General features: G+C 38.9%; 6 protein-coding genes across 14 annotated transcripts in view; 4 read left to right on the forward strand and 2 right to left on the reverse strand.

Moving 5' to 3' along the window:
- The first annotated feature begins 701 nt into the window (after window positions 1-701).
- Window positions 702-2,501, forward strand: LOC126379878 (uncharacterized). The gene is made up of 2 exons (XM_050028856.1): window positions 702-848; window positions 933-2,501. The coding sequence occupies exon 2, from the start codon at window positions 1,002-1,004 to the stop codon at window positions 2,055-2,057; it is 1,056 nt and encodes a 351-aa protein (XP_049884813.1). The 5' UTR covers window positions 702-848; window positions 933-1,001; the 3' UTR covers window positions 2,058-2,501.
- Window positions 2,502-16,161: 13,660 nt separating this feature from the next.
- LOC126379888 (venom protease-like) lies at window positions 16,162-23,187 on the forward strand. Its single transcript, XM_050028875.1, has 8 exons — window positions 16,162-16,357; window positions 18,295-18,395; window positions 19,022-19,158; window positions 19,542-19,675; window positions 20,812-20,980; window positions 21,537-21,781; window positions 22,090-22,250; window positions 22,902-23,187. The coding sequence occupies exons 1-8, from the start codon at window positions 16,300-16,302 to the stop codon at window positions 23,061-23,063; spliced, it is 1,167 nt and encodes a 388-aa protein (XP_049884832.1). The 5' UTR covers window positions 16,162-16,299; the 3' UTR covers window positions 23,064-23,187.
- Window positions 23,188-23,461: 274 nt separating this feature from the next.
- On the reverse strand, window positions 23,462-33,138 carry LOC126379873 (cysteine sulfinic acid decarboxylase-like). The gene is made up of 8 exons (XM_050028847.1): window positions 32,901-33,138; window positions 31,302-31,483; window positions 29,427-29,649; window positions 28,563-28,814; window positions 27,250-27,314; window positions 26,759-26,948; window positions 25,830-26,063; window positions 23,462-24,289 (listed from the first exon to the last, which is right to left on the reverse strand). The coding sequence occupies exons 1-8, from the start codon at window positions 33,006-33,008 to the stop codon at window positions 24,095-24,097; spliced, it is 1,449 nt and encodes a 482-aa protein (XP_049884804.1). The 5' UTR covers window positions 33,009-33,138; the 3' UTR covers window positions 23,462-24,094.
- A 3,255-nt stretch (window positions 33,139-36,393) lies between these two features.
- LOC126379756 (uncharacterized) lies at window positions 36,394-44,280 on the forward strand. Its single transcript, XM_050028573.1, has 6 exons — window positions 36,394-36,509; window positions 38,263-38,454; window positions 38,895-40,489; window positions 41,753-43,533; window positions 43,623-43,787; window positions 44,092-44,280. Exons 1-6 carry the CDS (start codon window positions 36,394-36,396, stop codon window positions 44,278-44,280), a joined length of 4,038 nt encoding a protein of 1,345 aa, XP_049884530.1.
- A 2,783-nt stretch (window positions 44,281-47,063) lies between these two features.
- LOC126380613 (guanine deaminase) lies at window positions 47,064-50,198 on the forward strand. The gene is made up of 8 exons (XM_050030144.1): window positions 47,064-47,375; window positions 47,802-48,062; window positions 48,141-48,359; window positions 48,471-48,578; window positions 48,673-48,780; window positions 49,062-49,227; window positions 49,505-49,651; window positions 49,747-50,198. The coding sequence occupies exons 1-8, from the start codon at window positions 47,274-47,276 to the stop codon at window positions 49,977-49,979; spliced, it is 1,344 nt and encodes a 447-aa protein (XP_049886101.1). The 5' UTR covers window positions 47,064-47,273; the 3' UTR covers window positions 49,980-50,198.
- A 7,388-nt stretch (window positions 50,199-57,586) lies between these two features.
- Window positions 57,587-72,089, reverse strand: part of LOC126380338 (uncharacterized) — a 43,048-nt gene continuing 28,545 nt past the window's right edge. Inside the window, exons 7-12 of one of the 9 annotated variants that reach the window (XR_007568457.1) lie at window positions 67,746-67,835; window positions 64,042-64,202; window positions 63,470-63,592; window positions 61,246-61,336; window positions 59,372-59,558; window positions 57,587-57,859 (exon numbers count right to left, since the gene is read on the reverse strand). Coding sequence is in view for 5 of the 9 variants with exons in the window: in XM_050029693.1 (XP_049885650.1) it covers window positions 59,425-59,558; window positions 61,246-61,336; window positions 63,470-63,592; window positions 64,042-64,202; window positions 67,746-67,835 (599 nt within the window). In the remaining 4 variants the exon portion in view is untranslated. The other 8 variants (XR_007568458.1, XM_050029695.1, XM_050029693.1 and 5 more) reach the window with 8 other exon arrangements.

Raw genomic sequence — 72,089 nt, forward strand, 5'->3', positions numbered from 1 at the left:
GAAACATGCTTTTATATGTCTCGTTGTCGCCTACGTCTGATAACAGAATCGATTGGTGGAGACAGTCTACTTGGAAAGGTAAATGTGACATTGAGCATAATAACATTGTGCGTAAGTAATATTATGTTGATGACAGCTTGCGCTGTTCGTACCAAAAAAAGGTAAGTCACCTTCCAAGACGTCATTGATAAACCCTTTTTTTTTGAAGTGGTATTAATTACTTGCCGGACAAATGGGGAGCGCTGAGGGCTCTCACCGGTTGATGAACCACGTACGTGTATTATTATGGGGTAATAGGTATTTCATTATCACTCGACTTAGTTTTTAGAAAACAAATTACTTATTTCAATTTTATCTTACTCCTGCTACTTTTCTCAAAATTGCCAGCATAAAAGCGTACTTTTCTGTTGAAACACATGAGTAAAGAATACTTATAATGCTTATTTAATGACCTACATAACAAAATAAGTGTAAGTAAGTATATAAATGTGTATTTATTGTAAATTTTGTGTTTTGCTCGATGTTCGATCGTCTGAAACTATAAGGTCTTAATACTTAACTCGATCAGTAATAAAAAATAAAATTAAAATCGTACACCTACAACTTTATTTTTACGTCTTTTGCGTGAAATGAAACCAAACGAAATCTCAGCTTCTTTAAATTTCCAACTACCCTCATTCATTGTGGTAAATTAGCTCCGTCACACATTTTTGAATTATTTATTGTTATTACGTACTTAACGACGAAAGTAGATTTTAGCTACTTGATTTGCATGTTATAATAATTATATTGTCTTATTTAGTTTACTTAACAATAAAGTGATACGTGTTACTATTTTTTATAAAGAAGTAAGTACGAAAACATAGTCATATAAAATAATTTGTTAAAATGGACGGTGCGCGTTTGAATAATACGTTACTTTTACTTTGTAGATGAATTCCATGGAGCATAACTGAAAATTTTAGATATTATTTATTGAGAAAAACAAAATAAATTCAAAAATGGGTGGTATGAGAAAACCGGGAATGGTACAAAGTAACGAGAGTCCGAAAAATGCGAAGTATAACAAACAAAATATGGATGCTAGACAAAAAACTGGCAGTCCCAGGTTTATGAATCCTTCAGCGTATTCACGAAGACTGACTTATCCACGGGTTATGAGCTTTCCATATCCGCCACCACCACGGCCCGTAGGAAAACCTATGACTCCACCTTATCCAGTTAACAGCATGGGTTATGCCTATCCTGCTTATCCCGGCACTAACTGGAATTCGATGGTACCAATGCAAACAGCTCCAATATACTCCTCCATGCCCGTGCGGCCCGTCTGGCCAATGCAGCCTGTGATGCCTTTACCTGCCACCATGATGAGGTCTCCGAGGTTGACTGCACCAGCAGGTCCATATGGACCAATAAGGCCTTCTCCAATGATTGCCAATCCTATGATGCCAGTAATGCCCTACACATCTCCTCCACGCATGCCGCAGTACAACCAAAACTATGGTGTTTTCACCAACTACGATCAATCATTTCCAAGAGAGGCGACAGATAGTCACAACACTAGCTTTATGTCAGATAGGTCGAATGCCTCTGCAGAGACTGTAGTTGTACCGAGCCAAAGAAAACCTTTAGATCTCGAAGGTTACTTACGCTTGCCTACGGAACTATTCCCACCAGCTCGAGCCTTCAAAGTGGATCCGAATCCATTAATTGATTTGTTGTGTAGAGAACCGAACATAGACCTTCAAGCGCAATGGATGCTGGACTTGGAATTCGGTATGCTTAAGTCACCTGATCGCTATTCAGCCCACGATCGAACTAAAGCCATGTACGATGCACAGTTCAACAGTGTAAATTGTATGAACAACCCAGGAACTATACATCCATTGTTTGAGACGTGCAGCCAGGATTTAAAAAACGCGTTTTTGTTCTACTACGACGGCATCGTATCAACTTGGTACAAGGGCTACATGATTATGAATTTGGATACATCCGTGGCCAATTTCCAATCTTGGTTGCAGGTTCCCATGCCGGTGTTTGGAATGTGCTGGCGTTAACAAAATGTCGGTCTAACGAAAGGTATTCTTACTAAGTATAAATTTAAATGTTCGCAGTCACTTTGTTTTACCTTCGTTTGTGTTTTTTTAAACTGTCGGTGATTGCGCTGAAGACCACAACGGTCTTTAGCATTAACATTAACATGTTGATATCTTGAGAAAGAGTACCTTTTTATCATACTAATACTAAGTATGTAGTATTTATTTACAAAATATGTGGAATTTGTACAAAGACAATAATTGCATGTTCAAAATTTTAACGCGTCATTTATAAACATTTTGTTGTAAAATATACACTTATAATTTTTTATACGAACTGAAATATTGAATGAATTGAGAATGCTTTTATTGTTTTTAATTTCTATGAATTTTAAGTATTATTCTTTTTAATGGAAATGTTTTTATGTTGCATTATGACACTCTAAGTATAATGTGAAAATTATTCGGAGGTGCAATGTTTTATTTAATTTAAAATTAGTTTAAGATATATCTTTATCAATTTGAATGAAATCATTTAATAAACGAAATTTAATTTTAATAGTAATTATAATCATAATTATAATACATGCATGTTGTTTTATTTTAATATTTTCCACAGAATCAGTTGTAAGTTTTCAAGTCAAGTATAATAAGCTGTTATTATCTATGAAGTAAATATATTACTTTTTACTAATGAAGGTAATCTAACTAAACATTTTCATCACATAGACTGATTATCACTAAATCATAACAACACAAACTACTCGCTTAACTTTCTTATTATTGCCGATTGGCCCAATTAATTAAGTAATCTCTGGAACAGCCAATAGTCCTATTTATTTTTGACACTTCACCCATAGGTCTACTTATATAATTCCACCAGGATTTCAGTAAGTACCCACGAAAATTAAAAAAAAAACTATTCATCAAACAAAAAAACTTTGCACCTTAAAAATAAAAACTGATAGAGAATATGAGACACAGCCATTTCATACTTATATGTACTTATAGCTCACTTGCCCTCCTTTCATCCCTCTGAGCCTTGCAATAAAAATATTTTAAGAACTAAATAAGTAATCTAAAACTATTTAAATGGACTTCAAGTCGACATCCTTCATAATCTCCGTGATGACCAGCTAAAGCAGACGGACAGATGGCCCGTTCGTCATGCGTTCCTTTTTAACCCCCAACGCAAGAACGACGGGGTGTTATAAGTTTGGCGTGTCTGTGTGTGTGTAAATGTGTATGTGTCTGTCTGTGGCATCGTAACTCCCAAACGGATGATCCGATATTAATACGGTTTTTTTTTTGTTTGAAAGTTATATCAGTCGAGAGTGTTCTTAGCTATGTTTGGTGGAAATCGGTTCAAGTTTTCAAGGTCATCAGTCGTTTGTTAAGTGTAATAGGAATGTTACACGCTCAGTTTGCTTACAAGCATATGTGGGATAAGTTATTTTTTGCTTTTTATAGGGTTTAGCATTTTTAACCTTTTGTCATAATAATTGAGTACTTTGTTTTGGTAGGGGGTTTTTTACATTCTTAATTCATTTTTTACCATATTGGTACGGACTCCTAAAAACGAAGGCATTTACTTCGCGAGCAGCGCCGCGCGGCGCACCGCTGGAGATAAAGACTGAACTGGCACGATGAGAAATTTTCGAATTAAGTCGTAAAGATGACGGTAATGGTCGTAACCTTTTCGAAAACGATTCTACTTTATTGGACCATAAAAAGGGATTTTTTTGGTGATGATCGAGGTGCGAGTACGAGAATAGTCCCGCGATGTCGGGCAGCGGAACTGAGAGATTCTGGTTATGCAACGTTTTTTGATCGGCACGTGATCCGAGTTGCGATGAGCCGAGCGAGTTGCAACCCATCAATGAAACATAATGCCCGCAAATATTCGGGAGCTGTTTTCTTGAATGAACGCGGTTCGATTTAGCTGGCATCTTTCTGCAGTAATACTTTTTTGGGCTTGACCATGTGAATAAAACAGTAGCTTTAAGCAGTAACTTACCGAGAGGGAAACTGTGTGAATGAAATAGCAAGCAAGTATGATGCAAGTTATTCCCTCGTGTCAAGTCTATCATAGGCAATCTAAATAATATATTCTGCTTAATGATTTCTGGAGTCAGATTTAAGTAAGTAACTTACTTTTTTATTATACTTATCCAATAGTCAATCTGGCACAGTTTCGTTTGAGTTAACATATGCCATGACAATGGTACAACCACATGTACTTACTATCTGTCTGTAAGTACTTACAGCACTTATGTGTAATTCGTGTCGGTCAAACGATCGACCTTGTGCCGCGTCGGTCGCCATAATGACGGGTTTATGTTAAACGATCTGCTGATGCACATAATTCCCGCATTTTCGGACAAAAAACGAAAGGGGACGAGATAACGAGCTCCGGCATTTTGATTCCTTCTCTCTCTGCCGTAAGGGGTGTTTTCAAATGTGAAGGAGAAAGAGTTATATTTACAAGTTTACTTAAGTTTTCGTCGGTTGCTGTCGATAAGTGATAATTACGCGTACGCTAACGACAGCGCAAACGGACGCGCCGCTTCCCTCGTCGTACTACTTTTGTACTAATCACGTTCGAAATGCATACCGTTATGGTTATCACAACGCGTTTTACTACAATACCACGTTGCAGAGGAATCTTTAGATAAAACATCACGGAGTGAATATCAGGAGTACGAACCCAGTGACTGCTTCAAAACTCATTCGAAAAGTACCTAATTAAGTTTGTGCCGTCAGTTTATGAAACCAAAACTAGTCTGGGTGCCTTTATGATCTGAAATAGAAGTTTACTTGCGCAAAATCTTATGAGTACTTAATTAAGATATCCTTCTCTCTTCTCTTCTTTTTATCTCCTTTTCTTTCATAGTTTATGTAGTAGTTTAAATATTGCTATTTATTTTTATACGTAGAAGTATTCCCATGCTGCACTATCCCGCTATATGTATATAATATTAATTAATTATCTTCTGTACTTCAAGGCCTGGAAGAGATTGCTACTTAGCAATAAGGCTCATTGTACGCATTCTATTTCTCGTATGTTTGGAATTTTAACCCCCGACGTAAAAACGACGGGGTGTTATAAGTTTGACGTGTATGTATGTGTGTGTAAATGTGTAAGTATGTGTCTGTCTGTGGCATCGTAGCTCCCAAACGGATGATCCGATTTTAATGTGTTTTTTTTTTGTTTGAAAGGTATATCAGTCGAGAGTGTTCTTAGCTATGTTTGGTGGAAATAGGTTCAGGTCTTCAAGGTCATCAGGTCGTTTGTTAGGTGTGATAGGAATGTTACACGCTCAGTTTGCTTGCAAGCATATGTGGGATCTGACATTTGAAACACTAATGTCTTCTGGAATCACTGAGCTGGTCTGCTGTTAGCGTACTTTTTTGTGGTCGGGGGATTTTTAAATTTTATGTAGTTTCCTCCTTGTGCAATAAGGTATTTGTTATGGTATGATATCGACAAAGTGGAATACGTATATAAAGCGTGCGTGAAGGATAATTTCATGGTACAAACGCGCCGACGCGTTTATTAACAGCTGTTTACGAATGTTTACGATTGTGACACTGATAAACAAGTGCGTATTACACAATGCCAAGTGGATATCATTACCGGGCGGTTTCATTAATATGCGATTGATGAATGAGTTTTATTCGACAAGTATTATCTTCGTGGACATCAGTTGCCGTGTGGAGTGTAATGGAGGCTCAGCCTACGCGCTCCCTTCACTGTCCTCAACTTTAGCTAATATTATATACTATACTAGCTTTTGCCCGCGACTTCGTCCGCGTGGAGTGTTATAAAAGAGAGACCTTTGTGTGTGTGGGAGTGCATATAAAATTTCAAGCATCTAACTTATGCAGTTTAAAAATAAAAAAAAAAACAAAAATAAAAATAAAAATATTTTATTATCGAACAACTAGATCCATTTGGTTAGTAACAAACTTAAGAACTATGTTAGTAAATTATCTTAAATATCGATAAGGTTCTATTAATCATGCAGCCGATCAGTGGACAATCCCCACTGTCGGCTACCGCCCTCAGGACGCTGTTGCTGCTGTCGCGCAGTCTGCGCATCAATGATGCTGACTTTTTGCGTACAATAGCTTCAAAGCTGTCGATATCCGCTAGCGCAAACATTGCCGATGCACTGCAGAAACGCGGCAGCCGCAACAACCGCCTGAATGCGTTGTGGTAGTTTAGATTTTTTCATACTTACAATGTTTTTCCCGCTAACTCCCATTTTTCAAAATACAGCCATAACTAAACTTTATATTTATTAAGGTATGCAATGCATGCTAGATTGAAAACATCTATCTTACGCGGTTTCGATTATTTCATACAAATGTTTTTCCCGCTAACTCCCATTTTTCAAAATACAGCCATAACTAAACTTTATATTTATTAAGGTATGCAATGCATGCTAGATTGAAAACATCTATCTTACGCGGTTTCGATTATTTCATACAAATGTTTTTTCCCGCTAACTAGTGGTTTAGATTTTTCATACAAAAGGATTTTTCCGCTAATTCCCGTTCCTGTGGGAATTCCGGGAATTCCTTTTTTAGTGCACCTCTACGGTACCTAAGCTACGTCCCTTCCAAATTTCGAGTGCCTAAGTTTAGCCGTTTAGGCTGTGCGTTAATATGTCAGTCAGTCAGTTTCTCCTTTTATATATTTAGATAGGTTGGTGGCTAGATGTTTGTTGAATTTAAAATTAATAGCACGATAAGAATTATGGCTGAGGCACAGACGGCGAGCACCATTGGCGCCTAGGTATAGTGTCCGGGCACGAGCATTAATATGTATACACTTTGGTACCATGTCACATTAACTTTTTGACAAATTGAACTGTAATTCTCACCAAATGTCAAATATGTTAGTGCGACAAAGTCCTAAAGTGGGTACATTATATTGCTCATGACTGTCCATCTACATAACTAGGTTACCTACTTATGTAAATAATTTCCACAAACAGGCGTTTCGTTTTAATTATAAGTAAATAAGTCTGTCAATTAAAAAGCGTGTATAGCTATAAATATAAGAAATAATTAATTATAAAAACATTATAAATAAAATGTAAGAAAACATTTTTCTTTAAAATAGGTATTCAAATTCAAAAATATCTTTATTCAGTAGATAACATAGTTACACTTTGAATCGTCAATTTTTACATAACGAACGTCTCATCCGCCTAAAACTACTGCAGCTTCTCACAACTTGTATAGCCGGGGAAAAGAAGCTGCAAGAAAAACCTCAGCACAGGGTCCTAGACGTTCTTTAAACAAATAAACATAAAAATATGTTATTTTCACAATACACTTTCTAACGTAAAACCACTTCACTACCTCATTACCTGATTGTCCAAAAAGTAAGAAGATCCGTGCTTCGGAAGGCACGTTAAGCCGTTGGTCCCGGTTACAACTTACTCACGTAAGTAAGAAGTCGTTACATTAGTTTTAAAATAGTTCTTAATGTATGTGTCATAAATTTCCGTATGGCTTCATAGCTGGCGAAACATTTGTACTTACTAAATTCATTCTTGTAAGTATTGTTAGACTGTGTCTGTAATACTGTAATTTCTTTAATGTATAAGAAAGACTTTTGACATCAGTTGTTCACAGTCACAATAATAACCCTGACACCAGGGTTGATTAGGTTGTAATTCACCTCACAACCCACACGATAGAAGAAGAACGTAAAACAGTATGTTGATGCCTAGTGCCCAAAAACTGCAGAAAGCCCATGATATTTTTTCGGCCGGCGTCTCGGTAGCAGGCGACAGCAATCAGTCGTCAAGTGCCCCGGCGCCGGTAACTGGTCCACATTATGCGGCGGGTATTATAATTACGACCCAGTATCACCGGTACATAGGCCCCAACATCGTCGATGCAACCAAACAGACACCTAATGCTTGATTATTCGCATGTAATTCATTATGTCCGTATCCTCTCGGGCTTTAAACCTCTTCTTCTTCTTCTATAGTATGGATTGTGAGGTGAATTACCAACCTCATCAACCCTGGTGTCAGGATTATTACTGAGCCGCCATAAGCCCCTGACATGACTCATGTAACGACTACGTACTTACATGAGTAAGTAATAACCGGGACTACGGCTTAACGCGTGCCTTCCGAAGTACGGATCTTTTTACTTTTTGGACAATCAGGTGTTCAGCCTGTAATGTCCTAACCAAACTAGGGATCACAAAGTGATTTTTGTGATTTGTCCCCACCGGGATTCGAACCCGGGACCTCCGGATCGTGAGCACAAGGCTCAACCACTGGACCACGGAGGCCGTTAGGAGTTTAATCCGCTCATAATAATTGATATCACGTGGTTTTCAGGATTTGTGCCCGGTTAATGGCAATAGGCTGGCCCCCTATTACATGGGTTAAACTTAGCTGGCAAGGAGTGGGTGTGTATACTATTACAAATTGGGACCCAAGATGTCACTTAGAAATAAATTTAAGAAATTAGTATTTTAACTTTGGCATCACAATATATCTTTGAAAACTTAATATATGTAATAAAAAACATAGGATTATTTGCGAAAAATAGCGATCGGCACATTGTTAATACCAGGAATAAAAATAAACTTGCTTTACAAGTCAGTCGATTACATAAGATTACTAAATCTTTTAAGGGGCAATGTATACGTTTTTACAATAAGATTCCCATTGACATTCAGAATTTGCCTTTCAACTGTTTTAAGACAGTAGTTACTGAATAAAGATGTTTTTGAATTTTGAATTACATACACGTCTGCCTACCCCTTCGGGGAGATAAATGTGATGGTATGTTATGTCAATACATTCTAACAGCTGACTGAGGGGATCGTGCTGGTAAATAATCATTAAACACATAGAAACGTCATGATTGATCAATCAAACGTTGATTATCGGACGGCATCTTACTTAAATACATACATAAACTCACGTCTATTTCCTACTGACAAAGCAGACCACAAATGAAGCTATGGTATTCCATTTGCTTCGATCCTAACATACTCCTCTTGCTTCCTCCACATTCATCAATCGTTGCATACACTCACGCCGGTTCAGAGTAGATCATACTAAACCTTTTTTTAATTACTTATATCCTCAACAATCAGCAAATTTTAATATCATGGCTGCGTCTAATATCTGACCTATTTATCAGATGTGCTGACAGATCCTGTTCGTCTAACTGTATTCTAGAGGCTGTATCGTCGATTTTCCTAAGTTTGTCTATTTACATACCAACTCTAGCTGACCCACTCGCCACTATTTACATGATAAATCACTTATTATGGAGGAAAAGTTGTTCATTCCGACTTGCGATTCTGTTTCTTTGAAAAAAATCCATTGTCAGATTGAAAATGAAAAATTTTAAGTACATTTTTTTTGACGTGACTTATTGTACTTTTGCCGCAGATGCCATTAACTACTTGGCCGGACAAATGGGGAGCGCTGAAGGCTCTCACCCGGTACAACGTTTAAAACAACAGGCCTGAGGGTGCCAAGTTGGGCGCGAACCTCAGCTCAAAGCGTCGTCTGAGAAGAAAAATATTTGAAAGTATTAATCGACCCTAGTGGGTCGATAAGCGCTGATTGAGGGAAATCGTCGACCACGTCGGCGGGATTCATTTTACAGCATGTGTTGCTTGCAGGGGGATTAAAAAGGCCACATTACATTGAAGCGATTCGTCTAAGAAAGCAATATTGCTATTTGACATTGCGCACTTACTTTTATATGCGCAAATGTTAATTTGCGATATTGTTTTTACATGAATTTCTTCAATGTGGCATTTCTAACGTCCAGAGCTTTCACACTTAACATTGTTCTCTTCTTATGAAGTTATAAGACTTAAATGTATTATAGATATGTTGAGTGGTTTAAAAACAATCTCTTTATTTTCTTCGATTAGTGATTTCACCTTACTTAACAAAAGCTGCATTCCACACGTCACCGTGACAGCAAGGCTGAAATGTTAGTATTTAAAACAGTCATTGTCACATTACCACACTGCATACACATTGCATTTACATAATAAACAAATCATCTACTCACTACCTAGTGGAAATTGTGAGAAGTTACGTCTCACCGTTGTTGAAAACCTCATTTGGAAAGGAACCTTTCACAACAGAATTACATTAGTTACAGGAACTAATAGTTTTCATTTATTACCATAGATGGCGGTACAGGTATCGGGAGTGAATTGGGTACTTTCCTAGATCAAACATAAATTATGAAATTCTGATTACTAAATAAAGACAGATCTAAAGGTGACAAAATATATTTCGTTTTTCTTTTTAAGTAACCTATTTATGAATTTCCATAAAGAAAAATGTAATAATAATTGCGACATTTTGTCACGTTTTTCTATGACATCACAGGTTTGTTTTTCATTCAAATTCCATACGAATTTCGTGTTTTTACGTTTTGTTAAAAGTAACTGATTGGACTAATTGGAAACTAACCTATTCCCAGAATGTTTGAACATAAACATAAGTTAATGTAAAATAGAAAGGCAGACAAGTTATTTTAAGGTTTACGACAACAACAAGATAGAATAGAATATAATATATTTATTTAACAAAAAAAACTTAAGTATACATTACTGGCGAACCCCGCACTAGAGAAACCCTGTATCGCGGAAGTCCTGATATATCAAAAGACTTTTAATACTTTTTTTCGTGGATATGATGAACCGTATGGCGACAGGTGATGCCTGCCGATATAATGATCCATCATATGATGTTAAAAAGAACACGATCCCTCTGTCGGTTTTCACGACAAACCCGGAATAAATAACTAACCGCGTTCTATGTTTTTTCACTCCCAGTCCAGCATAGAAGATATTTTATACAATACGGTAACATTAGAAAAAAGTCGTAAAGGTGCGATGTATGAGGATCCAGTAGTTTTAGGCGGATGAGACGTTCGTTATTTAAAAATTGACGATTCAATGTGTAACTATGTTACCTACTGAATAAAGATATTTTTGAATTTGAATTTTGAATTGAATTTGATGCAAACTTTGTATTGGTTGTGTCCAAGACGCACCTGGTAGCTCACTAATGATGTCACAAGCTCTCGGACGGAAACACCTAACTTAGAAGCCGTGGATTAGTTGCGTCAGTCAATCGGAAATGTTTAACAAAGTTACCTTAGCAACTGACTACTGCGCTGGAGCGTTTCGTTCCGTTCATGTGGAGCTCCGTGTCTCGGAAGACATGTACTTACGAAAGTTATTCCAACTTCCAACGACAGTCTAAGATTTGGGTTCTCATTTCATTAGTCTGGTTTCCCAAACTTACGGGAAGATTGTTTAGGCATTGAAATTCAAGTAGAAGCTCAGAGACTCAGCTTAATAACACTCGTAATGATAGGAACATCTCGGTATCTGTACTGTGCAAGTAAGTATAAAATAATTTAAGGTTGCCCCTACCGTCTTCCAACCTGATCTTGATCAAAACCTTTTACAGTGGGAGTGGCCATATTAGTAGATAGGTATGGCTCCTTATTACTTGCCAAGCAAGTAGATTTCTAATAACTTTACTAAACACTCGCCAAGTTGTTTACACTCGATCTATGTAGGTACTAATATAATCGCTAAAATGACGTGGGTAAGGCCTCGTTTACGGAGATGCAGCGCCTCACAGCTTAATAATAAAGAATATTATCTTGAAGCGCAGCCATTTTGTTTAAATTTGTGCTAGGCGTCGTCTCTGGTCGCGCCGCGTTACGTCCAACATCGTCATAACCAAGATTTTACCAATAATAGGCTGGTTTCAAACTAGTCTAAATCCTTTTACTAAACGTCAAAACACGAAATTCCTATGGAATTTATATGAAAAATCACACTGTGACGTCATACAAAAACGTGAAAAAAATTATTACTTCTTTTTTATTAAAATTCATAAATAAGTTACTTAAATAGAAAAAAGATTTTTTTTGTTCATTTTAGATCTGTCTTTATTTAGTACTTAATCAGAATTTCATAATTTATCTTGAACCTAGTTCACGACGACCCAATTTTTATTGCAAAAAAGCTTTTACCTTATTACATCATCATTATAACTTAGCCTATTGCACTCCTTCTATTTACAGAGTAAATAGAAATAGTAAAATGAATTTTTAAAATTCAAATTTGGACATTAACATTTTTAATGTTATTTAATTGCAATTGTATTATTATTTTATTATTTGATTTTTGCATGCTTACAAATAAGCTGAAAACACTGGTCATAAAATTGTAATAACATCTTATTGTACTGTTTTCTGGCAAATAAACTATTCTATTCTATTCTTACTTTTATACCCTTTCTACTTTCGTTCTGTATACTTATTTGTATATTTCCTGTGTGTGCAATAAAGTATTTATTGTGGTATAACATAAGCTCATGACTATATCCCAATTCTTCTTCTTCTATCGTGTGGGTTGTGAGGTGGATTACCAACCGCATCAACCCTGGTGTCAGTGTTATTATTGAGCCGCCATAGGCCCCTGACATGACTCATGTGACGACTACGTACTTACATCAGTAAGTAGTAACCGGGACCAACGGCTTAACGTGCCTTCCGAAGCACGGATCATCTTACTTTTTGGACAATCAGGTGATCAGCCTGTAATGTCCTAACCAAACTAGGGATCACAAAGTGATTTTTGTGATTTGTCCCCACCGGGATTCGAACCCGGGACCTCCGGATCGTGAGCACAACGCTCAACCACTGGACCACGGAGGCACAACATGAATTCCTCTTCCATTCATCTCTGTCGATCGACATTTGAGTACACCTAATACACACATATCCTTCTTTCAAAATTCAGAAGTCAAGTTGACTGTATCAATATGATATTATATATAATATGATATTAGGTTCCCAAGCGAGCGCTGAAGGCTCTCACCCGATACAACGTTTGAGACAACAGGCCTGAGGGTGCCCAGTTGGGCGCGAACCTCGGCTCAGGGCGTCGTCTGAGAGGAAAAATATTTGAAAGAATTAATCGACCCTAGTGGGTCGATAGCGATAAGCGCTGAATGAGGGAAATCGACCTCCTGGTTACATGTCGTTTCTGTGATAGACCAAAAACACCTACAAAAACATAAATTTTACGATTATGACAGCTAGAATTTCGCCACTGTTTACAAATAATTCGCTGGGCTCAGTGACTGCACTTTTGCTCTTTGATTGTACAGATTGGACTGTTTATGTTAGTATCTATGTATGTTGTTATGTAAGTATCTATAGATTTTTTGTCTGTGAAGCCGAATATGTGATCTTATATGCTAACATAAATCATTTTACAATAGGTATGAATCTGTTCAATTCGATTTTCTATTTCTATTCTATATTTTCTTTTTTTTTTTCTCCGATGGGAAATAGGCGTGAGTTTATGTATGTATGTGCATGAATCTATTCGTCCAGTAATGTAGTTATTATATTAAATCATGGGCGTCGAACATTTGTGAATTACCATACACAATAGCCTAAACAATCGCCTGCAGGAATGTAATGTAATATTTAGTTTAGCTAACCAAGGTTGATTTCAAATCACTTGAGCAACTGGATGCCATGGATTTTAATCATCGCCTACGACAAGTGATTTGCATAATTTTACATTGACCGATGTCCTTTCCGTGTTATAATGTAATTCAAAGGTTTACGACAGCGTTTGGGATGGGTGTGATGGATCCACCTACATTCAGAATACCAGTTTGTATGCTCGCGGAAAAGGCGAATATTAATATTAAGTAAGTATCTATATTTTCTAATAATAGGATATATTTTGATAATAGGATTGCAAAAGCGGTATATAAAGCGAAAGTTGATGGTAGGGCTGGCAGAGGAAGACCGAGAAGGACTTACGATGACCAAATTGGAGATGTCCTTAGAAAAGGTTCAATACGATCTACTCTGAACCGGCGTGCGTGTATGAAGCGATTGATGAATGTGGAGGAAGCAAGAGAAGTGTGTCAGGATCGAAGCAAATGGAATTCTATAGTCTCTGCTTACCCCGGTGGGAAATAGGCGTGAGTTTATATATGTATGTATCTATATTTTCTCATGTTGAGAGATGGAAAAAAATGCAAATTGGAGATGTCCTTAGAAAAGGTTTAATACGATCTACTCTGAACCGGTGTGCGTGTATGAAGCGATTGATGAATAGAATGTGGAGGAAGCAAGAGAAGTGTGAAGCAAATCGAATTCTATAGTCTCTGCTTACTTAAAACACAACCTTGTGACACTGTCCTTTGGTACCAATAAAACAATATAGATGGCGTTGTACAGCTTTAACGTGATAATTACCTATTTTCTCATTACTCGGGTACATAATTATTCCCAAATACAATATAGGTAATAACAGAAGCATACATAAACTGCCTATATACGTCCCACTGCTGGGTACAGGCCTCCCCTCAATCAACCGGAGGGGGTATGGAGCATACTCCACCACGCTGCTCCACTGCGGGTTGGTGGAGGTGTTTTTACGGCTAATAGCCGGGACCAACGGCTTAACGTGCCCTCCGAAGCACGGAATCATCTTACTTTTTCGGACAATCAGGTGATTCAAGCCTGAAAAGTCCTTACCAAACAAAGGACAGTCTCACAAAGTGATTTCGACAATGTCCCCATCGGGAATCGAACCCGGACCTCCAGATCGTGAGCCTAACGCTCTAACCACTAGACCACGGAGGCTGTTAACAGAAGCACAAGACCTTTAACGCCCTACGGATTCAGTACAACAATGCATTCAGGATTCTACTGGGTTTACCGAGATTCTGTAGCGCATCAGGCATGTTTGCCGAGGCACACACAGATGGCTTTCATGCTATTGTGCGGAAGAGAGTTGCCTCAATAATGCGGCGTGTGCGCGGGAGCCCCAGTATAGTCCTGAAGGTGTTGTGTGACAGACCTGATTGCCCAATATGGGCATACTGGACGGACCTCCATATTATACCAGTCAAGCCGGGATATGGTGTCCGCCGGTAAAATCGGGTCTGATAAATTTATCATATTTTATTTTTGTTGCTTTTGTTTGTTTTATGTACCTGTTACTAACATTAGGTTTAAGTTACTTTGTACTTACTAACATCTATGGATTTCAAATCCGAAATAAATTATTATTCATTCATTCATTCATTCAAAAACAATTGTTGCTTGATATTTGGATCACATTATGTTTAGAATTATGTTGCTACCTATATTGCTTGTCTTCATTTTGATCAGAATAATAATGGGCTGGGTGTAATAAAAAGGGTCATTTATACCCAAAAACAAAGATAAAAGATGCATAATATATTTCTGTTATCCATGAGAAGGTTAAACGAAGAAAAATCTATACAGCGCCATCTATATTGCTTTTGAGGAACGTAGCCTAAAAAGTCGCTCATTGGGGCAGTCAGAGGCTCATTCATGGCAAGATGAACTAGTACAGACACCTCGCCGTCTAGTATCCGAAGGTACGTTAGTAGTTAAACAATAATTTGATGCACTTCTTCGTATGTCCCCACTGGGATTTGAACCCGGAGCCTCGCGATCGTGAGCCCAGCGCTCAACCACTGCTTGTTTAAAAGACTTGCCTGACTTAGGTAGTCCTTAATAGATAACTTTAAGATATACTAGGTGCGCAGATTGTTGAAGTTAAGCAACTTTCGCAAAGGCCGGTCATAGGATGGGTGACCACAAAAAAAAAGTTTTCATCTCGAGCTCCTCCGTGCTTCGGAAGGCACGTTAAGCCGTTGGTCCCGGCTGCATTAGCAGTCGTTAATAACCATCAATCCGCACTGGGCCCGCGTGATGGTTTAAGGCCCGATCTCCCTATCCATCCATAGGGAAGGCCCGTGCCCCAGCAGTGGGGACGTTAATGGGCTGATGATGATGTGATGATGAGGTGCGCAGAGAAAGAGAGAGAGAGTATTCACAATATTTGTCATTGCACGTAGTAGGTAATAACTACTGAGCTACCTACTGTTTCAATCTAAATAGGTAAATAATTCGTGGTAGACATTGAAAACTTCTATACCTAAATACCTACTTTATTAAGTATAATTTCGATAAGTTGACAGATTTTTGCTGTACATTTTCGCTATCTGTGTGACATCCTGTGGATTATGGCTCACTATCGGTGGTATCCGGCGCGTCCCGAACGTTGGTGGCCAGTTGGGGGCCAGCCAGTAAGGAATACACTACTCTCTACCCGCAAGTCAGCCAGCCAGTCAGCCAGTGCAGAGAGGCGGCAGCATCCACAATGTGGCTGGTCCTCCTGCTTGTAGCCTCGGCTTATGCTGAAGCTACCAACTACAGATGTAAGTACCCTCAACACATAACTTTAGCCATTTCTAGGTTTTCCATACCGATACCTACGTTCGGAATTTATATTTATTTCATCATATATGACCGGATCAGAGACATTTAATACTTTAAGAGGAGCAGACTTAACATATCTAAGTTATTATGTTGCGGCTTGTATTGTGAGCAGGATGCAATAATTGCTACACATTATCAATGTTGTATGATATTTATGTTTAGTCTGCGCCTCTTAAAGTATTATATGTCTATGGACCACACCACCATATGGCTCCGAAGTCTACGTGGCGTGGAGTGGCTAAAAAGCATAAGAATATTCCGTGATGCTTCATCCCGGGCCAAATATAGCGGGTGTGGTCAAGTTGTAGCTAGGCGACAAGCAGGACATGAACAGTGACACAATGGGCCAGTATCAGCACTGTACAGTGCATCAAATTGTTTTTTAACTACAAATTGTATTTATGATTCTTGCTACTTTAACTTTTGACGTAACTTATTGTAGATATGCCGCAGATGGTATTAACTACTTGGCTGAACAAAGGCCTGAGCGTGCTCAGTTGGGCGTGAACCTCAGCTCAGGGTGTCGTCTGCAGGGTTCGAAAGACTTAATCTCTAGTGGGTCGACAGCGATAAGCGCCGAATGAGCGAAATCCTCAACCACACTCGCAGGGTCGGTATCGGGGTCCTGAAGTGTTTGTTGTCGCGAGCTGATTGGCCGGATCTATAGCTAGAGTAATCGCGTCGTCAGGTAACTGTAATGCAAGCCACGCCCTTATTACTAAAATCACCCCTTGATTGCGCTACCAGAAGGCGTGTTAGAAACTACAATTTCGCATGACTCTTAAACTCATTATTACATTTACGATGCGCATTTAAATACTTGCTGGCGAGTTCTGTTATAAATTATTCCAGTACAAGATAAACATTATTTGCATTTATTTCTCCAATGTCTATTTGCTTGGCGACTTGTGGGAAACTTGTCTTCAGATCGTGATATGGGAGAGTGACGGCGGACAGTCCGGACACAACGCGAGCACTCACTTGTCCGCAACTAGTTTGCAGATGACATCCTAATAGGTTTACGCGGTACTTCAAAGACCAGACAAGTGTTACCGGTTTTCTGACCTTAGTTTCGTCGAAATTGGCCGAAGCAATCAGGCTAGCAAATATTGATCACTTACGTTTTGTTTTTTACACCGGTTTTGGCTTTCGAATGTATTAGCCAGGAAACGGGCGCAGGCCGTCCATCAACTCGAGGAGATAACGGAAACACCTCATCACGCATCTCCTCTGTAAAAAGGTGGGCTGTTTTAGTGGCCAGCGATTCAGTCGATATTGACCACTAAAAAGCGATTTCGCGTCTGTGTAGAAAATATCTGCTCAATGATTAGGTATTCTACACAATCCGGCTGTACTAAACTCGTCAAACATGAGATCAACGTAAAATTTAAAAAAGTGGTTTTAATGACCGTCTACACTCATGCATAACATATTCTTTCCGCATTTTCTTCGGACTTACAACCGTAGCATAGTCATTGTTAAGTGCCAAACCCCTGTTACTGATTTTGAATATTTCCACAGCGTCTTTTCGTCAGCAAGTTAGAATACTTTCTGTACAGATCCGGGAAAGTGGCCGGGTAATTTGCCATTGATATTTTGTATGAAAACGAAATTCCGCTCCTCGATCAGCTAGTCCCGTTTTCCTGGTACATATCAAAACCCTTCATTGACGTCCCCTGTGCCGATCTTCACTGCATTGACTATGTCTAATGGTCTTCTTCTATAATGTGGGCTGTAAGGTACTACGAACCTCACCAACCCTGGTGCCAGGGATATTATTGAGACACCAAAGACCCCTGTCATGGCTCATGTAGTAACTATTTACTTTATATCAGCAAGTAGTAACCAGAACCAATGTGCTAATGTATCTGTTCAGCGGAGTTGGTGGATCCTGCTTGGGAGGAGGTGTTCACAGCAGGCGGTCTCCACGTTGGCGGAGGACGCACCAAGAGATTCGTCGAGCTTTCTGATAACCAGGTACTTTCAAATACTATAGGAGTACTAAACTTTTATATGGAATGCCTCATTACTAATTTAGGAGCAACGCTCTTGTCGGTGTAGCGTTCTCCATGCTACTTTTTAGGGAACAATAGGGCAGTGGTTTCTTTCTTGCCTTCTGTCCTTTTTGGGCGGATGAAATTCCTGCATCACCGGAATATACTATAAATAAATATATATATAAGTACATAAGCTCACACTTATTTCCCACCGGGGTAAGCAGAGACTATGGAATACCATTTGCTTCGATCCTGACACACTTAACTTATTAAATAAATGTACTACTAAGTATACTGCCCGGGACGACACTCCACTATATACTTATATGTAGGGGCTATGTACCTTAGTAAATACATAATACCAGTTGCTGTTTCAAATAGTGTCTTAGCTCTAATTTTGTAAAAATTGTTTTTATCATAACGCTCTTGAAATTAAATCTCGAAAAGGATATGCGCCAACTATTTGATTGCAATCTCATGCTAAGCTTTGTGTATTAATATTTTATCAGCAGTTGCTACACCAACTACTTTTAACGATATTTAAATGCACAAAAAATGAACACATAGCGTCATCCTGAGGTTTCATCTTAATTGTCTTGTTCCCAGCCCAACGTTCCGTTTCAAGCTTGTGTCCTGCCTAACGGGAAGCCGGGTCACTGTCGCCACCTACACCACTGCATCCAAGACGACTACAAACATGACTTTATCAAGTTCATGGACTATCTCTGCATCATCAACCGCTCGTAAGCGCCTGATATTTCTTTCATAATTGCACTTAATTGAAAAATTGCTCTTATAATTCTGCAGGCGTTCAGTAAAGAATTGTATGTTATTACATCACGGACACTTCACGGATACTTTTTTTAATTTGAATCTAAAAATCTTCTATAATCACAAATATTATTTCCGGGGTAGTTTCACATACAAGTGGTCATCTAAAACTACATTACTTATATCAGTCTAATTAGTTTTGAACACCGTAAACATGCATCCCTATTCGTTCGGCCAAGTAAAATGCCGTTCGATTGCCAATCTACGATCAAATTATATAAATATATCAAAATAATAATCAAAGATAAATGTCACGTAAAAAGCAATGCCACTAACTCCTCCTCTATCGACGTAGGTCTGTAGGCGCGTGCTGTCCTGACGATGGGGTCCCGGGGCAGGCGGCAGGCCTGGCGGGGGACCTTCCCGCCACCGCGCCGCGGGAGGAGCCCGACGAAGCCATGCTCAAGATCGCCCGCGCCGAGAACAGAGGTCCGTTCACCGTTCAACATACCCTCTAGACGTGGTACAAGAACTGCTGAGTCAGAGAGCATTACCAAGTTGCAAACGCTTTGATGTGTTCAATGTGTAACGTACAAGTAACCCTTCCGAATTAAGACGGCTAATACAAACATTGCTGAATGTGCCCCGCACGCTGTGCGCCGCACGCTAGGGGACTTATTTTTTAATAGCTCGCGTTCAACTCACGTGCGAATATACCTGTCTCCTTACCTCAAAGACAATGCGTAGGCGAAGCAACTCGATTAGATAGCGCGTAGTGAAGTCGGAACGTTTGCAACTTGGCTAGGCCCACTGGATGGTTACGCTATAGGCTTCAACCAATAGCCTTACGTCGTTTATCAATGTAGAAAAGACAGCATTCCCTGCGTGTCTTTGGCTAAACCCGCAGTATGTATCGCCTAGCGTGCTTTCGCACGCGCATAGCCCATGCCCACGCCACGGTTGATTATAATCCTCCCCCGCGTCTAGCGGGACGTCCAGGTAATTCGCACGTTGAGGCTAAGAATTGACGCTGCAGAAACTGCCAGTACAGTCTGTGTTCTTATACCATGTTAGAAATATCTAAGTAAGTACCTATATAGCTACCTATATTGGGCCTCTTTGTAGTACCAAGTAACGATCTATATTATTCTCTTTAAATGTTTTATTTTATTACGCATTAAATTTTACTACTTTATTTACGAGTTTTATTTCGCTTTCTATCTACCTTTAAAAGTTAAAAATACATAATCACGCCCACTTCCCACCGTAATAAACAGGAACTATGGAATTCCATTTGCTACGATCCTGACACATTTCTCTTTGGGATAATCAAACATTGATTCCTATTAGTATTAACCTAATTAACAATATAATCCAAAAATCTACATACCTTCTTAGTCGGTATTTACGAAGAAAACTTTGATCAAACATTGATTAGAATCATAGCACACAAAACTACCTCTAGAGATGCGAAAGAGAAGTCCCATCTCCACGCCGGACATAAAAAGCCTAGTGTGAAAGAGACAGTCGGGAAAATGTATTGTTCTGACAACTGTGACTGTAATCCATGTTTTAAGGGGTACGAGTAGGTTACCAGAGCAGCAATAACCCAGTGTATTCGCCAGGTTGCGGGCTAAGCACGCGTGCGTCAGGCCGCGTGGTGGGCTCGCGGCCCGCCAACCCACGCGAGTGGCCGTGGATGGCGAGCGTCATCCCTGAAGGCTTCGAGCAGTACTGCGGCGGCGTCCTCATCACCGACCGGCATGTCCTCACAGCTGCGCATTGCACGCGAAGGTAAGCTTTCGATGGTCGAATTAAAATCCCGGATGAAAAAACCTGATGACGCCGCCTTCGTGTCGGATCTCAGTGGTTTCAAAAGTGGCAACTGTGGCTTCTCTCACTCGGGCTTTTTCAATGGCTACCATGCTAACCAACCGAATGGTTGCCAAATAGGGATAGACGTAGGCAAGGCCCACCAAGGCGGAGATAGCACGATGAGATCCACGCGTTTCTGCCCTTTGTTCTCACTAGTTCGATTCATTAGTTCGATCGTCGAACTAGTGAGAATTATTTTTCTCATTAGTTCGATCGTCGAACTAGTGAGAATGTTTGGGAAAAGCACAGGACAGATAATCATGAAGGAACTAGAGAAAGGCCTTTACCTACCAGTGAGACACAATAGGCTAGGTACGATAAGATGCTAAGCAACCCAGCTCCTTCATTCTTGAAGCTTCTGAGCTCCTGTTCAGAAGCCTTCTAGAGTGTTTATGTATGTACGTAATAAACCGACTTCAAAAAAGAAGGTGGTTATGAAAGGATGAAGATGTAAGTAAGTATTATTTTCTCTCAGATGGAAGGCCGATGAGCTATACGTGACTCTAGGCGAGTACGACATGAACCGCAGCAACGACTCCCGAACCTACAACTTCAAGGTGGTGGAGAAGATCCAGCACGAGCAGTTCGACCCGTCCAACTACCATAATGATGTAGCCATCCTGAAGCTGCACCGGCCTGCCGTCTTCAACACCTACGTCTGGCCCATCTGCCTCCCGCCGCTGGGACTCGACCTCACTAACCAATCCGCCATCATTATTGGTAATTTAAATACCTATTTTGCTAAGAGGTCTTCGGCGGGTTTTAAAACTCTGGCGCATGGAACAACTCAAGCACCTAAATCAAGAACAGTGGCGCAGCTTGATGTATGCTCCATATCTCCTCTGTTTATTTGAGGGGAGACCTGAGCTCAGCAGTGCCACGTGCAGACAGGCTTGTGCCCGGAGTTGTTTCGCGTGAACTTCTCTTATCACGGTTGGTTTTCCGTACTTGGAAAGTGCTAAGTATGTGTCCTTTTCTGTACCCTTCACCAATATGTATATAGGTATCTTAATAAATTTGTATTTAAGGTTGGGGCACCCAATGGTACGGCGGACCTCACAGTCCTGTGTTGATGGAGGTGTCGGTGCCGATATGGGACCACAAGACTTGTGTGGATTCCTTCACAGACTCCATATTCGATGAGACTCTTTGCGCTGGCGGCCACGAAGGCGGAAAGGATGCTTGCCAGGTACTTATAAATAAAAAACTCTTATTTTTATTATCATACCCCTGTTCGGCCTGTGACCCTCCTTAGAGACCGTACCGAGAAAAAATTGACATTCGAATGACGTAAAATACAATCCGAACGACCCGATTACTCTAGTCATGAGACAGCCAATCAGCTCGCGACAGCAAACACTTCAGAACACTGATATTCTTTTAGTCTCGTCATTCAATTCTTTTACTTAGATATATGAATTGAATAAACATAAGCCTGATAAAAAAATCTCTAATATGTGTCAGTAAAGTTTGTTGCCTAAAGTATTATGAATTAGAAATCGGATACTGAAAAGCAGTTACTTCAGATTATAATTGTTCTCCTGTAAAATCGTAAAAACTGAGATAGGCCCCGTCATGATATCACCCACGATGTAGTACGGTCACGAGTACTAATATGGTTACACTTTGAAACCATGTCACATTAACTTTTTTAACAAATTAAACCGTAAGTCTCATTATATGTCAAATATGATAGTGCGACAGGGTTCTAAAGTGTGTACATGATATTGTTCATGACTGTACTAGGTAAGGACGAAAAAATCCTAAGTCTATGCTATCACCTCTCTACCCTCTCCTCCAATGAACTGTCATTCTGTTGTAATAAAATGTTGCTGTCCAGGGCGACAGCGGAGGCCCGTTGATGTACCAGATGGAGAGCGGGCGGTGGACGACCATCGGCGTGGTGTCGTGGGGCATCCGCTGCGGTGAGGCCTCGCACCCCGGCCTTTACGCCCGCGTCGACAAGTACCTCAGCTGGATCGTACGCAACGCACGCTTCTAAACCACATTGTACGCTAGAGGCCATTTTGTTGGGCATAGTTCTATCTTCAATAATTGTAGATATATACTTTAGTACCATGTCGGATTATAATTTGACAAATTGAATCCAATTTCTCATTACCCAATAGGTTTTAAAGCATGTTGTCATGTTGTGACAGTACTAACCACTGCTCATGACTTCTTTAGATTCTTTCAATAAGATTATTATTAAGTACCTAAATGGCCGTGTTACTTGAATAGTATGTTTACTCGCTTACAAATGCAGAGGGATTCGTATCATACCCCCAACGCTCCCCAAACACGTAGGTATCATTTGTCGAGCGTCGGCGGTACCAATCTCTCCCCAACAAAATACCTAAGGAGCAATTTATAACATGATTTAAAAAAATAATCAACTCATAGCTGTTATTGTTTTATTTCAAACACACAATCCTTAAATCTAATAACATTAGTTCGTAAATGATGAATTGGTCTGATATCTAATTCGGCGCAGAAAAACCGTGGAATAACCCGACAAACATTTTTTTTCTATCCATCTTTAGAGTTTACATCTCTTGACATTGCAAAGAAGACTTATTCATTGCGTGATATTTGTATAAAGATAGAAGAATATTTCTATTCCTTCCAAGACTCGGGCGAAATTGCAACGTTAGCAATAAGTAAAACCTTGAGCTTTACTTACCTCACGCGATTCAGTACTTTTATCTGTTTATCTTAAATGTACGCAATGAAAAATTGTTTAGCATATCCTTTGTCGACATCCACAAATAAAAATATTTTAACCCTAACCATGGAATAAGGAATAATACGTATGGAACGGCAACTCTCCGCAGCGTCTAAGCTAGGTTTACCCCCCCTCGAACATAATTTAGACTTGATCGTATGGCGTCGTCACACACACAGATGCGCGTGTACAATAACGTCAAAGTGTGGTGTCTGTGTAAAACGAGGTTGTTTGTATGAAGTGTCCGAGGTATGCCGTAACTAAACATGAAACGAGTGATAGGTGCTTATTGAAAATAGTGAAATAGACTAGACTAACATATCCCGGGTGATTCTCTCGCCGCTCCGTTGAATGGCGTCGAGGATGCTGATGATCACGCCCTCGTCCACTGGGGGGTGGAAGGTGAATGCCAGACGGAAGAAGTTCCTGTGGCGACGCAGTGGCGAATATGACACCATCACTTCAGAGCGTAATGTAAGCAGCTCTTTTATCTTCGGCGTTATCTGAAAGGCGAACGTAAGTTTGTTGAGCTATTGTAATGTACACAACAACAACATCACACCTGTATCCCCGAAGTGGTAGGCAGAAAGTATACAGGATGTTAGTGACATCTTAAAAAACTTTGAAGCATGATTCATACTATGATTCTGAGTTCATATCAAGTGGAATTTTCAGTCGCAAAACTACGGCTGAAAATACTTAAAAAAATAAACAAATTAAGCAAAATGACTTTTGCGACGGATCACTAACACCCTATATTATACAGAAACCCCCCACCCTGTATTATTGAAAATTCCCCTTGATATTAACTCAGAATCATGATCTGAATCATCCCCCTCAGTATTCGTTTCGATGTCACTAACAACCCAAGTCAATTCAAATTCAAAAATATCTTTATTCAGTTGGTAACATAGTTACACTTTGAATCGTTAATTTTTACATAACGAACGTCTCATCCGCCTAAAACTACTGCAGCTTCTCACAACCTGTATAGCCGGGGAAAAGAAGCTGCAAGAAAAACCTCGGCACAGGGCCCTAGACGTTCTTAAAAAAAATAAACATGAACCCAGAATTAATTGTCTGCACTCCAAAATGAGGACCCTATGGTGCAAAGGTGGGTACTGGGTACCTTCCCTGCTTGATAAGAGCTACATAATATAAACTCACGACTATATATTCTAAATCGGGGCAGACAGAGGTACATACATCGCAAGGTGAACTATTAGTACCCACACTAGAATAGATGCCCGACCCTTGATACTTTCCATAGCAACCGCCGCGCCTGAGCGCCCTAGCAACGCTAGGAAGAACAGTGAAAACTGCAAATTGAACTAAAATGCAATTGAATTAAAGTTGACCTATCAATAGCGAGATATCACCCTTTGCACCTAGACATAGTTTATTAAATACAAAAGTACAGGTGCTAGATGCACTAGATCGATGTGCGCGCGACGCGACCCAATTAGCTGTGTCTGTATAGCTATAATGTGCATCCTTTGATGCATTGATTTCATCCGGCGGTTGCTAGGGACCGCTGGCCGTTGCTAGGGACCAGTTAGATGTACAGGTACACGTAAATGCATCCAGCCAGACAGATTAGACGCTATGCTTTGTTTTTACGGCGCCCTGTTTGTTGCCGGAGAGAGGTATTCAGCAATTTTTCTCCGATACCAATTCAAATTCAAAAATATGTTTATTCAGTAGGTAACATAGTTACACTTTGAATCGTCAATTTTTACATAACCAACGTCTTACCCGCCTAAAACCACTGCAGAATCTACTAATCTACTAAGAGCACTTCACCCTACTTCCGATATTTTCTGTAAGTAATATGCCTTTTGTTTCATACAATAAAGAGTCAAGCTCTGAGTCTGACCCGGTCCAAACAAACCTATGTTATGACATTCCTGCTTATTTTTATTCTTCTTTTCCTCTTTTTTTGTATATAAAATCCAAGACTATTGTCTTAGATTAAAGGAGCCTGTTTTGGTCGTATATTAAGAGCCCGCAGGCAAATTTCTAAACGAAGTAAAGTTCGGTTACCTTATGCATGAGGTCCCACCAGGCGTCATCCTCCTCTTTATCGCGCATGAAGGCGGGTATGTACCAGAAGCAGACATTGGGGCACTGCAGTGAGGTCGCGACCAGACGGAACCCGGGGCGGAGCGCCACCGCCTGCAGGCAGAACTGAGCTGTCTCCATCACGCGTTCAGTCAGCGCCGCCAGCCCGGCGTCCCCGCGGGCCTTCCATGTCATCCACAGCTTAAAAGCGTCGATCTAAACGACAGAGATCATAGACAACTTCAATGGACGGTGGATGGAAGAAACTGCTTTAGAAAAATAAATAGGTAATGCTAATGTAATGTAACCTATCTTTTGTGTTAGTGTCTACCAAAGTTTTGTGTTGATACAACATATACGTAACAATATGACTTGGCACAGGCACCCAGCTTATGTAGACTCAGATTTATCACCCTCAGACCTAAGCAAATCGGAAACATTGGGAAACACAAGGGAGAATGTTGTCACTGTCAGTTTATCACTCGAAAATTTCACGCGAGTTTTCAGTTCGAGAAAAGTGAAGATATAAAACATTTGGGCAGCAGTGCAAAACTCAACCTTAACTTCCACACTTTAGGATGAACCCCAACGTTCATTGTATGCACACTGAGCAGGGATAGCGAGATTCTGTTTACGGTTTCATACACGTTACTGTGTGTAGCAAGCTTATCATCATCAGCCAGTGTAGCAAGCTTAATCTAGTACAATCATGTCAATAGCGGCGTCTGCAGGGTTACGCTGTCGCGCACCTTGCGAATTATATCGCTGGCTTCGGCTTTCGACGATTAGCTATAGAATAAGTATCTGTGTAGACAGCGTTCGCTGCGCCCATTGGTTGAAATGTGCGGTATTTATCGCGATAGTGCAAATGTGCACCTGTACAGACTGCGATGAACATGTAAGGTTTTTACCTTTCTCCCACACTGGACACTTTTGTCGCCCGTGTCGTACGTGACGTCATAGAACTTGTCTTGCTGGAAGAGGTACTGCGCTGCCGCGGAGTTGGCCTCGTGCAGCAGCCCGCGCACGCGCACCATAAACACCGAGCACTGCAGCGGCACCCCCACCATCTTGTGCGGATTCCACGATAACGAGTCCGCCCTACAAAAAAGTTTATGTTAAAATAATGTAACGCCCAGAAGGTCGGTAGATTGTGGAAGGCGACAAATACGTCGCTTATCTATCGTCACCTAATCTTTGTCTTATGGTAATAATAATATCCACTAACCCCCAACCCAATAGCCCAGTTCCCTTTGTTCCCATAATCTGCAATAGTCGTACACGAACCGGGGATTGTCCTTGAGTGCATTGGCATGGTCTGAATCATCTCCTTCGGTATTCGTTGCGATGTTACTAACACCCTGTATATTATCTATAACGAAATCTTGATAGAAATACTTACTTCTCAATGCCTTGAAGTTTAGTTTTAAACTTTTGGGAAAGCATCAAACTGCCGCCCCAGCAAGCCTGGAATCAAACATTTTATTGGGTACTCTTGCGCACAAACCGCTCAAGCAACCTTAATCGGCAACATTAATGAAACAGTCATGACGTTTCTTGCATGATCGAAGATATTGGGAAAACTCGACTTGCTAGCTTAGCCACACCCTTGACTATGTGACTACAGTACTTACTTATGATATTATAAACGAGTCATGAGCACCAAGAGACCTGGAATCAGATAATTGACCCCGATACGGTACCACTGACACTTACTTACAAAGAAACAATGAACTTTTATCTTTGTTTTGATACGGCTCAATTCCTTGACCACTGCACTGAACACATGCCGTGATACATTAATTATTCACACTCGGTTAATTAATGAGAACATCTGTTGTGATGTCTTATCATTGTACTATTAACACTTAGGAAATCAGAAATTATTCAACGTAATTATCATAGACACATGCGGTTACTACTTACTTATGTAAGTAGGTAGTCGTTACATGAGCCATGTCAGGGGTCTTTGGCGGCTCAATAACAACCCTGACGCCAGGGTTGATGAGGTTGGTAATTCGACTCACAACAGACACGATAGAAGAAGAAGATCTTAGATACATAAACTTGTTAAAGGTCTACGTACCTCATTTGGCAAGGTGTTATATGTAAATGACAAGAAACTGTAAAAGCAACACAACTTTTTAATCAGTGTAGGTAAGGTAGTATTATATAGGTAAGTATAGTATAGGTAAGTATTATATATAATACACACATGTATACAATATTATATATAATACTTACAAGTTATTTAATAACTAGAGGTACTTCTACTATTAACACTAAGTTAAACCAATCAATCAATTGTACTATTAATACTAACTTATTTCCGTTAAGTAGACGTAAAAATCTCGGAGAACCTTTTAAAAAATGTACTACCTATGTAATTTAAAAGTAAACTGTATACTCACCTTGCGAAACATCTTAATATCAATTAAATAAATCAGGAAAATACATCATACATAAACTCACGCCTATTTCTTACCGGGGTAAGCAGATACTATAGAATTCCATTTGCTTCGATCCTGACACACATCTTTTGCTAGGGAAAGTAATTCCATTATACTTAAATCGAAAAATCCGGTTCAAACGCGATAGGTAGCTTTTTCGATTAAATTCACTCTGCGCGAGAACAAAATCCTTTAATTTCATTATACTTACCCTTATTAGTCAACAAGGTATTATTGTGTAATTTTACAAAAGACGTATACTTACATCCACATGCATCCAAATCCCGTATTCATGGCATACCCTGGCAATCGCGTCCAGGTCATCGATGGCTCCAAGCACGGTGGTTCCTGCCGTCGCATTGACCATAAGAGGAACCTTCCCTAGCTGCTTCTCTTCTCTTATCGCCTTCACCAGCTCGGTGGTAAGCATCTGACCCATCTCATTCACTTTGATCACGCGTACACTCTCCGTGCCCAGACCCAGCCAATGAGCTGCTTTCATTATCGAGTAGTGACTCTGGAAAGTAATGTCCTTTGCATAAAAAACTAAAATTACCGCGGCGTCGCTTTGATAACGTATATGTCGTGGTCAGATCTTAGAATTGATCATTCCATGATCTTCTTCTTATCGTGTGGGTTGTGAGGTGGAATACCAACCTCATCAGCCCTGATGTCAGGGTTATTACTGAGCCGCCAAAAGCCCCTGACATGGCTCACGTAACGACTACATACTTACATCAGTAAATAGTAACCGGGACCAACGGCTTAACGTGCCATCCGAAGCACGGATCATCTTACATGATGACATATTTCATGAAATAATCGAGCACATCATGAAATGATCAATTCTACGATCTGGCCACGACATATATATTAACATAAGATCACGACGTTATTCCCAATGGGGATAGTCAGAGGTACATTCATCGCATGAACTAAGATTCCACGCATCGCCGAGAGTTCTATTCTGCTCCCCTGTTCGCAAAAAGCTTTAAACCGGATGAATTGCGTTGTCAATCCAGCACCAATTTTGAAAAAGTTTAGTTTATCTAATAGGTGAAACCAAGGGAATATACTTCGAGACATAACTGTAGTAACAGACAGCTTTAAAACCACTCGCGCAACTTACATCTTCAGAAGTGAATATAACCAGCTCGGGCAAACTTCTCATGCCCTTGGTCTTCACCTGCGGGAAGGCTTTAAACCTGGCAGCCACCACTCCATACAACATGGACATGCTTCCTCCAGGACTGAAGATTCCGTCACCCCCCGGGATGCCGAACAGCTTCAGGATATGGTCCAACATCTTCAACTCGATCAGAGTGAACGCTGGCGCCACCTCGAATGTGTATCTGAAATTAAATTCCTTATAATTTACTAGTGATATCGTGATGATGATCTTCTTCTTCTATTATGTAGGTTATTAGGTGGAAAACCAATCTCATCAACCCTGGTGTCAGGGTTATTATTGAGCCGCCAAAGGCCCTGACGTGACTCATGTAACGACCACGTACTTTCGTTAGTAAGTAGTAATCGGGACCAACGGCGTAAGGTGCCTTCCGAAGCACGGATCATCTTACTTTCAGACAAACGGGTGAGTGTAATAACAAAACCAAAGCCCACAAAGTGATTTTTGTGGTAAGTCTCCACCAGGATTGGAACCCGGGATATCCGGATCGTAGCCCAACGCTAACCACTGGGCCACGGAGGCCGGTATGATGATGAGCATCATCACATTGCAAGTAGCTAGAAAATACCACTTCATATTAACTCAGAATCATGGTCTGAATCATCCCGTTCAGTATTCGGTACGATGTCACCCTGTATAGGTTGAACATCTTTAGAAGTTTTAGGCGCAGCACAGCAACAGGAATAAAGAAATATAATGTAAAAATAACGATAATTATAAAGATATGCTCAATTAACGCGTGTTTATCTGCCATATTGCACAGGAAATCCTCATTAAACTCATTTTGTTATTGTTGTACGTACATTCAGTTTATTTATGAAGCTTATAAAGCTATTAACACATGATTGAGAATGCATGTGACCTAGAAAAAGGTACTTACTTACAACTTTATTGATCACAGGATCTAAACTTAAATATGCAATCAAATATGTGCATTTGCTGTATCTTGAGTGAATGTTGGTACATTAGCTACAGAAGGTCAGCCACTTAATTTGATGCAGTTTTAGTTTCGTAACTTGTTGGCCGTTAGATATTTGAGACTACGAATATACTTAGGTACTTCGTATTTGGAATTTACTAACCTAATTAATTCCGATTTTTAAACGTCCAAACTTATTGTACTATTCAATTCAAATTCGCACTTTTTACATAACGGACGTCTCATCTGCCTAAAACTACTGCAGTTTCTCACAACCTGTACAGCCGTGCAAAAGAAGCTGAAAGAAAAACCTCGGCACATGGCCGTAGAATATCAGTTCCCAGACGCTTAATCCCATGCATTCATATGTTCTAAATTGTCACTAACCTTATAATAACGCTATCCGATTTGAAGGAACGCGTATCTTATCGAAATGTTATATCTACTTTGAGTTCACCTTTAAAATTCTCTGCTGAAGAGAATTTTCTTCCGAACTTACACCGTTATCTTATGGTACTCTTAACTTGGGTACTCAGAAGGTCCATTTTTAATAAGTTTACGAATGAATCAGTAAGTAGATTAGGTAATGAAGGATCTATGGTAATCGATCCATCGCATGATTGGATGCTCATGCATCGCATGAGAGGCGGAAGAGTCAGAGACAAGACGAGATTTTGAATAAAACCTGAAGCAACATTAGAATGGAATACATTATTTTTAAATAAAATAGACACAAATTTCGTCAACAAGCGACCCCACGTGGAGTTTGCTCAATAACATTAAGTAAGCACTAATTAATGCATCCACTTTTCCCATTTCCCACAGCATTGACCCAAAATAGCTTTAGTGATAGTTATGAAACGCGATCTCATTAAAGTTTTAGTTGTAAAACTCACTGGCTGGTGTTGAATGCCTCTGAGATCCAGGCGCCAGCCAGCCCGTAGGGGTCGGTGCCTCCATACAGCTGGTTTCTGAAGGTAGGCTTGCCTGTCTTCACGCAATAGCGTAGCACCTTCCTTACACAGGCCTCCAGCTCTTGGTCGCCCACTCCTGACGTCACATCCAGGTCTAGAAGGTTCTGTGAATGATAAAGGTAATTGTTAAGAAAGATTTTTTTTTATCTGTACCATTGATATACAGTTGTATATCGTATGTTACGTAGTTACGTACATAATAGAACCGAGACCAACCGACCGAGTGCAGTTTTCACTAACACAGTTGGCTCGACAATTACCTATAGACGTCGTTACGGTCCACCATCTAAGACGCTGGTCTAACAGAAAGCTCGGTGAGGTGTTGGTACTTTGTTCGATTTGTGATGGATGTACCTTTGACTACTCCAATTGGGATATAGTCGTTAGCTACTGTTAATAGGGCAAAAAGAACATTAAGTACTTACAAAGAAAGCGGCCAGTATAGGCTAGTACTCTTTTATCTATCTACAGCAACAGGTATTTCTCTAACAAAAGTATTTCTTCCAGCTGATCTAGTGATAGAAGAAACATGGTCCAGAGACTGAGGGCAAATTAAATTCTTCCATCCTGCGATCTTCGATCACGTTGTAAGATAAGAAATACTTCTTGTTTTGATCAATAAGATGGGCATTTTCTAATCGGAACCGGTTGGTACTTGGATTTTAGCCTACTGAACAGGGGGGTTAAAATGGTCACATCGAAGCAATTCATCTGCATTGCGCACTTTATATGCGCAAATGTCAAATTGCAATATTTTTTTAGATCAATTGATTCGATGTGGCCATTTAATAAAATTTCTCTGTACGAGAAAGAAGCAACTGGTATAACAAATCCGACCGAAAAGATGGAAGATGTATACCATACACCACAGCGGAGCTCTGCTGTATGTAGGTTAGGTAGGTATTTGCTTAGAAATAGTTGAATTTTAGAAACCTGTTGATGTACGTAAGTACGTACCTATAACTGTTATACCTCTAATATTAGTTGTAAGTATACTTATTTGTCCGGATGAACGGTTCGCGTTTACTTGCCGACTATACGCACAAAAAAATATCCGAAGAAATAGTACAGGTACTTAGGTCCAAAATGTTTTCCTAGATTATAAATATGTAGATAACCAGGTATAAGTGGGCTCGACCGCAATAGTAATGTAGCAATGCAATTACCTATTGAATCTACAACTTGATAAGATATGACTACATTTTCGTTTATCTAGTACTTACTTAACAACAGAAAGTACACAAATATGATTACCTACAAAATGTGTCACAATCATGATTATCAGTAAAAGAAATAAACAACTTATTGTAAATATGAAAACAATGTAAAGTAAGTGATCACAATGCGAAGCAAGACAAGCATAGTACGTGACTTGGCTTGGCCAGGTATTCACGAATTTACTTATTAACTTTCACTTCAACTGTCCCGCCCGCTCATTCGTCACTCTAAACTCTGGATACCTAAGTAAGAAGTACCTAGGTACTTACTGAGTGAACTAAAAAACAATAAAAATCTTCTGACCTCTAACTCCTTTGGGTGTTTGAACTCGATCAAGGAGACGTCGTCAGCGCTTCCTTCGTTGACAATTTTCAACACTCTCTCCAGGAACGAGTGTCCGTTTCTGTCCATGGTTGTCGGTCTGAAGAGTCAGTCGACATGAGCAGTGGGTAGGTGTTGCCAAGTGTGTGGGCCGCGTGAGACTGTGTCAGGCCGCGAGCTCCATACAAATCTAGTCGTGTGTTTGCAATACCATTACCACGCCGGCTTATAGACACTGCCGTTTGTCATAATTGCGACAAGACTGGCTCCAATTAGCCCGAGTTAGAACAATTGCTATTATACTTAACGGCTAAATTCAATTTTCTGACTTAATGTCTAAGATTAAGGGAGTGTGTTTGATTTGTAATCTATCACATTGTCTGTTATAAACAGTTGAGTAAACTTATAAACAATTGAATAAAGTAAGTATTTTTCGCGTGCCCTTTCTAATTGATGTATGACTAAATGGGTAGATATGATCTGGGTAAAGTACAATAAGTACCTAAGTAAATAATGTTACAAAAAACTTAAAATGTGTTTGTAGTTGCGTAGGAGTGGCTAGCGAGCGAATAAATTCATAATATAGGATGTTATGAATTTGAGGGATGATTCAGGCCATGATTCTGTGTTGATATCAAGTGGAATTTTCCGTCGCAGAAGTATGGAACGGGAAATAATTAAAAAAAAAATACTAAAACTATTCAAGAATCTCGACCGGAAAATCCACTTGATATCAACTCAGTATCTGAAACTGTCAAGGTCTGAATCATCCCTCAAAATTTTCGTTACGACGTCACTAATACCCTGCATATAATGAGCTCGGGTTCTGATCTAGCCGGGCGTATCCTATAGACAGAAGGATTATCTTTTCTAACATGATGGAACATTACATGACCGATGGTCACATCACGTGTTACCACTGATGGACGGTAGTCTTACTGATCACATGTGACTTTATCTACCTCGATAACGTTACCACGGATTACGTTATTACCTATATGATCTTCTTCATCTATCGTGTGGTTTGTGAGGTGCATCACCAACCTGCTCAACCCTCACCAGGGTTACTATTGAGCCGCCAAAGGCCCCTGACATGGCTCATGTAACTACTATACTTGCACCAGTAAGTGGTAACCGGGATGGCTTACCTAACGTGCCTTCCGAAGCACGGATCATCTTGCTTTCGAACAATCAGGTGATCAGCCTGTAATATTCTAACCAAACTAGGGATCACAAAGTAATTTTTGTGGTATGCCCCCACCGGGATTCGAACCCGGAACGTTCGGATTGTGAGCCTAACCACGGGACCACGGAGGTCGTTGTACCTATATAATTATTTATTGTAAAGCCTTCGCATACATTACATTACATAGGTCCTAACTTACTTAGTAAGTACTTAAGTTTTTTTTTTGTTTTTAGCATTTACCAGTGGACTTTCCCAAAGGAAACTCAAGCAAAAAGACCAGCGGGTTCCCATGCGAGTCAGACTTTTTCGATTAAATTATTTGTTCTGTTTGTAGTTAGGTATCTCGTGTGCTCTATTCTGTGCATAGGGCATATGGAGCAGACTTATACATATAATAAGTATAAGTCTGTTACAATTATTTAACAATAAAGTTCTGATTGACTTGGCGTTATCTATACGTGTTACGGAATAATAGCTTCTAGGTCAGTGAAGTGCACAATAAGTAGTAAGTATTACCTATTCTGATACGAGTATGAGCTGCATTGATTTTACTGCGGGTGATTAACAATAATTGTTTTACAAACAATATTTCTTTCTGTATAACAACTCTAAATGTAAGGTCACGTCTATATACCGATGAGGGACTTTCCAGGCGACATTCCCCAAAAAAATACAGATGGCGCTGTACAAATTTAAAAGAAAGAAAGAAAAGAAAGAAAAGAAAGAAAAGAAAGAAAAGAAAGAAAAGAAAGAAAAGAAAGAAAAGAAAGAAAAGAAAGAAAAGAAAGAAAAGAAAGAAAAGAAAGAAAAGAAAGAAAAGAAAGAAAAGAAAGAAAAGAAAGAAAAGAAAGAAAAGAAAGAAAAGAAAGAAAAGAAAGAAAGACACATTTATTAATTTATTGCTAGTTTGCCTTCGTTTAACTTTCTAATTTCATGAATAACAGGGGGGTTAAAAAGGCCACATCGTAGCAATTCATCTAAAAAAGCAATATTGCAATTTGACATTTGTGTGCATCGCGCACTTTCTTTTATATGCGCAAATGTCAAATTGCAATATTGCTTTCTTAGATGAATTGCTACGATGTGGCCTTTTTAACCCCCCTGTTAAATAACAATATTGCTTCCTTAAATGAATTGCTTCGTTGTGGCTATTTTAACCCTCCTAGGCCCAACACATCTTCCACCCATTATTATTCTTACCAAAAGAAATTACCAAAAAGCAATATAGGTAGCAACATAATTCTAAACGTATCTGGGAGGTTAAAATGGCCACATCGGAGCAATTCATCTAAGAAAGCAATATTGCAAATTGACATTTGCGCATAAAAAAGTAAGTGCGCAATGCAAACAAATGTCAAATAGCAATATTGCTTTCTTAGATGAATTGCTTCGATGTGGCCATTTTAGCCCCCTGATTTGAATATCAAGCAACAATTATTTTCATGTATATACCTCTGCCATTAGATTATATTTTTGTTTAATTATGTAAGTAACCCGACTGATGAGTAATTATTACGTTAAATCTGAACAGCGCCATCTTTATTTTTTTGGGAACGTAGCTTGGACAGGCCCTCATTGGGGTAGTCCTCTAGCCATAGAGGCGGCCAATCAGCTCGCGACACCAAACACTTCAGGACCCCAATACCGACCCTACCGGGTGGTCGACGTTTTCCCTCAATCAGCGCTTATCGCTATCGACCCACTAAGGTCGATTAATTCTTTCAAATATTTTTCCTCTCAGACGACGCCCTGAGCCGAGGTTCACGCCTAACTGGGCACCCTCAGGCCTGTTGTCTTAAATGTTTTACCGGGTAAGAGCCTTCAGCGCTCCGGCCAAGAAGTTAATGCCATCTGCGGCAAATGTACAATAAGTCACGTCAAAAAAAATTGGAGTAGTCAGAGGTACCTACATCCATCCTAAGGTGAACTAAGTACCCACACATCACCGAATTTGCTGTATAACAACTTATACCTTCATTCAGACCTTCCTCGACTGGATAGACAACAGGGATGTTTTTTACAATAAGTGTACTTACTTTCTTTAAAATTAAATAAATAAAGAAATAAAAATCGTTTATTTCGGACAAAGTCCATAGAATGTTAGTATACAAATGACTTATAAACTAGTGTTAGTAGGACATTATTCGGGCGATCATAAGTTCAAATTATAGGGTGTGAAGCTCCATCCCCCTTTTTAGAAGGGGGGAGTCCCACCTATCACATAACGTCTTCAGGATACTGTTGGGGCTGGCTCGAGTCCGCGTGAGAAGCGACGCACAACGTTTCCGCATGATTGCTGCAAAACCATCTGTGTGGGCCTCAGCGAACATACCAGAGGCGCTGCAATATCGCGGCAACCTCAACAATATCCTGAAAGCGTTATTATACTGGACGCGCAGATCGCTGTATGCCCGACGCGTGTAATCCACCCACAGACTGCACGTGTAAAAGGACTGGCAATATGCTCTGAAGAGCGTTACCTTAACCTCTCAAATTAAAATACTTACTTACTTATCAAAATTAGTGAGAGTTGATTGAAGTTTCCATCCCATGCGTTTGAGCATCGTGGGCATGATCCGGTCCACCGCCGGTGCCCCCTTTTTTGACGTGACTTATTGTAGACTTGCCGCAGAAGTAGGCCGGATCTGGTCGCCCGTACGCATAATGTTTGTATTAAAATCATGAAAGTAACGAGAAGTACTAAACTAACGCATATAACATGAACGTACTGTATGTATACAGGGTGTTAGTGACATCGTAACGAAAACTTTGAGGGATGATTCAGGCCATAATTCTGAGTTGATATCAAGTGGAATTTTCCGTGGCAAAAATATGGAACGGAAAATAATTTAAATAAGCTCTAAAATTTTCATGACTTCTCCGACAGGAAATTCCCCCCCTGAATTATCCCCTTCAGTATTCGTTGCAGTGTCACTAACACCCATACCTACTTGTATGGCTACTGTATGTACTTGTATGGGGTGTAAGTGACATCGTAACGAATACTGAGAGGGATGATTCAAGTGGAATTTTCCGTCGCAAAAGTATAGAATTGAAAATAATTTAAAAAAACTAAATTATGCGACGGAAAATTCCACTTGATATTAACTCAGAATCATGGTCTGAATCATCCCTCTGAGTATTCGTTACGATGTCACTAACACCCTGTATAATCCAGGATAATGGGAACTCAGAGCTAAGTGTCAACATTCTGAAATAAGGTGTTTTACTTTTTAATTTTTATTTCTTAAATCACATATAAGTACATAATTTGCTCAAAAATAATTTGCACAATATATTACACTGTACTGCATATTTTTATTAATAATTATGCTTTTGAATGTGAAATGTTAAAAGGTGCTTTTAATGCTTCATAACTAAAAGTGAGTAGACGCTTGTTTAATCTAGGGTATTATTAAATAAAGATATTTTAAAACAAAACAAACAATGTACGATAAGTTGCAAAAGTCCAAACTGTTTCATGCAAAGTACCTAATAAATTAACTGTTTGCACTTAAGACCACCTGGTAACATGTCGTTTCTGTAATAGACCAAAAACACCCACAAAAATAATTTTATAATTATGACAACTAATGTTCCATAATTTCACCATTGATTACAAATAATACGCAGGGCTCATTGACTAAAACTTTTGCTCATTGATTGTACAACCGGAAGGTCCGAAACTGTACGTTAGTACTTCCATAATTAATCGCTAATAAGATCCAAAAAGTTTACAATCGTATTTAAGTAAGTATTATTTTTATTTTTATAATCTATTCTCGTATTAGGTCTTTGTAACCAGGCCAAAAATTCAACAAAAAAAGTCAACGATTTGAATAAATCATTTTTAAACTGACTATAAAAAATATGGTTTCAAAGAATTTTAATAATTAAGATTCTTAAAAAATTGAATGAATCTCCAGCCGTTTCTAAACACGGCCTCGTGGATTTCTGTTACAAACATTAGGTGGTAAGTTTGAAGTGACGGTACCATTACATTTGGAAATGAGATCAAAATTTATGTGAACAGGATTACCTGACCTAGGGTTTTCGCGCAATTCTAAACCGATAGAGGCGAGGGATGTATAATCAAAGGAAGAAATCTCGGGTTCGGAGAAACAGTGGGAGTGGCCAATGGCGAACCCACGGGCGTAGACTGTCGCGTGTGGACATTGAAGACTCTGATTTCGAAGAGGAGGAAGCCAACAAGCCTGCCAACTTTATGGACGAGTTCTTCGGCCGACGTAGCGACAGCCAGGACGACCAAGACGTGGAAGTCCACCTCACCTCGCGGCAAACTCTCATCCTCTCCACACTGGTACCGGACGAAATATTGCTTATGGAAAAGTAGGCATTAAACACCTGTTATGAATTATGTTTTGTCTGTTTTTGTATGTTACCTTTATTTAACCAACCATGCAATTAATAGGTATATTTTTATGAGAATACTTACTTATTAAGTATCGTCCATTACGTACAGACAGTAGGGAACTGACTGTCTGAAGATACTACGATTTCTTATGTTAATTAGCAACTATACAGATGTGTTATCAATGACTCATTTTTTTACTGTTTTTGTAAAGACGGCATTTACTAGGTACGTATTACCTGAGTACTGTTACGGATATGTATGTTACTGTTAGTACTGAGTAGGTTGAAAGAAAGGCTAATCCAACACGACCGACGTACTACCGACTACCGTCACTCTTCATATTTCTTTTAGGACACGAATACAATGTGAGGAGGTGTCTTTGTCTTCCGGCTAATTAAGTACGGTGCTATTCCAGGTTTGAAATACCGGAGCCGCGGCGCTTCGTGGGCGTGCTGATGATGGCCGACGTGTCCGGCTACACGGCGCTCTCGGAGCGCTACAACAACACCGGCAAGGGCGGCACCTACGCCCTCACCGTCACCCTCAACACCTACCTCGGCGCGCTCATACAACTCATCTACAGCCACGGAGGCGACATCATCAAGTTCGCCGGTGACGCCTTCTTAGCCTTGTGGAAGACCGACAAAAAAACATACCTGTGCCAAACCATTCACTCTGTTATTGCTTGCGCTCTTGTCATCCAGAGTACGTACGCGAGATACGAAACTGACGTAAAAGTGAACCTCAAAGTCAAACTAGCCATCTCTGCAGGAAACCTAATGTTTGCCCCGATCGGTAGCGGCATAGATATGAACTATGTTATATTCGGTTTACCTGTGATCGAAGCTAAAGCAGCAGAAAGTGTTTGTGGTTCTGGAGAAGTAATACTAACGGCTAATGCTTGGGCGCATTGCTATTCCAGAAACTATGAACACGAAGTTCACGATGACGGACACGTACTAATTAAAACAATTCTCTACGACCCAAACGACAAAGATGTCAGCAAACCATTTTTAGGATTCGGAGCTTTGCTTAGACAAGTCAAACAAACTCATCCCCTTGAGGAGTTTGACCAAATTATATGGGATTCACCCAACAATATATCCACTTCGGAATTACTGAGGCAAAATGACATACTAAGCCTACGCAAAGCAATTTTAATAGCCGAAGAAAGAAATATAGGATCACATATTCGTAACTTCATGATCCGGCCTGTTCTCACTCAAATAGATGCTCACCAGCCGTTGGAATACCTTACGGAAATGAGACAAGTGTCGATAGTGTTCATTACGCTCAAACCACGGGAGTGCTCTCCTTCAGAACTTATAACTATAGTCAATAACTCGTACCGAATAACATGTGAAATAGTGTACAAATCTATGGGGTGCGTCAATAAAATAATTCTCTTCGATAAGGACGTTATGATGTTAGTTATATTCGGGTTGCGGGGTTTTAAACATGAGTCTGAAGCTCAAGCTGCTTTGAAATGTGCATACGCTATTAAAAAGTCAGTGTCAGCGTTGGACGGCGTGCTGGAGGTGTCCGGGGGCGTCACTACAGGGCAGGTGTACTGCGGGGTGGTCGGCCACCCGCTGCGGAGGGAGTTCACTGTGATCGGTGCGATCGTCAATAAAGCCGCAAGACTAATGTGCAATTATCGCAATAAGATTTCCTGTGACGAAACGACATTTGTGAAAAGTAAAATGTCTAAGAACGGTTTCACTTTACAACCACCAATTGAGTTAAAGGGCATTCATTCACCAGGTAAAATTTATGAATATACGGAGGACATGAGACTTAACGAGCTGTATAATATACCTATGATACAACCGCTACTAGATCGCATTGACGAAATAGAATACTTTAACCACTGGCTGGGACAGGCCAAATATAGCTATAGAGATTTCGATGCGCTTATGTTGATAGGTGAGTCCCGCATAGGTAAAAGCAGCATACTGCAGTGGCTGGCGCGCACCGCTCGCAACAAAGGGCTGCGCGTGTGCTACATCAGCTTGTCCTCCATCCACTCTGCAACACCATATCTAGCACTTACGCAAATAATTGATCAATTGTTGGGTCTAGAAGACACAAATTATGCATTCGCAAAGGAACAAAAGATTGTCGAATTACTAGGAGAATACGACGAAAATCTATGTTATTTAAATAATGTTCTAAAAGTACGCTTTGCTTATAATGAATCAGTTTTCACCACCGACCATCGGCAAAGAAAAGAAAAAGCCCGGGCTAGTTTTACAAAAATCGTAAATTCTATAGAAGACACTTGTCTCATATGCTTAGACGACTTGAATAACCTAGACGCTTCGTCTTGGGAATTTATATCGATAATATTGTGTGTAATGAAAATTTTCACCGTTATGACCGTAACGAGAGGGAAATTCAGTAGTGTACATCAATGGCTTTACAGCGTTTTCATAAACGATTCAATAAGAAAAATTGTTTTAGGCCCCTTAACATCACAATGGATCGCACCTTTAGCGTGTCAACTGTTAAACGTTGACGCTGTTCCGAATGACTTATGCAATGCATTGAGAACGCACTGCAAAGGAATGCCTGGCCTGGTAGAGGGCTTAATAGTCCATCTTTTCTCAAATGGAGCAATTGAATTAATGAAGGTCAAAGATGAAGAATTAGTAAATTGGGAAGCAGAAGAATTACAATTTCCCGACTCATCACTATTAAAGCCAATCGCAATCAATCCTAAAGATCAAAACATACTAGAAGAACGACGGGAAGAAGATTCAACAGATGAAATATCAATTTGCGTGGTGACAAACAAAAACGAATTGAATACAAACATAAATGATCACAATATAGACGCGCTAATGATGGTACAAATTGATGCGCTAACTCCCTACCAGCAATTACTATTAAAAATAGGATCAGTGATTGGGAATATTTTGTCACGAGATCTTCTCGAAAAAATTATGTACGAGAATGACCCAATAACTACTGCAAAGGCAATCAAAAGACTGTTTGCTATGAGGATTCTCTCGTGCGCAAGTGCCAAAAGTAAATATTACCAGAGTAAAATGAAATCACCATTTACCATAGAGTGTGAATGTTCTTTTGATTACGATCCGGATAATAGTGAAGATCTTCCAAAGTATGCATATTGTCAAGTTATGAGATTTCGAAGCAAAAATTCGCGACAAACTTGCTACGAACTTTTACCTATGAATCAGAAAAAAGAATTTCATTCCCGTATTGTAAATTATTTAGAAAATAATACTCAGAAATGTCCGGAATGTGGAGGGACAGTCACTGTTCTACATTGTGCATATTTACATGTAGACGATACAAACAGTAAACCGTCCTCATCTGAAGAGTCAAGTGATGACAGTAAATCTGGTTCGTACATATCAAGTCAAAATTCTGAAGATACTTTGCGTTTAAACAGAACTCAATCCATGAGTCTATCATCGTCAAATAATAATAAGTTAATAAGTGAACCCGTATCAAAGGTTAACTCTGTTCAATCCGATAACGATATACGGCGATTGACAAACGACACTTATAATACGTATCGAAGAGATACTAAAAGAATAACAATTTCAAGTATGCTACACGAAGACCCGAAAAAGATATTTAAAAAATATTCGTTAGAAAACTCTGCCACATTTGGACTGTTTCGGCAAATTATGGAGACTAGTAAATTTAGCGACTGGCATCACCTTGGAGTTGTAGACAGTGTAGATAAAATCGAAGCGGACAATGATATCAAACAATGTTTTGCAGTTAAAATCGAAAAGGGAGTTTCTGAAATAAACTTCAAAAAATGCTCATGCACCGATTTAAATATCGTTATTTATGAACAATTAATTTTTCATGCCACTCAAGCAGAATTAAGATTTAAAGCTATACAATTTTCTATCCAATACGGCTATTTATGCTTATTAGATGAAAATACAAGTCCTGCTTTAGAGAAACTAGCAGTAGCAGAAAACTTGTGCAAAAACACTGGATGTGATAATGATCGAGTTATACTTCCTATTGAATTAAAAAGATTCTTGGGAAGAATTTATTCACTAAAGGCCGCTTGTTACTTATTGAATGGAAAATTGACGATGGCAAAATACAACTTGGAACTTGCAGCTCCTATTTATGGATTGAGTATCAAGAAAACGTCTAATTTACTTGGAGTGAAAGGATTATTTTTAAAAATGAAATATAGAAAACATCGAGCGCTTGAAAATATAATGAAAGCAGATTCTGTTTTTTGTTTAAATGTAGGGACGTCGCTATATTCAGCAATGGGTGATGAAAAGACATCTAAAATGTGTTTGTCTCTTGCTTTAAAGCTAGTGCAAAGTATAAATTGCAGAATGGTTGATTTATGCGATGCATTTACAAATGCTATTCAATTCGAACTTGATCGAGGTAGTCCAGAAAATACAGTTGAATTAGAAAAGATTATCTGTCATGTGTTTCGTCATCAAACGCAGCCAGTAAAGGCAGATGAACTCTTCGCCCTCGGGAAACTATACGTGGCTACTTTTCACTCCAGGACAGCTCGAGCTGAACTTCCGGACGCTATTCGCTCAGGCTTTAGGGCTATTGTAGTAAGCAATTTTCTTCATGCCTACAATGTATCCGTTGATATAATACCAGATATGTTTTATATTTTATTGTGCCGACGTCGCATTGCAGAAGCGATTGATATAATTAGTTTGTGTTGGCGATTATCAAAGGACAACATTTCTCGATCTTGTGAGACTTGGTATTACGCCCTGTGCATGGATCTTATTCTAGACGCTGGCTTTCAACATGAAACTGCACACGAAATATACCGTTATTACCAGACGTCAGCACATAGAAATGAATCAGGGTCCGCGCGCCGCCGCCTTACTGTGAACCTGTGGACATACTGGCTGCGAATGGACGTCGAACGCAAAGCTAAGAAGTTCGAAGAAGAAGCACTGAGCTGGATCGCTCGTAAAGACGACGACGGCACGCTTGTCACGCTGTTCAGCGCTCTCAGACTAGCTGAAGCCATGCTAGAGAGCTTGGCTAGAAAAATGGATGACTTAAGAAAAGTAAGTAGGTACATATTACTCTTCTGCGCACTTATTATGTAAATGAACTAAATATTAGATAACTAAATTAAACGGATTGTCTGTTTCAGGTGGTAGATTTAATGGAACTTCGTTCTATAGCGGACAGAGAATTGAATAGTTTGGAGAAGGACTGTCGTATAATGCGGGTGCTGTATGCTCGGTGGACGCGGTTAAAAGCGACATCACAGAGCCTATCTGGTCGTCGGACCTCCTCGTTGGGATTATTCAATCAAGTTAGTTATTTTCAATAAATAATATTGTTCGGGGCTATCCGTCTCGAAGGACCATGTTCGGGGCTGCGGTTGTTCGTAACCAAAAGACGTTGTTGAATTATTATTATTTAAGTATTATAATATTTATTTGCGCTTTGCACACGACACCACATGTTACACAGGAGGAAGAGAGAGAAAGCGAGCTTAAAGTTGCCACAATAATAAAAAAAAATATTTTATTGTTGTGTTGGTATACCTATTATTTAAAAATAATTTAAAATAAGTAGTGATTGCTAATATTGGTAAATATTTTGCTACAATCCAGGCTGTGGAAGAAAGTCGGCGTGCTCGCAATCACTTGGAAGAGGCCTTGGCTACGGCGTGTCTTGGTGACTCTCGGATATGGACATTGAACGCTCGCTCCAATAATTTTGACGGTTGGCGCATTGGGTCCCAACACGCTGAATATGGTTGGCACCGACTCATGTATAAAATTACTACAGCAAGATACTAAATAAACAGGTTATTTACCTATTTGGTTTCTCATTTTTTTAGTGAATTGCTGAGCCGAGACAGTGGCACAAGCGGGCCTGGGCGCGTAATGTGGTTGATACCACAAAAATACATGCGATTATTTATCGCATCCCGGCTAGCAGCTTCTCTGTAACAAAAGCAATAAATAGGTAGTACCTACCTACCTATGGTTACCTATGGTTTTATAATCCTTTCCACTTCTACGTGGTCCACTTTTAGGTGTTCAAAACATGCAGATCAGATCTAATATTATAGAGAAAGATTAATTGTACTTATGTAGGTATGTTTGTATCGAATAAGCTCAAAAACCCCTGAACCTACTTATTTAAAAAAATCTTTCACCGTTAGAATGCTATGTTATTAATGAATAACATTTCTACAATATTAATATTTTGAAGGTAGGCATAAGATATCAAAACTTATCTACAAAAAGCTTTATGATATGTCCACATATCCAACTACTATAGTTATTAGTGTCATTATCACGCATATTTTAAAAGAAGTTTTATGTTTTGCAAGTAGATTTCTCAATATCTAACAAAAAGTAGCAAAACGATGTAATATCTATTGACTTAATTTACCTGCATGATAACGGACTTTTATTATCCAAGCAAATGGGTCTATAATTTAAAAGTAAGTATTTTAATGATTTAAAATATTATTCCATATATTTAATCAATATAAAGTAAAAACAAAGTAAATAAATAGAAAAGGCGGAAACGGAAGTGAGAATTACGCGGCGAACGAAACAAAAGATGAACAGGGTTTGATTTGTTCCCTGACTTTTCTAGATGTTGGTTGTGGCAAGAATTACGATGAATCTAAATACATATATAAAAGGAGAAACTGACTGACTGACATATTAACGCACAGCCTAAACGGCCAAACGTAGGCACTTGAAATTTGGAAGGGACGTAGCTTAGGTACCGCAGAGGGGCACTAAGAAAGGAATTCCCGGAATTCCCACGGGAACGGGAATTAGCGGAAAAATCCTTTTGTATGAAAAATTTAAACCACTTAAGATAGACGCTTGAAATTTGGCATGCAGGTACCTTAGTAAATTTAAAGCTTAGTTGCAACAGGATATTGCAAAATTCCCACGGGAACGGGAATTACCGCGAAAAAACATTTGTATGAAAAAATCTAAACTGCATAAGTTAGATGCTTGAAATTTGATATGCACTCCCACACACACAGAGATCTCTCTTTTATAACACGCCACGCGGACAATGTCGCGGGCAAAAGCTAGTATCTAATATAAATAAGTCGATAAAGTTATTTAATTCCAGTGTTTTTTTTTTAATTAATATCCCTAATATAAGTCTCGTAAGTATTTACTGTAACGGTGAAGTAACTACACGCCCATTTACAATTCAAAAACCTATAAATAACGGCTAACGGTCCTCTGTTCGATTGAGTGAAGACTTGTTTCCGGCTATGACACGTGGTTTTACGGTTATGTAGGTGTAATATGATAATATTGTGTAATTGTTATAAAGCAAATGCATGAGTAGCGGGTTACGCGGTGAATGCACGTTGCAGGCGTTTATATTATGTTTAAATCTATTTAGTTGAACGCCATCTATACTGTCTCCGAAAGGACACCGGAGTACCTGCGCATGTCCAGACGCAGTACATGCGTACTGACGACTTAGGTCTCTAACGATCCAAATTCTAGACCTCCAGGTATCATCCAGAATATGCTCTCCCAGTCCAGTCCGCCTCTTTACGTAGAACAATTCGGACGAATTACTTCAGTAGTATTGGATAAGTAAAGGCCTATAGTAATTAGATCTAGTTTTAAACAAATCGTAATATTTGAAATAATAGTTTTTTTTTTTATATATAATTATAATATTATAAGAATTTTGTTTTACTGGTAAATCTACGGGTACAAAGGTCCCAGTGGTCTTACTAGTAACTCTATTGGGAAGGAAATTTCCAATAGTTGGAAAAGCGGTTTATGTATTTTAAATTTCTCAAAGTTTCATATTAGTTTTTAATAAGCGAAAGAAGTTGTGTACAGTGTGTACCCGCGAGCGGCGATTAATAAAAACCTTTTTTAATATTCATGTGTTAGATTTCAAACTTTTGCTGATATTTTTGTGCATTTTAAACAAAAAAAGTCTGAATAGATGAGAAATCGAGTACGAAATATCTAGCTTCTCGTTCACCCTTGAAAGCCAACATCGGCGCGTAATCGGAACTCGGAAATTGGAACTAGCGATGGGTCGTTATCGGTTTTTGAGATAACGTAACGTAAGCGTTATGTGATTTCCAATAACTAGTTTCTTAACTAGTGATTTTTATAACTAGTTATTTTCACAACGTTTTGAAGCAAACGTGATAATTGTAACGTAAAATCGTTTGGTTAGGTAGCAGTATAACTTAATTCTTCTTCACGCACACGTACGTTTTACATTACTCGTTTTACTCCTTTACGTTGTCAAAGCTATGTGTAAGGTGGTCAATGTAAAACGTCGTTTTCATCTTGTCATTACGAATATTGTAAAACCAGTGATTTTGCGTGAGTAGTGAAAGTAGCCAAACATCGACGCTATGCCTTAAACATAAGAGTGAATTCGATTTAACTTTATGGCGTTGTGATTAAAAGAGTTATTGAAGACTGATGCCTATTTCGATCGTTTAAATGGCGTTATGAATATCACTAGTTTTTGTTGTAGTGGAAAACGAGTGATCACTGTTCGAGCTCGTAACTGCATATATAACCAGTTATGGTTAATAACGCCCATCGCTAATTGGAACATACTCTGTCTCCGTCACTCACTGGTGTCGAATGTTTATTGTTTTCGAGACATTGAAGTTTTATCAGAAAGTTTTTATCAGCAATGTTACATGTTTTATGTACCTACAATGTAGTAAGTAACCTATGAGTAACCTATTAAATTTCAGTCTTGCTGATTTGAAGTTTCTTTGATCATTTCCTGCGCTCAAAGTTCTGACAAAGTCGAAATGTCTTGGGAAAAAATGGTATTTGTAGGAGTAATCGCATTTCCGCGATCCCTGGATACACTATTGATAACCTATGGATATCTAGCTGTTGAAAATGGAAAGGTAAGTAACTATTCTCTTACGATAACTCATCAAATTTGATTACTGTCATCCATAATTGAAAATGTCAAACTTAGTTTCCCATAACTTCTTAAAACAAATGAATACAGTCATTCATTAAATATTTTTGTTTGGAAAATATTCCATAAGCTAACTGCAAACAAATAAATGATATTAGCAAAAAATCTCATTCTTACCTATAATATCTGTTTTTTCCTCAATGTTCCTTTAGTCTATTGTGTAGATACCTACAAACTTTGAATGAGTGGTTAGCTACAATACCATTACATTTTGTATTTATTAATAACCTTTAAATAATATGTGGGCAGGTACTTACAGGAATATAAAATATTTGATGATAAAACTGAATTTTAAATAAAGAAAATGAGCTCATTCATTAAATCATAATTTGTATAAAATTATCCACAGGTGTCAAAGCGTGGCACTCTACATGAATTCTCTGAAATGGAGAAAGTAAATGCATGGTCAGATTTCAACGTCATCCGCTTAACCGACAGCCAGTTCATAATGCCTGGGCTCGTAGATTGCCACACCCACGCTCCTCAGTTCCCCAACATCGGGCTTGGCCTAGATAGGCCATTGCTTGACTGGTTGGAGAGATATACTTTTCCCCTCGAGAAACGCTATGTGGATGCCCAGTTTGCTGCATCTGTTTATGAAAATGTTGTTGTAAGTATTTTACAAAAAATATATCTTCAAAATCTTAACTGCCGTAACTTGTGTAATCTTTTGAAATACCATTTTCAGCGCCGTCTGCTGGACTGCGGAACTACCACTGCTTGCTATTTTGCCTCCATCCACCTGGAAGGCACAATGGAGCTGGTGAAGAGTGTCATTAAACATGGTCAGCGTGCCCTAGTGGGTAAAGTCAGCATGAATGTTCGCAACAATGCTGGCTATTACAATGAAACTGAGAAAGAAATTGCTGATGTGGAATACTTTATCAAGAGAGTATTAAGCTTTAAGGCATGTATTTAATTTAATATGTTTTCACACTATAAATTAATTCTTATAATAAAGATACTACCTTCATTTTATAGATTGTACAAGAAAATAATGTATTTGTTACTGTTTCAGCATGATTTAATTGCACCGATTGTGACACCACGGTTTGCGCTGAGCTGTGATGAACAGCTCATGACATGCCTGGCTAAAATTGCAGAAAAATATGGATGCCTTGTGCAGGTGCTACACTAACAATATTCTATTTTTTCGGAATTATGTTAACTGAAGCCAGAACACTAAACAGTTGCTTACCCACCCTAATATATGGTTTCAGACCCACATATCCGAAAATTTACGGGAAGTGGAGCAAGTTTTGCGCAACAACCCAAAATGCAGCAGCTATGCTGAGGTTTATGATAAATGCAAGCTTCTGAACCATAAGGTATGTAACATTGTAGTAGCTATTCAACAGGAAAGTTTTTCACATTAATATTTTTTTTATTGCATTTATACCATTTTTTCACTCATATACTGCAGTAGATTAAGTACATTAAGTACTGCAGTAGATTTTAAGCAGAGCATTTGTACGCTAGAGCTGTTGCGAATATTTGGTAATCTCATAATACAAGGCGCAGTTAGCAGCCATTTCAAATACTGCACAATGTAAGTACTTCCAGCTAGTGCATACTTTTTACATCTTTGCAATTGTATATTGCTTTTCAGTGCATCTTGGCTCATGGTGTATATCTCACCGATGATGAAATTACACTCCTCATGTCAAGAAAAGTCTCTGTGGCGCATTGTCCAGCTTCCAACACTCGGCTAAAATCGGGTTTATGCCCGGTGCGGAAGCTATTGGACCATGCGATCACGGTGGGCCTTGGAACAGGTTGGAATATTGTAAACTATTGTTTTTTTCAAATATTTGAGCTGTGCGTGCGCATGAATGCACTCCTTATATAACAAGATTTAATATAAGATCCTCACGCCCATGTCACTTACGCGTCATTTCAGCCGTTTTTAATTTTGTTTCTTCCTGCGGCATCGGCAGTGAGTTGCGAAATATTATACTGCTCGCGGTTTGCATGTGCGAAACTAACCAAAAAAATGATATGGTTACATTTTATTTGTACTTACATATTACTTACTTTTCTATTTATTTACAGATGTGTCTGGAGGTGACAATGCCACCGTGCTAGACGCAATGCGTCGCGCAATGGACGTGTCGACGCACTTGGAGTTTGCTCAGGGGATTGGTCCCAGCATTGGTTGGAAGGAGGCCGTCTGCCTCGCCACGCTGGGGGGCGCGAAAGGTAAATAATGGCTACTTATCATTGTAGTCTTCACGTTTCAAGTCTTTTATTATTATTTCTTGTCATCGATTGTAAATTAAATTTTGTATTTGCAGCTCTGAACCTGGAGGACAAGATTGGCACCTTCGACGTCGGCAAAGAGTTCGATGCGCTATTGATCGACGTGTACGCAGCGAACGGGCCGATAGACCGGTACAACCACGCGGCGGAGAAGGGCAAGGACGCCGCGGCCACGGCGCTGGTGAAGCGCTTCGTCTACCTGGGCGACGACAGGAACATCGCTCAGGTCTACGTCAAGGGGATTAAAGTCAAAGATACCATGATCTAATAACTGCAAGTTTGCTGCCGTCAATCAACTCCTCAGTTATTTCATCAGACGACCGTATTCAGACTAGTGTCAGCATCGTCAACGTACATATCTACGTGTGTAATAACTAATATACCGAATGTCCTCTTATCCCAATCTCGATGTTGTGATGTGTCCGAATCCGAATTTACCCCAAATATAAATCAATTATCTGGATGTTGTGTTAATAGCTTTAAGCGTCATAATGGTGCTAATTCCTGTAAATACCATCTAATTTTATTTTAAGTTATATCTGTCATTTTCTTATCCGCCGAAAAGGAAAGGGACGGGTAATTGACAAGCATAAAATTTATGGAACACACGTCAATTTTAAGCACAAATCTAAACCAACCGTCTAAAAATTTTACGTCAGTCAATCATTCTTCCTAAAATTAAGAGCTGTGAATCATCCGTCCCTTTCCTTTTCGACGGATATGAAAATGACGGATATAACTTAAAATAAAATTAGGCGGTGTTTGCAGGAATCGGGGCCAATATGTATATATAAAAATCATTGATGTATAATGTGTTACAATGTGTCTACGTATACAATTATGCCTATCTACTTAATGTTATTTAATAATGTAAAAAATCATGATATATTATTTGATTGTTTGCTGCAAATAAATGTGACAATCAAAATTGTTTTTATTTACTGATTTACAACCTTATACCGAAAAGACAAGAGATGTAATACACCTGAGTGCGAAAGTGAAAAAATATAACACTAAGTAGAAACTCAAACAAAAGGTGTGCGTCAAGCTAGCGGCCTCAAAAAAAATGGGCACGAAAAAATAATTTGACCATACCAAAAAATAGTACTCTTATTGAAAAAAATAGTACCTGTTGTAAAAAAATTAGTACCATCACGGTTCTGGATTTATAGCCATGTTTTATTGCACTTGCTAGCTTGACGGTGAGCGAAATTTGGCGAGAGTTAACGACAAGGTCTTTCGCTTTGATTTAAACGCCAAAAAATAGTACCGAAATAGTACTCACCCCCTGCAAAATACCGAAATGAGTACTTCAACGGTTCCAAAGTTATAAAGGCAGTTCTTTGATCCCGCTGGCTTGACGTTTTGAAAATACCTATTATCTAAGGAACGCTTGCATACTTCAGTTTGTAACTAATGTCAATAAACTCGTATGAAATAGTACTCCCTACCATCATAATTTGGACCTGATTCTCTTTGTAGAAATATGTCAAAAAGGTATATAACCTATGTCATACATTTATCAAGACAGATACAGTCGCGAACAAAATTATTACACATGCTCAAGAAGAATGTTGTCAGATGAAAGTAATATCATTGTTGAAACTCTTTGAGTTATTCTACAAATACTGCAAATTGTTTATTAACAAACACTTCGATCCGTAACAAATTGAACATGAAGGTATAAATTATAAAATAAAACAGCAGATTAAAAATGTATTATGATGTATTAAAATCACAGATTGTTTTCAATAAGAACTAGACCCATGCAGCCATTTTCTATTAAAATTATTGCATATGGGTGTATGCAATAGCAATTTTTTGTAATAGCAACACTCTGAAGTGCAAAGAAATGGTAGGGTAGACCTCCAAAATGGCAATACTGGCGATGGCAATACTTACGAATAGATTGTGAGGTTATGTAATTGTCTACGTGACTGTATCTACAACAAATGTATGGCATAGGTTATGATGATTTTGTAACATATTTCTACAAAGAGAATCGGATCAAAACTATGATGGTAGGAAGTACTATTTCATACGAGTTTATTGACATTAGTTACATACTGAAGTATGCAAGCGTTCCCCAGATAATAGGTATTTTCAAAACGTCAAGCCAGCGGGATCAAAGAACTGCCTTTATAACTTTGGAACCGTTGAAGTACTCATTTCGGTATTTTGCAGGGGGTGAGTACTATTTCGGTACTATTTTTTGGCGTTTAAATCAAAGCGAAAGACCTTGTCGTTAACTCTCGCCAAATTTCGCTCACCGTCAAGCTAGCAAGTGCAATAAAACATGGCTATAAATCCAGAACCGTGATGGTACTAATTTTTTTACAACAGGTACTATTTTTTTCAATAAGAGTACTATTTTTTGGTATGGTCAAATTATTATTTCGTGCCCATTTTTTTTTTGAGGCCGCTAGCTTGACGCACACAACAAAAGTACTATTTTAAGGGTGGTATTTTATTTATAAACAAATCTCGGCTGAGACTGCCCTCAAGATGATGCTCAAGTCTGTTTTTCTATAAGAACTGTTACATTGACATGATTTTAAGGGCAGTTTCAAAGCTGAGATTAGTTTATTAATACCACCCCTAGAGTAAATACGGTATAATAAACCACTATAAGCTGAGCTACAGCGATAGGCAGCTCTTGTTATTAAAGGTATCTAACAGAACTAACATGCACAACGAACGTCATAAAGGTATCGATTGATTCAATAAATGTCGAAATCGATAAGTTTGTTATTGTCCCTAACATGCGTGTCACGTGCTCTTTTGTTCGTATTTTGGCAGAACTACATATATTACGTATTTGGGTTTACATATGAGCACCAATCGACAAAATGACAATTATATCGTCAGAATCTATAAAATGACCGTGACGAAATTTTATCACGTTGGCTAACACAGCCCTATAGAGCACCATCCGTGAAAATTTTATCGGTGCATACACCGTCGTTGAATCGCATAAAATATGAAATGTGACAAGGTGTGCCATTGATGTATATAATATAGCATATTGCATTTACAACAAGGATTTGTGTATGGATGCGCCGCATCCTCCGTGGGTTAATTGGCGCATCTGCATTGCGGTAGGACACTACATAAACACAAAACATAGCTGAAAGAAGCTGCTAGAATTCAATGCACACCTATTGATTGCGCGCTACACCGACGCGATGAAGGCATCCTTCCCCCTTCCGCCTCTGCAGCTACCCCCTCATACCGTTAGAATATAATTCACAACTATAAACAAGTTATAGGTAACGGATACTAGTTGAAATCAGAACACTTCTATTGATCTGGACGCTATCCGTTCCGGTCCGGCGCAGTACATCCTCCTGGAGCACAAAGGTCACTCACCTCGTCTACAGATGCACCGGACAAAAATACACACAAGGCACACAAACGGGATTATTGCTCAGCAATTTCTTACATGCAACGTGTAGGTATAATAATAATGACTTTATTATTTGAAAAGCCTTAATTATATTCTATTACAATAGGTAGGTAGGTCTTATATATATATAGATTTTCATACTGTGACATGCTTAATGAGTCAGCTGGTATCCTTAAGACCTTTTCAGAAGGCGCGATTTACTCGCGTTTTCATACCACAGAGTAATTTGATTACTTTATAGATTCCTGCATGATTGGAGATGTGCGTCTGTATACGTACGATGTTAAGTACTCTGTGGTCATGACAACGCGTATAAATCGCGTCATCTGGACAAGGACTAAGAATTACTTGCTTACATCTAGTGGCTTGAAACTTTGGCCGCTACGTACTACGTATCCCAACCACCAATGCGTGGCAGAGTGGACGCTGTGTCTCGTAGTGGAATAATATAATGTGGGAGAAAGCGGGAAAGTAAACGCAGAAGTTTTCATAACCCACTATATTATCGTATAATGGTTTTTCACAACACAGAATAGAATTAAGACGTTAATATTCGAATTAGAGAAAAGAAGCTTTCAGCGACGCGCACCCACGTCGTCCTCCATTCCTCTTCTGTCCCTCTTTTTTCATACCTCTCGCTCTTCCACTTTGCTCAACCAAACACGTCTTCACCCATATTTTCTCTTTCACGTATCTTTCATCTGTCTGACATACTTGTCTCATCTTATATTATCTTACTCTTTTACCTACACTTTCATACATCCCACATACATATTATAGGATAATATTCCAGAATGTATACACTAATTTACAAAAGCGAAAGTACAATACATAGTGGCTATTGTATAAATAGTTCGCGCCGCGCTGCTTAGTAGTCACTTTAAAGGTGAAATGTTTAACATAAGTACAATGATAAATTATTGTGGCAACGTAACTGCAAAGAGCCATTACATGCTCCCTGTGTTGTGAGACTAATAAGTTACTGATTCTGCCTTCTAAAATGCGAGTTGGGAGGTCGATTACAAGCCTCACGAACCCTGATGTCATACTGGGTCAAATAAGTGGTCCCATAGATAGATAACGCGTTTTCTCCGCGTAAGCGCGAAAAAGAATCTATGGTAATCGGGGGGGTTAAAATGGTCACATCGAAGCAATTCATCTAAGTAAGCAATATATTTGACATTTGTTTGCATTGCGCACTTACTTTTATATGCGCAAATTAATTGCTTCGATATGGCCATTTTAACCGCCCAGATATCGCTTAAAATGTCTCGGGTTTAAAATGTCTATCGACAGACCAAGGAAACCCACATGATCCAGACCCACAACTCGGGTCCTAATTTGGACCAGGCTATGGAATCACCCATTTTTTCTGCTGTGCTCTCAAAATGGATTATATAATGTACGTCTAAATAATAAAATGAAGCTGGGCGTTAATTCGCATAAGCAATTTTAAGAGCTAAACATTCGCGATAGGCACATTTTAAGTCCGTGTGATAGGGTAGGATTTATTGCAACAACCTTGCACGCTGCGCTAGCAAATTCATAATATAAATACAAGAACAGTAATGAAACAATCAACATTGGTTTAATATACTTTATTATCGTGTAATTATTATAATTTGTGTAGAAAATGTGCAAATATAACGTGACATTAAAAATGAATTCAAGCAAATACCGTAATAATACTAAAGGAAATAATTAAAGTTATTAATTAATTCCCACACCGAGCGACAATGACAAATCGATAAAACTGCTTTTACACCAATAAAATAACTGATACAGTTAAAATTTTGTTAAAGCTCTGAGATCTATTAACTTAATGACAAAAATAATACTCAAATGCAACTGGTATTGTTAAATACTTAAGTCGGTGGAATGATGACGTTAGTGTATTCGAGTGACAATAATAAATACGATAACATACAAACAGTCTTATAAATGAAAATTATTATATCTAAACTTTAGAGCAAATTATTTTATCGTAAAAAATGTTATATATACTCGTACTTAATTAGTTAATATTCAAAAAACTTTAAATTTATTTAAAAAATAGGACGCACTTGGATAGATATTAAAATTACATACGCAATTAAATCTATAAAAAAATTGTTTGCTGTTGTTACATCTATCACGAAAGGTATTTATTTAGAAAACCACACCGATGCGGCAGCAAGAAGAATAAGTCTTTTGATCTCAAAACTTACTACTCGTAACGCTAGCTGCTACAATACATTCGTTTATAATCAATGAACACAGGAGCTTGGACGAGCAAATCCAAGAAATGCAAGCCAGGTATCGTCACTAACTATTATTACCATATATATATAATATATATATGTACGACGCTAAACTAACAATACATTTAGTTTAGACATAAGAGCGGAAGTAGAAGTTAGGCCTTCTATATTAGTTTGGCTCCACCTCGGTTTATGTACCGAAGGCGTCAGGAGCTACTCTGTCGAGGTGACTGTCGTGTCTGTTATAAATAACACTTGTAAATACGACACTTGGGTTAAAATACAACAAGCCACTCGCTTCTCACCTCTGTAGAGCGCTGTGCGCCATCATCAAGGTACAGGAATACTGACGCTGCATTCTCAGCCGACGTATGTCACTTGGCTATCTGACTTCAACGTCTATAGCAATCCTAATATCTGCAATTTTGATTCGTTAAAAATATCAACGTTTATAAATTTGTTGAAATTTTTGCCAGTCACTAACACTGGGACTAAGATAACAACAGGCGTTGAAGTGAGATATTAGCGCCCAGTTGGTTCGAGCCACCCGCGACAAGTATCGATCTCGAGCGAGGTTCTAAACTCTACTAGAAGACAGCGACGCAAGCACGACGTTTAGGGTATTCAACATTGGCTACAGAACGCCTTCGCTTCTACTTTAAGGCTACGTCAACAACAATTTTACTGCCTTTTCTCCTAACAGTAAGCTAACACTAACAGCAATAATATGCACGTTCAACTGGTAAAATATCACCATATAATAATTATATCCGACACACGCGCTTTTGACTTGCATTGATTTTACTAACCTAGGACAGTCTTAAACATACGATAATTAAAATATTGAAATTATTATGTAATATAAAAAGAATGTGCGAACCAATGTGCTTAACAATGATGTGTCCAACAATTACAATTGTACGGAAATTATATTTACAATAATATAAACAGAAACCGTTGTCCTTCTATATTTTTTCATTAACAAAACAACTTATACAATTCAATGTACAAAATACAATAATGAGAATCAAAACGTGATAAAATTTTCTTCTGAGAAATGTAATGTTAAGTTAATAACAATTTATTTTATATCTTATGAGACTTGCCCACAAACTAGCACCTAATAATATTATCATCAAAATCTTAATTGTGGTAATTTAGTATTAGGCTACTAACACTTAACACCTGAATGGATTATTTAATTTAGTTCGATAACTGCATTAAGCAGATACAATTTGTACTACTTCATAATAGACAACAATAATTCGCATTCCCTGCAGACATTAATTAATTACGACCAATCAGAAACTTACGAGGATAAGATTAATGCGATTTTGCATTAAATATTATTGTTTTATATTGCATCTTTAGTTAACATTTTGGACTCTGTTGAGACTTCCGAAGTCTCGTAACTCACGCCGAGGGCCGCAAATGTTTTTAAAGCTTCATTGTCGATAAGTTCGATAGAAAATTGTACTAAAAATCTTCACTCGCAATTTAGTGATATGTCGTTTCACCTTTCATCTCAGATTTACAATCTCATACACGACAGACAAATCAACGAAGAAGACAACGCCAAAACAACCAACTCTAAAAAACTATGCACAATCGCAGTAAACCTTATCCATAACATATAGCGTAAGTATATATTTTAGCATTTCTCTTAACATTACCACTAGGAGAATATAGTTCCTCCAAAAACAAATTCCTCAACAGATCTGACGGCGCATGCTTTTGAATAGCACAGTTTATACATTATACTCATACGACCGTATTACCAATTATATTATAAGAAAAATATTAGAAAATTATGTCAGTCTTCATAGTCTGGCTTTAAAGTTGGCGAAAAATAATTTTATATAATTTAAAGTCTAATCTTAAAATCCAATTGAAATAATTTTGGCATGTCATCATGTTGGAAGAACTATGTGAGTAAACAATAATCGAATGAGTCTAACGTGCCAATGTCGATAAGCTACAAACAAACGGTCGGTAAATAAATTCTTATTACTAGGGCACACGGTACTAGTATCGAAATTATGAATTGTTCACATTAGTCATTTTAATAAAAAAGCTAACTATATTAAAACATTAATCAGCACTTGAGATTTTTCATAAATCGTGCTTTAATTAGGTACATTCAATTATACTAACTAAATTAAAATATTTACAGGAATGTTTTATGTCGCAATCATCATATTAGCCATACAATCCAATGGCTCTTTACATATAATCCAAATCAATATTTCCTGTGCTTTTCTGAGAATCGTGTTCACTTAAAACATTACAACGAGTCGACAACCATTCTGTACAACACACTCATGGCACACTTTACAAACAATGCTTTATCCACGTCGCTGCTTGGGAGGTGCTTTATACCGTGATCCAACAACGCAAGAAAAGTCATCGAGCATCACCACAGTAGGGCAGTTCCCGGCAAATTTAGAATTTTAGAATTCAGTAATCTTATATTCTGCCTGATCATCCACCAACGAGTCAGACCTACACAGAAAAACTAAACATGTCAAAATTGTCTGGGGCACGTGACACTTGAGGTCACGGTGTCGTGACGTCGAGGAGCCCTGGCTCCTAGTCGAGCGCTACAGTCTATTTTGACATCATTAATTGTATCGTCTGGTGCTGGCCCGCCGCAATGGCGTCTAAACTAGTAAAATCTGCATAGAACAGTTCATAAGAATAGAGAGCACATATCATAAATTTTCAGACTTTCATTCTAATTAAGATCATTGCTGATCAACATTGAACTAGTAAATATTTTCAAAACTTTCCTATTAAAAAAGAGAAAGCTCGATTTTGTTCGATTAAAAAATGTTTGTCTACCTTGTAATATTATTCATCGGCTCCACTTGTAATTTCAGTACAATGCACTACATTTTTATAGACAACGAAAACTTTAAGAAATACTTTATCTATAAATATTTCAGATGCTACTGAAATTCGCAAGTAGAGTGTTTGAAGGCGCACACGTCAACCAATCAGCTGCAACCTCAAGATGGCGGGAACAGACATGCCAGTAAAACGAGCAGTAACTTGCATGCCAGCTACCGGTGCGTACAAGGAACTGACACACCGTGGGATAGATATGCAAACTAAACATGTAAACAATACGTTCGAAAATCAAATGTAGTGCAATCATTGCTTGCCCCAAATACAGGCAACCCAGTTATCGTATACACATGAAAGTAGCTAGCACGTGCAAGAAGCTGGCATGCAAGTGTGCTAGCTTCAAGCAGGTGTATTCCCGCTTTTATAAACCTGAAGATTGTTCTATACAGCTGATTAGTCAACCTATTGAGAAACACCTTAACACATTAGCGTAATATCTACGCGAATGTGAATACTACATTAAAGGAACTTCTAGCATTGCACTGCTCAGTTACCTTCTCACTTATGTTACAAGTGATTTACATAAGAATATATTTTGTAGAAATTCTGGATGATTTCGCATTGCTTCTTATAAACTGATTCTCTCAACAATAACTAGCCACACCGCCAGATAGAAATCACATTATATTTCAGAATTCAACCAACAAAAGCTTCTTATGTTGAGTTAATATTTCTTTGGCAAACATGATGAAATTTCATATAAAATTTTCACCATGTTATCATCAGAAAAATATAACGCCAATGTGGTAAGGTGGTGTGTACGCTCGCGGGCTCTGATAGCCGACCCACCAGGAACCCTGTCACAAAATCTGTCACAACAAACATTCATTCGTATCATTATTGTCCTGTTATTATCCTATACTAAACTATTTTTAAGTTTTGTTTCTTAAATGATTCTGTCAATTAAATTAAAAAGTGATCTGAAACTACAAGTATTATGTAAAATATCTTCAACGGATATTCAAAACACGTTTTTACTCTAGACTACACTGAAATGTTTACTGTGACAGTCGTATCCCCGTTATGTGGATATTTCGAGACTATTGTGCCAGTGTTGTGGTGGGCGAGCGATCAGCGGCGGCTGATGTCGGTGTATCTCGCAGTTACCGTGAGCAGGCGCAGGGCTGGCAGCGGCACTCGCCGTTGCCGCCGCCGTTCTGTCAGGCGGTCACTTTACGAGACTGGAGAGCGAGCGGGATTTCAGTGTCGGAGTGCGTGAGGCCGCGACACGAGGCGCCGCCGCCGCACACGCGAGTGCGCCGCGACCGCCGCCGCGAGCTACGCCGCTCCCCGCCTGCCGTCGAAATAAACGTCACCACACGAACACAAACGGGGGAAATTTTATCAGCTGCCGGTTATTCTGCAGTTAGGGATAAAGGAGCTTCTAAACTATACTTTTTGTGTGTGATAAAATAATGCCTGTTTAGAAACCCCTTAGGAGCACTCTGGCTTATAATTCATAAATTCACTTATTATATATAAATTCATAATACAGTTCGATGTCTATTTGAGCTGCGTTAAGCGAGAGTGTCCTATGTAAGTTCCTTTACACTGCGGTACTTTTATTAAAAATCGCAGAAACCCTTGAAAGTTATTTCTTGTATCACAGTTGTCTTCAAAATAGACGCAGACAAAGCACAAAACTTGCAAGTGTCCCAGTGCGATCAAACCTGACATAATGTTACTTGAGTGGCAACAGCTAATAAAATTTCACCAAATAATCATGATCGTTTGCTATATTTCGCCTAAAAGCAGTACAAACCCGAAACTGAACGATTATCGAAACAAACGGTACGATGCTAGGTAAGCTGATTACGAGTGCAAAACACATTCACATTTTCAAAATGAACAATTCCAAGTTTGAAAACGTGAATTTTGCGATATAATTTGATGATACTGCTTTTATTTCTGTCAGTTTAGTGAGAGTCAATGGATTGGCAACAAAACAGCCGTGTCATTTTGAGACTGCGATAGCACACAAAATGATTGTGACACAATGCGATGATTGAAACTGCTCTGTCCGCTAAGATAGCGATGTGTTCGGCGAGTCAGTCCCCTCACGATGAAATGATATCATTTCCGTGTGAAGTGCGACATGCTTCAACAAACATCTACAAACAAAACTCATGTGGCTAGAATCACATGCCTCGTTATTGTACAAGTCGCAACAAATTCTCTGGACACCTACACGCCTACCGTTTGCTTTATAATTTACTTTAAACTTGGTGTATTTCATGTCTCTGTTTCTATATTACGCAGTACAGAACTGAACGATAATAAGTATCGATTATGAAGCCGATATTTTATGATTATACTTCTTATCTACTTAACGTATTGGATTTTGCTAAAAATCTAACTACCCATAATACTTGTAAAATGTTATTCCTACGTTGTTGTTAATAACAATAATGCGTTATATAAATAATTGTTTCAGAATATACTAATTTAAATACCCAATAATAATAAAAAATAAAGCGGATTAATACGACGACATATAAAGCACAATAAGTTCTGAAACGACAAAAACATGCGAATGAAACGTTGCGTGCGGTGAGATGACATGGAACATACGATGCGACGACGTATGCGGCCCCAAGCGGCAAGCGAGCCCTTTACGTAGCATAAATACTGTGTTGTAAGTACAAGCTGTGGAAGACTTTATTCCCTTCTCACCCATCGAACATTATACAATATTTAACCAACAGATATTTTTTTTGGAAAACTCTTATGTTAGTTTTCCTTGATCGTATCGAAGAGAATGAAGCCTTCACCTCCGCCGGGTTAGTCCTCCGCACCAAAGCGAACGAACACAGTGACACAGTACCGGTGCGCGAGGGTTCAAAACAAAAACTCAAGGCAGGCCACAAGCACGTAGAGAGCGGTGCTCTCTTGGCGCGCCTCGTCCGCGCAGGCGGCGCGGGCGCGGGGCGGAGGGCAAGGTGGCGGACAACATGGCGGCGGGGGACAAGATGGCGGCGTACCGGCGCGGGCGCGCGGCGCGTCCAGCGATGCGGCCGGCTGCAGGAACCACTCCGAGCGCGTGCGCATCCGCGCGCGCTGCCGCTCGTGCACCTACGCACCACGCCACCACGTCACCTGGCTTTACCGGGGTAAAGCGCGGCGACGCCCAACTCTACCCTCATACAGACCACACCACCCCCCTCGCGATGCTAGCTCACAATACTAATATCGAGATCCATGTAATAACTTTATGTCAATTCGTTACATGGTTCATTTATTGATGTAGTTATGTAGTTAACAGTTATGTAAAATAACACATCGCAGGAAGTAATGGTGTGGATCTCATTTATCCGTCACTAGGAGCCTACGGGCGTCTACTAATGGTTCTTCTTAAACAGTTTTGACGGGAAACATTAGCCGAATGGAAGAACCAGATTAAGCTTTTTAATGAAATTGTTAACGTACCCATCCTGATTTAGAAAAGGTTATTGAATGAAAATCGCAATTAATGTTGTTAACATGAAACAAGAATGTTAGTGTTTCATTAGTATTCTACTCCAGTTCTACTATTAGAAAACAAAGATGGGACGACACGTTAGGTAGCCTACGGCACATGGTACTGCGGGGAGGTTTAACATCGACCTATGAAACAAGTAAGTATATCGCTAAACGTATCTCATTACAACATCAATGATCGAGTGATATAAATTAAGTATTTACCAACAATCTTGACAAACTAAGAAAAAAATGTGTTGATCCTTGATCGGAACATCAAGAAGCGGTGCCTACTTAATGTCTGTAACATCGTAGTGCAGCTGAAGCTGTGTGTTGGAGCACACTAGCGGGTGACGGGTGTCATCCCCACTCCGGTCAGAGCCACACAGTACACGGTACTGTCAGCGGGTGATACTAGGTACTAGGAACAGCCACAATATTGACCTACTTATCCTTATAGCGGAACAGAACCATCATGCAGATTGAAACGTGACATCGAACCACTCGTAAACATCATCACTTGCACCAAAAGTAGGGGAAGTGGGTAATTGTAGTGTCGTTGATGTTTGCAAAGGTTACCTATGTGATTATTTACTAGTGGTGTATGTCGGACGAGAGTCGAGAGACAGGACAAGTACAGTAGACAGATTGGGAGGCGGGTGTGGGCTCTACAGGCGGATACTGATTGAACCTCTTCACCGTCCTTCACTTTAGATTACATCCTCTCAGTGCGCGCTAGAATTTAAACACATGACTTTTAACATATTGTAAATGTTTTTTTCTTTCAATAGGACACCAACACGCGCAAATTTTACGAAGAATATTAATAAAAACGAAGTGGGTTTTAATTCGAAGTACTTTTCATTGAAGGTAACATTAGTTTTTTAAAAGACAGATAAAGAACTTTAGAACCGTATGACAAGAAAGAGACAGACTTATATTTAAAAGATAAACACTATTCTTGGCTCTTTTGTAGAATTGGGAGATAGTAGAACGAGAACGGTAGATACACTTCACCAGCGCCCAGGTTGAACGCCCAACTATAATTATATATGTATAAACTAGCTGTTACCATTTCCGTGAAATCCTACTATTAAAACTATGGACGTTTTTAAAAAAAATTGACCCCCACCCCTTTCACCCCCTAAGGGGTTGAATTTCACGAATTCCCGTTACCTACGGCCTAAAAAGAACCCCTCCACAAAAATTCAGACTCCTAACACTTGCAATTTCTGAGATTGCATGATGAGTGAGTCAGTCAGTGTCCTTTCGCTTTTGTATACGTATATAGATTTGTTCATTCGCTAGAATTGCGAGATGTTACGAAAAGGTCTTTTATGTATACCACTAAGCTTTTTGATTACATTTGAGTTCTCTAAAGCCAAAACAAAAAAAATCGCGAGCACAGCAGCGCGTTATACAAATATAACCTTCAACCGAACAGCAAATTCGTATGATGAATTAAGTAGTTGAGCGATCAAGCACCTAGGCGCTTAGCTTGTGTGCCATTTTCAAGGTGACGAATTCCCGTCTTTTCATTTTACTGCGGACAGGTATACCTAATTAAAAATAGTTTCATTAGTCAGAACAGTTCATTTTCTTGATATGTCTCTTTCGCACTAGGTTGTATTACATCTTTTCGTCCTGCCGTCATTGTAATCAAGCTATTTTTAATGGGTATAAGAAGTGTTTGAAGAATCAACCCGAGTATCTGGTGTATGTAGTGGGGTGAGCGCAAAAGGGTGGTACCTGGGGCAGGTAGGATAGGCTCTTCGTGCTCTCGGCGTACTTGTTGATGGCTCGCAGCTCCTCGAGGGTCATGTGAGGACTCGAGTTGCTGCGCGACGACTGCGACGACGACGACACTGAGATCTGGAACACAGGTACAGTCCGGTTCTAGAAATATACCTGTACGTACTTTAGTTTAAGCTTATCCTTGTAAAAAAACTAAATATGTTTCGCTTAGCTGTGGTGTCGTGACCGCGCTCAATCGAATCCGAAACATCAGAAAAGTAATTAATAGAATTATATCACATTATCATATTTGATATTGCGACTCCCTTTCATTATTTATGAATTTTTTCAAATTATTTAAGATTATTCATTTATTAAATTAAATATCTTCTACACTTAAAGGTTGCCTGGAAGAGATTGCTACGAGGGCTGCCTATTGTACTCTTTCTATTTCTCTTTTGTTTTGTATTTCCTGTTTGTGTAATAAAGTATTTGTTACACCTCACCAAACTTTCTGTTATACCGATGTGATAGGTGGAAATACGTTAATGCGACATGGTTGTAAAGATGTAATAGTATGGGCCGACCTTGAATACGCTCTCCTCGAGCGAGATGGAGAGGCGAGTGCACGAGTCGAGCAGGCTGTGCTCCGGTATGATGCCCAGCCCGAGCACGGCGCCCACCGCCCCGCTGCCCACCACGCCCATCAGCGCCGGCATCGACTGGCACTCCTCAGACTTCGACAGACCTGACGGCACAAACACACTTAGGGGCCCATCGCATACATAAACAGCCTATATACGTCCCACTGATGGGCACAGGCCTGCCCTCAATCACCCGGAGTGGGTACGGAGCATAACTCCACCACATCAGCAGAGGCTCAAAAACTGTAATTTGCCGGATAAGTGTCTGACAGCTATTACACTACTAACTAAAAGGCTTTACTGTGCAACTATAGTTTCAATCTTGACATATAGAACAATTCTCTTGTCAGGAATAGTCATTTTTAAAGTATCATAATCGTGTAAGATATTGTCATTTTAAAACTAAACAAAGCAAAGGCGTTTTGATTGCAACAACAGGAATCACATAACTAAATTTTATTTATTTATTAAGTACTAAGCTATCACACACTTATGATTTGGAACAGAATATTTAACTTTATTATAAAAAAAAGTTTATTTAGGTAAAACCTACGACACACATATACATTTACAACATTAAAATGTACACACATTAATATTTAGTTGGAAAACATAAAGGTATATGGGTGCCGCAGCTCACCAAAAAACGCCAGGGTTCAGTGAAAAATTACCCAGAGGGCAACACTGAAAAAAAAAATAAAAATAATCATCGCTTCATCCTCACCCTGGCAATTTGTGCAGACCATAACAGTACAAGACATCACCAATGATTTTGGGACAGCACAGGCGATCTTTGTTAGTCGAGTGACCGTGCTTCGACTTTTTTTGACGTGACTTGTTGTAAATCTATTTCGAAATTCGTATGACATTCAATACTTGGCCGGAATGCTAAGTCTCGTGGACTTTCAAACAAAAGTATTTTTAAAATCTTTGCATTTTGCAATTGTGTTCTTTTTAACATAATGAACCATTATAATATGGGCGATGTGCTGAACACCTAGCACCATATGGTTCATAGTATCCGTCTTAGGACTTCCTATCAAAAGTGGCTACAAATTGCCTTCTGATGAATTGCTTGTGGCTCTGCCCACCGTATTAGGGATTATAGGCGAGAGTATGTTTTGACATTTTGCAAAGAATATGAAAGATAACGAGCGGTTATAGAATAAACACTTAATATTGACCGTGAAGCCATAGCCACATCCGGCTCAGTGGCGTAGCTAGTTGACGGGACCATATATCCTAACAGTATTACCTACTACTATCATATCAATATATACAATTGGACAGTATAAAATGAGAGTTCCTTATATTCCATACAACTAAAACACCTATTTGAAAAATCCATAACAGACTTGCCATAACGTCAATTCACATAATGATTAGAAAGTATAATATGAAATCGTATCATACAAACCTTTTTTACAAACCGTATTTAAAAAAATTTATATATAATATGGATTTTTAATGATTAAGTACGAGGGTGGATCGAAAAGTTCTCGGCCTCAACAAGAAAACAAAATAAATTGCATGCAAAAACGTTTTTATTTCTCAACATAGTCTCCACCTAACTCAATACATTTCTTCCATCTGTTTTGCAAAGCTTCTATTCCGGTTTTAAAAAATGATTCTCCAAGGTCTGCAAAATACTGGTTCACTGCGGTTTCAACCTCTTCATTTGATGAAAATCTCTGGCCTCCAAGGTGTTTTTTTAAGTTGGGAAACAGGTGAAAGTCGGACGGTGCCAAATCAGGCGAATAAGCCGGATGGGGCAGCAGTTCAAAACCACAGTCACGAATTTGAGCCATGCTTTCGACAGATGTGTGAGCGCGTGCGTTATCCTGTTGAAACAACACTTTCTTTCTCAGTAATCCTGGACGTTTTTCTTTAATTTCTTCACGCAAATGGCGCACTAGGGTGCAATAGTATGCTGAGTTTATTGTTTGGCCCTTTGAAAGATAGTCCACCATTATGACTCCACGAGCATCCCAAAAAACTGATGCCATCACCTTGCCAGCCGATAAAATTGCTTTTGCTTTCTTTGGGGTTGGTTCATCAGATCTTTTCCACTGCTTGGACTGTTGTTTGGACTCGGGCGTATAGTGATGAACCCAGGTTTCGTCCATAGTAACAAAACGATCCAAAAAGTCATGCGGATCAGCCTCAAACATCTCCAAACAGTCGCGAGAAATTGTTAAACGAATTCGTTTTTGTTCAACTGAAAGCAGTCTGGGGACCCACCTAGCGGATACCTTAGAAAATCCGAGTTCATTGATAATGATGTTTTGTGTTCGCTCATACGAAATGCCTATAGTGTCTGCAATCTCCCTAATAGTCAATCTTCGGTTTTCCAATATGAGATCACACACTTTGTGGATGTTTTCTTCCGTCGTAGACGTGGTAGGCCGGCCGGAGCGAGGGTCATCTTCAATGCTCTCTCGTCCACGTTTAAATTCTGCTACCCATTTTTTTACAGTGGTATATGATGGCCCAGATTTCCCTAATGTTTTCGTCATATCATCATGGATCTCTTTCGGTGTTAATCCCTTTTTAAACAGATATTTGATTACCGCACGTTGTTCAATTTTGTCCATTTTTAAAAAACTGCACACTCGGTCTCTGTTAGCACGCTATAACTTATAAACCACAAATACTACTGCAACAAAATTTCGTACTCTGAAAATTGAAGAATGTATAGACCCAATGAGGGTAGTATTGTAAAAACAAAATAAACGGTTGTATGTCAGGCCGCGAACTTTTCGATCCACCCTCGTATAATCATTTTGGTATTTTCAATTATGGAGTCTAATATACACCCGTATTAAAAAGAATGACCACATCAGTACAATTAATTAGTGACTATATTTCAATAAATATAAGTAGGTATGTTTATGTATGTGTTAAAAAGTTTTAAATAAATCTAGCGAATCCCTCCTTATGCTACATTATGTAACCGAAAATGTAGGTACTATTTTCTTGCCTTTTCTAGACTAGATTCTCTAGATTTAAACTATTGTCAAAAACATCCTATAACCCGTTAAAAAAGGTGGCAACCCTAGTCCCAGAGGTCCCACTATGTCCGTCATAGCTACGCTACTAGGCCGGCCATATATTCTCCGACAATACAGTAAACAGAATAGAACGACGGACGTATCACTAAATGACAGTATTAATTGTTTGTGTTTCGAGTCAATCACCTTAATTGAGCAGCCCACTGTTAGGTTGTGCCTAAACTTATATAGGTAGGTATGGATAGCCCGACCCAGAATTAGTGATGGCTAATACATATGAAACAATACTAGGTGGACTTATTATATATTTTGTTATACGAATCTACTTGTTAATGTGACGTAACTACTCGTATATTAGGTGCTACCGATACCAAACGCAAACCCCTGAGTACACAGACGACTCGTACAACCACGTTACAATGAAGTATGTCTTAATAAGGTGGATGTTATGAATTGAATCGTTGAAAAACTGTTGGACTCACCCAAGTAATTATGATACAATATTGACTAGGTAATGCTAACTTGACTATTTTATTAACTTAAACGATTTTCTTTCAGAGGACCTGCGAAAAACGTACCTATGAATAACGGTTCTTATGTAAACACCAATAGAAGTATGTAAAGGGTTACATGTACCTGGGTTATTACCTTCTAGGTTGAACTTGTTACCCCAGCGGTCACACTCGCACTGAAGCCAGGTTTTCTCAGCCTCCAACGACAGTTGTCCTGAAATTATTGCAAAAACAATCTCTTTTCAAATGTCTCTTGTCAAGGAAAAATTCCAAATTCAAAACCTTAAAATACCCACTTTAAAATGACTTTAATTTTTTATTCTATAACACTCGTATCGGTACTATCTTTATTCTTTGGTTTCTAATAAGACGATAAATAAATTTTATTATTGGAATACTGAGTGTTATTCCCCTCGAAATTTCCAGAATGCGTAGTAATCCCCATCAAGTTGTTTGTTTATAAGCCGTCAAAGTCAAATTAATCAGCGCAGAGTATATTAGCTCAATAAACCTGATAACACCATCGCTCGTATTTATCTAAAAATGTCCTACACAATGCATAAAGTTAGAATTTTGCATGTCTAGACACGGAAATTATAAGTTAGAATTAAGGAATGCAATCCCGATGGGATCTAGCCGGATTGATATTTCCAATCCCGCGGGATCTCGAATTTGTGATCTCGAGTCGGGATTGCATTGGCTGATAATACATTAATCATTTTTGTTGTTATTTTTGACCTACGATAGCCCAGCCTACCGCATTGAGAAACTGCTAGACTTGTCCTAACAAAATCAGACCTGTCAAATGTTACAGGTTAGGTAATGAAACCCCGTGAAATGAGACAAACGCCAGGTCAATGATGGCTGGTAATTGCGCATTATAAATGTTATGAAACCATGTTTGCACTAAACCTATACACACGTTTTTTCTTTGGGACTTCTCATAGTTCAGTATACAATCTTTTTTGTTTTTTTAAACAACCGCCAGCAGTTATTACACGCAAAAGACGGCGCTTTTCCGTTTTTTGTTTTCAAAACATAGAAGCGTTCTTTACACCGACATTGATAGACCTTCCTGTGGTGATTGTCGAAAAGAAAATCTGGAATGTTCCTTGCCGATATCATCCCGCGGATTGCTGGAGCAAGAGTAGGTAGTAAACCCGCGAGCTTGAAGGTATGTAAGTATGTCGTAGAAGTTCTAGAACTTGACCAACTTAATGTTAGAGGCGAGAAGTATCATCGGTAACGGCCACGGTAGCCTGTCGCCTATAAGGCCCATCTTATTCATTTTTGACATACACTAAAATGACAGATTTTGGATCAGAATTCAGAATCATTAAACGTAATTATCATGAATAAACATGTTGAAGATCAATGTAACATTTTGAATATACGTCATTTCGCAAGGTGTTATTGCTGAGGAGAAGAAATGACAAGAAACTGCAACATCTATACTTATAATAAATCTGTAGAGAGGTCAATTCTGTACATTAAATATTTTTTCAAAATAACTATCAGGGGGTGATAAGTGGTCGATACTGATGCCAAAAATGCAATCAGTAAAATTTTTGTCTGTCTGTCTGTCTGTCTGTCTGTCTGTCTGTCTGTCTGTCTGTCTGTCTGTATGTTCCTTATAGAAACAAAAACTACTGGATGGATTTTAATGAAACTTGGTACAATTATTCTTCACACTCCTGTGCAGGTTATAGTATACTTTTCATCACGCTACAATCAATAGGAGCAGAGTAGTGAAGGGAAATCCTTTTGTATGAAAAATCTAAACCACTCAAGTTAGACGTTTGAAATTTGGCATGCAGGTACCTTAGATACCGTAGAGGTGCACTAAGAAAGGAATTCCCGAAATTCCTACGGGAACGGGAATTAGCGGGAAAATCCTTTTGTATGAAAAATCTAAACCACTCAAGTTAGACGTTTGAAATTTGGCATGCAGGTACCTTAGATACCGTAGAGGTACACTAAGAAAGGAATTCCCGAAATTCACACGGGAACGGGAATTAGCGGGAAAATCCTTTTGTATGAAAAATCTAAACCACTCAAGTTAGACGTTTGAAATTTGTCATGCAGGTACCTTAGGTACCGTAGAGGTGCATTAAGAAAGAAATTCCCGAAATTCCTACGAGAACGGGAATTAGCGGGAAAATCCTTTTGTATGAAAAATCTAAACCACTCAAGTTAGACGTTTGAAATTTGGCATGCAGATACCTTAAGTACCGTAGAGGTGCACTAAGGAAGGAATTCCCGAAATTCCTACGGGAACGGGAATTAGCGGGAAAATCCTTTTGTATGAAAAATCTAAACCACTCAAGTTAGACGTTTGAAATTTGGCATGCAGGTACCTTAGATACCGTAGAGGTGCACTAAGAAAGGAATTCCCGAAATTCCTACGGGAACGGGAATTAGCGGGAAAATCTTTTTGTATGAAAAATCTAAACCACTCAAGTTAGACGTTTGAAATTTGGCATGCAGGTACCTTAGATACCGTAGAGGTACACTAAGAAAGGAATTCCCGAAATTCCCACGGGAACGGGAATTAGCGGGAAAATCCTTTTGTATGAAAAATCTAAACCACTCAAGTTAGACGTTTGAAATTTGTCATGCAGGTACCTTAGGTACCGTAGAGGTGCATTAAGAAAGAAATTCCCGAAATTCCTACGAGAACGGGAATTAGCGGGAAAATCCTTTTGTATGAAAAATCTAAACCACTCAAGTTAGACGTTTGAAATTTGGCATGCAGATACCTTAAGTACCGTAGAGGTGCACTAAGGAAGGAATTCCCGAAATTCCTACGGGAACGGGAATTAGCGGGAAAATCCTTTTGTATGAAAAATCTAAACCACTCAAGTTAGACGTTTGAAATTTGGCATGCAGGTACCTTAGGTACCGAGAAGGTGCACTAAGAAAGGAATTCCCGAAATTCCCACGGGAACGGGAATTAGCGGGAAAATCCTTTTGTATGAAAAATCTAAACCACTCAAGTTAGACGTTTGAAATTTGTCATGCATACCTTAGGTACCGTGGAGGTGCACTAAGACAGGAACTCCCGAAATTCCCACGAGAACGGGAATTAGCGGGAAAATCCTTTTGTATGAAAAATCTAAACCACTCAAGTTAGACGTTTGAAATTTGTCATGCAGGTACCTTAGGTACCGTGGAGGTGCACTAAGAAAGGAATTCCCGAAATTCCCACGGGAACGGGAATTAACGGGAAAATCCTTTTGTATGAAAAATCTAAACCATTCAAGTTAGATGTTTGAAATTTGGCTCGCAGGTACCCTAGATACCGTAAAGGTGCACTAAGAAAGGAATTCCTGAAATTCCCACGGGATAGGGAATTAGCGGGAAAATCCTTTTGTATGAAAAATCTAAACCACTCAAGTTAGACGTTTGAAATTTGGCATGCAGGTATTTTAGTAAACTTAAAGCTTAGTTGCAACAGGATATTACAAAATTCCCACGAGAACGGTAGTTAGCGGGAAAAAACATTTGTATGAAAAAATCAAATCTAAATAAAATGAGAAACTGACTGACTCAGTGACTGACATATCAACGCATAGCCTGAACGGCTAAACGTAGGCATTTGAAATTTGGAAGGGATATAGCTTAGGTACCGTAGAGGTGCACTAAGAAAGGAATTCCCGGAATTCCCACGTGAACGGAAATTAGCGGGAAAATCCTTTTGTATGAAAAATCTAAACCGCTTAAGTTAGACGCTTGAAATTTGGCATGCAGGTACCTTAGTTAACTTAAAGCTTAGTTGCAACAGGATATTGCAAAATTCCCACGGAAACGGGAGTTAGCGGGAAAAAAACATTTGTATGAAAAAATCGAAACCGCGTAAGATAGATGTTTTCAATTCAATTAAATTATTTATTGCATTCCATGTAGTACAATCGGGTGTTACATAGGCATAGGAACTAAAACATGGACCCTGTAGGGCACAGCAACGTTGAAGGGAAGAGAGGAAGTGTGTATTAAAATTAAAACTCAATGAACAATCAATTAAAAAAAAATCAATTCAATCAATTAATTCAATCTAGCATGCATGCATACCTTAGTAAATATAAAGTTTATTTTTGGCTGTATATTGAAAAATGGGAGTTATTGGGAAAAAAATTGTATGAAAAAATCTAAACTGCATAAGTATGCACTCCCACGCACACAAAGATCTCTCTCTTATATAACACGCCACGCGGACGAAGTCGCGGGCAAAAGCTAGTGCAACATATTTTAAATCAATGTAGGTATACATTACAAGTTATTTAATAGAAACTCATTTAATACCAGGCATTTTTATCATTAATCTTCACATGAGCTTTAAATTTATTTTCTGACAAATTCAATATAATATCTGGATGTAGGGCTCTGTCTTACCTAACGGGGAATACTCGCGTGGATTTATTTCACACATACACAGGTAAAGCTTGAAACAAATCAAAACTTCATTAAT

This window comes from Pectinophora gossypiella, chromosome Z, assembly GCF_024362695.1.
Source record: "Pectinophora gossypiella chromosome Z, ilPecGoss1.1, whole genome shotgun sequence".
Classification (NCBI taxonomy): domain Eukaryota; kingdom Metazoa; phylum Arthropoda; class Insecta; order Lepidoptera; family Gelechiidae; genus Pectinophora; species Pectinophora gossypiella.

What these genes read in the sequence shown, in the direction of transcription:
- LOC126379878 (XM_050028856.1), top strand. Translation starts at nt 1,002, where the DNA reads ATGGGTGGTATGAGAAAACCGGGAATGGTACAAAGTAACGAGAGTCCG.
- LOC126379888 (XM_050028875.1), top strand. Translation starts at nt 16,300, where the DNA reads ATGTGGCTGGTCCTCCTGCTTGTAGCCTCGGCTTATGCTGAAGCTACC. An exon ending in TGAAGCTACCAACTACAGAT is followed by an intron (nt 16,358 to 18,294) that starts GTAAGTACCCTC and finishes GTATCTGTTCAG; the next exon opens with CGGAGTTGGTGGATCCTGCT. An exon ending in GCTGCGCATTGCACGCGAAG is followed by an intron (nt 20,981 to 21,536) that starts GTAAGCTTTCGA and finishes ATTTTCTCTCAG; the next exon opens with ATGGAAGGCCGATGAGCTAT.
- LOC126379873 (XM_050028847.1), bottom strand. Translation starts at nt 33,008, where the DNA reads ATGGACAGAAACGGACACTCGTTCCTGGAGAGAGTGTTGAAAATTGTC. An exon ending in AACACCCAAAGGAGTTAGAG is followed by an intron (nt 31,484 to 32,900) that starts GTCAGAAGATTT and finishes TATCATTCACAG; the next exon opens with AACCTTCTAGACCTGGATGT. An exon ending in TTATATTCACTTCTGAAGAT is followed by an intron (nt 28,815 to 29,426) that starts GTAAGTTGCGCG and finishes ATTACTTTCCAG; the next exon opens with AGTCACTACTCGATAATGAA.
- LOC126379756 (XM_050028573.1), top strand. Translation starts at nt 36,394, where the DNA reads ATGATTGCTGCAAAACCATCTGTGTGGGCCTCAGCGAACATACCAGAG. An exon ending in TACTGGACGCGCAGATCGCT is followed by an intron (nt 36,510 to 38,262) that starts GTATGCCCGACG and finishes CCACGGGCGTAG; the next exon opens with ACTGTCGCGTGTGGACATTG. An exon ending in CGTTGGGATTATTCAATCAA is followed by an intron (nt 43,788 to 44,091) that starts GTTAGTTATTTT and finishes GCTACAATCCAG; the next exon opens with GCTGTGGAAGAAAGTCGGCG.
- LOC126380613 (XM_050030144.1), top strand. Translation starts at nt 47,274, where the DNA reads ATGTCTTGGGAAAAAATGGTATTTGTAGGAGTAATCGCATTTCCGCGA. An exon ending in TAGCTGTTGAAAATGGAAAG is followed by an intron (nt 47,376 to 47,801) that starts GTAAGTAACTAT and finishes AATTATCCACAG; the next exon opens with GTGTCAAAGCGTGGCACTCT. An exon ending in CACGCTGGGGGGCGCGAAAG is followed by an intron (nt 49,652 to 49,746) that starts GTAAATAATGGC and finishes TTGTATTTGCAG; the next exon opens with CTCTGAACCTGGAGGACAAG.